Here is a 72,089-nt window from a genome sequence, read left to right as displayed (position 1 = left end):
GCGGGCGAGAGGGCGGGCGATAGCGGGCGATAGGCGGGCGACAGCGGGGCGATAGGCGGGCGAGAGCGGGCGAGAGAGGGGCGGGAGTGGGTAACGGCTAGCTGAGGTGGCGCGATCTGATTCGTCCACCTCAGCTAGCCGTTGGGGTAGCCGTTGGCACTTCAAAAAATCTGAAAAAATGTCAAAAAACCCTAAAATTTCAGACCAACCCCCTATAAATACCCCCATATGGTTTCACTCACTCCACACCCATTTCATCTCCTTCACTCTCTCAAACCTTCTCCACCATGGCCGGTTGGACTCCACCAGATTTGACCACGTTCACGGATCTGATAGGGTCCGACGGGTCACCAATAGGCCTAGATGATCTCTCTCCGACACATCGTCGCACCAATGTCGGTTCTTCGCCGCATCCCCGAGTTTTGTACCCCTTCGGCACACCACCTCCGGGGCCATATGGGCCATACGCTCCATCTCCGGCGCCATATGGTTCATACCCTCCGCCTCCATATCCATACCCCCAACCACCTCCACATGCTCCACCTACAGGTAGCGGGAGTGGCACTGTACCTCCCTACCCGTCATATGGTTCATACCCTCCACCACCTCATCCGTATCCATACGCGCCATATGGTCCGTACCCCCCACCACCTCCTGAAGCTAGTGCTCCAAGCTTGGAGTCCGATGCCGCGGAAACATTCGTAGCACCGCGTCAACCGCGTCCAAAGAGGATTGACTGGACAAAAGAGGAAGAGGAAAAATTGGTACTGTACTTACCCATCACATATTTATTTCGGGGTTGGTTCTTGCTTGGATTTTTCACTAACAATATCTATTTCGGGGTAGGTTAATGCTTGGCTTTTTAACTCCAAAGACTCTATTGCCGGTAATTGCAAGTCCGACACTAGTTTTTGGGGTTCTATAGCTGCAACCTTCAACTCTACCGCGGATCCTGCCCGTCATCGGACCTCGAAGCAGCTGAAGGATCATTGGAACTCCTACAACAAGGAGGTGTCCACTGTTCAATGCATTTTACATCCAAGAATCAGCGATACGTCAGAGTGGAGCAGACGATGAGATGGTCATGAAGGCGGCAATGGCAAGGTACGCCAATGACAAAAGAGTGACTCAGCCGTTCAGACGGCACCACTGGTGGGATGCTATAAAAAATGAAGCAAAGTGGAAAGGACAACATGGTCCTGGTAATGGAACCGACTCCACTTCCAAGAGAAGCCGTCTAGGAACTTCTGGTGAGTACAGCTCTAGCGAGGCGACATGCGACACGGAGGAAGAGCGTCCAACGGGCCACGGCACGGAAGGGTAGGAGGAAGGGGAAGGAAACCTCATCAAGCAGTGAGGTAGGAAGTAAATCCTTCGCGATGAGGAACATGATGAAGGGTTTAGTGAAGGCCAAACTATTCAAGCAATGGAACAAAATGAAAGACCGATCAACCGCCGACATGGACGAAACAGAAAAGCGCAAACATGCGAAGGCCATCAAGATGGTGGAACAAGAGCTTGGTCTGGAAGAAGAGGAAGAAGAGGAAGAGGAGTAGATTTTTTATTTTTTATGTAATTTTAATTTTTATTATGCAATTTTATTAATTATTATATAATCGGTAACATTTTAAGTTGAATAAAATAATTTTCTTGCATTATTTTGAATGTCTAAAATAAATCGAGTGAAATAACTTAATGTGAAAAGGAAATGGTGATGTGGAGGAGAGAGAAGTGAGAGATGTCACTATAGCCCATGCATTGGCAAGGTGGGTGAGAGTGGGGTGAGAGTGGAGTGAGAGTGAGGAAAAAGCTGACGTGGCGGGGCTATAGTGAGGTGATGCATTGGCACCAGCCTAACGAATATATGCATATAGATACCAGGCCCGTACCGGAAGGGTGTGCAGAAGGTGCGATGGCACAGGGCCTCCAAATAATTAGGGCCCCCAATTAACTCTTTTGTAGAAGTAATATATTTAGTTGATACTAATTACTGTTTAAGCAAACAGAAGCAACGCGCTGAGCAGTATTCTCTCAACTTCCAATGCGGAGTACTAACAACATACGTACTAGTAGTTCCTGGTACAGCCGTCCAACTACATTTATTTCTCTCTCAACGTGATTTGCCCTTCTATACTAGTAGAAAAAAAATGCTTAAACTGGGTGATAGTAGATTTGTAGTTTAGAGGAATAATACATTTTTTCAGCATCACATTGCCTTTTTGTTCCACATCTATACATGGATATGCTAGTAAAATTCAGAAAAGAAACATCATTACATTATTTTTACTTGATCAATCAAAATATTAGTTCCGTATATCAATACATAACAATATTACAAAACTAGGTGCAGCGGGTATCGACAATGGACGTGGCTGGACGGACTCACGCAGGTTGGTGGCGCTGTCTGGCGTTATGGTGGCGTCGATGTCAAGTCTGACGAATGTATGCAGATTTTGGACTTGAAGATGGCTTGGTGGATCGATGGCGGCGACGACTTCTTCATCGTGCATCACATAAGTGTTCATTGAGAGTCTGATGTACCGGACATGCGCTCCCGTTTCACCTAGAGGGTGGCCTAGGGTATGCGATAGTTCCTGGTATCTAGCTGATGGAATTTTTTCCGTGTTTTCAGGGCACAAGGCCCCGCTAACATGATCTTCTCTTATTGTCAGGATTGTAGGTGTTGAGTGGTGGCTTTGAGTTATCTTGATGTATGCTCTTTGTAAGACTTCTGCGAATAATTTAATAAATTAAAGATGGTCATATGCATCTTTTCGATGCAGAGGCTGAGGGTCATCCTCCATTTCGAAAAAAAAAACAATCTTACAAAACTATGTTGATTCACACAATTTTTGGGTGTCTCTAGTATTTTCTGGAAAGTATTGCATCGCAGATATAAATATTAGAGAATAATGTTTTTTGTGGTTACCTCTTCTTATTATATAAAGGGCCTAATTTTAGATTTTATACAGGGCCACCAAAATCTCAGGTACGACCTTGATAGATACCAAAAAATGAGAACCAGCCTGAGGTTGGTTCTTGGTTGGTTAGGAGGGTGGTTGTTGTACCCCTAGCCCACCAGAGTTCAAACCCCAAGATTGACGTCTGTGTGTCTCATAAAGACAGAATATTCATTCAGTAAGGGGCGACGTTCCCGTCAACAGCGCGGTGCCTGTGGTGACTTCGTCAATTTCAAGATCCAATTCGCTGGCTCAATGTTTCAAAGATGCTCATAGGGGTTGGGTGTGTGTGCGCACGTTCATATGTGTGAGTGTATGCGCGTGTATATGAGCATCTACATTGTACTGTGTTTCTAAAAAAAGAGACCAAAAAATAATTTATTTATAACAAAAAAAATCACAACTAAGTATTTATTAGAATATTGGTGATCAACGTACTACAACTTTTAAATGTCATAATTTGCCGTACCAGAGTGGTTTTCTATGCTCTCAAGTCGTACTGTACGCTGCTGTCACAAATAAATTCTGCTAGGTCCACATAGGAATGGGCCGTACGTCCAGTTTAGCAATCGGACCGCTAAGAAACCCATGCACCGCAGTACTGCACAGAGTACCGCCTGTATACGCAAGTTAGATCAGATTTGGCCATCAAGCCGCAATATGCAGCGTACTCCATCGATGCTTCGAATACGACATTTTCCAATCATAGTTAATCGACCAACTAACTGATAGCTACAGTTTAATGCACTTATGATTTTCCGAACCTAAGACGTACGAATTGCATTGATCGATTTCATTTCTCAATCTCGACAAAGGAATGAATTGTTCGGGTACTACAGATAGAGAGGTGATTATTCGTGTATTCAAGTTTGATTCAAAGAGATAACGACACTGCCGCTACCACCACCTGGTCCAGCGGAGACCTACTTTGCCCCAACCCCCATCTGAGGGTGGGAAGACACGGTAAGAGCATCTTCACTTGGGCCCCCAAAACGTTTTTCAAAAGTTTTTGGACACGCCGAACATTTAATCGGTTCCAGTCACGCGTTCCATAAGCCATTTCTGCCCGGCGCGGCCCAACACGTTGTTCGGCGCCCCGAGGCCATGTCCGCTCCACAGGGGACGCTTCGAGCGTGCTGGACAGAGCACGGAGCGAGGCGGGGAGTGGCGGACCTGACGCGTCATTGACGCAACGACGCCCAACCATCGCCTACCTCGCGACGAAAGTTATTGGTGCGCAGCGACGATGCAGTTTCCACATAGGCACATCGACACGTCTCGTCGCGCCTAGCTCTCTGTGCCGACGTTAATGCGTTACACCTCTCCCTCGCCTCCCACGGTGTATAAAAAGGGGTGCTCGCGCATCGTCCCTCACATAAACCCTAGCGCCTCTCTCCCTAACCCTAGCCGCCACCATCTCAGGAGTCGAGGGCCATTCCATGGCTGGTAGAGGTTGGCCGCGGCGACCGTGCTGGAGCGCCTACACGGTTGTCGTCGCCTGGGCCGTCGTCATCTTCTGAGGGGGAGTGGGAGTTTGAGTTCATCGTCGTCCTCAATGGCGACCCACTCGGCATCCAGAGGCTGCCGGACAAGTTCGCTGAGTTCTTCGCCGGCAAGGAGCCGGCCGCACTGTCTCTGTGGGAGGCTAGCTGCGGATTTTGCAAGTGGACGTGCTCTTCGACGGGCGCGACAAGATGTACCTCCACATCGGGTGGGAGAAGTTCGCGCGCTCTCACGACCTCCAAGCCAACTGCGTGCTCAACTTCTGCTACCAAGGCAGTGAGGAGATGAGCGTGAAGATGTTCGATGACACATCCTGCCGCCGGTACTACCACAACGACGACAACGAAGATGATGATTGAACATGGCGAGTGTTCTTTCTTTGCAGTGAAGATGGCCGCCGGCCAATTGAAGCCACTAGTTTAGGTTTCTGGATGTTCTTCCTGCGCATCGAAGAACAACAACCGGGCACTCTCGGAGCCAGCTGGATTTTCCAGTTTGGGTGATTGAGAGTACCTGAGAGTGTTCTTTCTTGGCAGCGTACACATGAAATATGCGAGCCCAACACTAGTTAGGTTTCCTCATTTTGCAATATTTTAACCATGTTCAAACTATGTATTAGTTTGTGTAATGTTCCCTCTCTATTGAAATGAAAATACAAAAGAACAAAACAAAGTTATCTTTTTTTTTGACAATCAATACCACATATATTCATAGCAACAAATAGTACATGGTAGACTACAACGATTACAAAATAATGTCTAAAAGATAGTAACAAATCTTCGAGGTCTTCAATTTCTTTCTTCTTCCAGAACACAATCTTGTACTCTTCTGAAGGCAGCCAACGATAGATAACGAACCATAGACCTGTAGATACCGACGAAAGTTCTCCCATAATTTTTTGAGCCGCAATGCCAAGACTGCGTGCACGCACGCAACCATTAAAGCAATCATACAACATCGGCAAGAGTACCAACACCGGTATATCGGGGAATAATAACCGACTAGCTTTGTCGTCATCGATGGAGAGCCGAGAGTACGAATCACCATTGTCGAGGACGTAGCAGCCGGGACAAAAACTGCGAGAATAATCCTCCTCGCGGCAACAACGACAAAAGATCCAAAATCGATCTGACGAAGCAAGATCCGAAGGCCCATACCTAGAAAATTGCGATTGTTCAACACCACCATTGACGCCGGGAAGAAGATCTCGTCGCCGAACGAAAGGCCGAAGATCACTTATTGCAGACGATGCCATCTCCATTGAGGGAAAACCAACAAGAAGACGGCTACCAAAATCCTAACATAGTCTAATAAAAACTATATTTTTATTCGAAACTCCACGCATAGATCGGGTTCCCCACTCCTCCCGACGCCGGCGAAGCCGACCGGAGGAGGGGGAACCAATCTATGAAGGAGGATGAACTGGAGGCGGCTAGGGTTGAGGCCGGCGGCTGAGAGGAGAGACGAGGAGGAAAACTAATCTTACCAGGATGGATCTTTTTTTATATTCTGGTGGCCTTTAGGTATAGTGCATGGGTCCACATCTGTGCAGCAATTAATCCAATCGTTGCCGTCACCACCTCTACGGTACAGATGTCACAAAACAAAGTTATCTTAATAAAAAACAAGTTTGGGGGACGCGGCTAGGGAGTGACGGGCACGAAGCGGAGGTGTCCCCCAAAGTTCAATATAATCCGGCGCCGTTTGGGGGACGCGACTGGAAATGCTTTAAAGGCCACAAACATGCCTCCAGCCCAGTGGTGTCACCGTGTTAAGCATCACCGCCGAGCAGGGCTTTCGCCCCGGCCATTCATCCTGACTCCGATGTTGTTGGAGCTAGAATAGGGATGGTGGGTGAGTATGAAAGTCGCCGGCTTGAGCCACCCATGCCGAGAGGAGAGAAACACATATGTAGGAGATGAGAGGCATCACAACGCGCGCCCACCGCCGCCTAGCCTGCCGTCACGGGTACCACCTCGGTGCCAAGCTAACCACAACCAAGCAACGCCACGCCTCCTGCAGCAACGACCTCCATCGTCGTCGCGCTGAGGCCGCCTGGACCACCGCGACACCGTGCCGCCTAGATCCGCTAGGAACCGCCATCGCTGATGATAGGAAGTGGGGAGCGCCAGGGGGAGAAGCCCCGTCGCTGTCTTCTCCACCCAGGCTTTGCCCGGCGGCGACGAGGGTGAGGGCGAGTTTCGTCTCTAGCGGCCAAATGCACCCATATTCTTCATATCCTGAATTAATGAAATTAGTATATTATTCGCTCCTAGAGCAAAATATGTCCCTCTTCAGACTAACAAATAACTGGATGTTACTGGAGGTGGCAATTTGGCTCATAGGAGCAAATGCTCTCATTATATAAAATAATTAAAAAACAATTTTAAAAATGTTAAAAAATTCTGATATAAATTTGTTGGTGTACATCTTGACATTCTATGTTAGTGCACAAATTTTTGTGGAGAAACAACATTTTGTATGGCATGTACAAAAAAGGCAAAAAAATATCCTGGACGTAGTCGTGTTATAGCATCAAAACTTGTCTTTTTTTATAGGAGCCACAATTATTTTTAGTTTTTCTTGAAAACTTGTGTACCAACATAAAATGTCTAGATGTACATGTAAAAATTTAGTTTAGAATTTTTTGACACTTTGAAATGTGGATTCACATAATGGGAGCATATGCTCCTATGAGCCAAAGTGCATTTCCCGATGTTACTATGTTATTTTTGACACTAACGTGATCTTTTCTTACTCCATGCATACGTACACCCGTACACGAGAGTTATGGCTAAATGGCCTAGCATGGATCGATGGACACCTGGTAGCTGGTACGTACCTTCGAAGCATGCATGCATTGATGCGTATAGATACCGATCACGAGGCATGGGCTCTGTAGACTCTGGAGTGCCACTCATCCCTCGCTTGCGGCGCACATTTCGCACGCATACATACCTCACTGTAGATGGCAGCTGGTCGATCGAACTTAAACGGCAAGATAAGATATGCTACTAGGCTAGCTCAATGGCATAAGATCGAGTGAGTGACAGCAACGCACTAGCAAAGCTGTGTGAAGTTGGGAGACGCCGTATCTCCACAGATTCGATGCCACTACCTCGAGGCCAAGTCAGGCCATGCACGCGATGCAGGATTGGATTGATCACATTCCAAGAAGACAGGAATAGCGATCCAAATCTCTCCTTGACTTGAGGCGTTCGATGCCACTACCACGAGGCCAAAAACAGGGCATGCCTATGCAGGATTGGCTTGATTATACGTTCCAAAAAGACGGGAATAGAAACCCAAATCTCTGCTTGACTTGAGCTGCTTGATGCATGCTGTTTTATGATCTTATCACTTCTCTATACTAACACAAATTAGCTCCATCTTGGTACGCACTATGCGTCATTTTGATGCAGAGACCGAGGTTTAGCCTATATTTCACAAAAGGAAACTCGATCTATCGATATGTCAATTTTTTGGATAAAGGGACATATATTAATATCAAAAGATATCAATTACATCCAGCCTCTGCAACAACGCAACACCATAATGGTAGTATGGATGCATACAACCAAAAAAGAGAAAAGAAAACTAAGAAACAAAAGTCCCACCACAGTATCTCAGGCCTAACAACATCAATACATCCACCACCAAGACAACACCTGAAATACATACTCTCCAAAAGCGACGCCTCCAAGAAGGAAACATTGCTCCAACACCATCGTCGTCCGACCAAAGATTTTGGGTTTTCACCCTGACGGTAGTCACCGCTCTCAAAATAATGCCTCCAACAAGATCATTGCCAGACACAACCAGTTAAGGTCAGACCTTGGATTTTCACCATGAAAGCTAGGACTCTGAACTTCACCTTTGTTGTCGCCCCCACTTACATACCACTGCTGCGAAGCCCGGAACACCAAGCAAGTCCCTCAAAGACGCGGAGAATTGAACTTCCCTTAGCTAGTCCTCCAATCCAGCCTTCATGATATTCTCTTATTCTGACTTCACCATGGACCAAATGTCACTTGATGTCAACACAGAACAGAGCTTCGCGCCGCTCCCTCCTGAACCAAACAGTCGGAATAAAAGCATGAGTGCGCGCGACCAAATACCACCCGATCCAGCAAACTCCAGGCAAAAGATGCGATGTTCCATTCGCCGGCGGAGCCTTCCAGAACTCAACACTCCGGCTAGATGAAAAAGGATCGGCATCCAGTAGGTCTTCATCTTCGCAGAATAAGAACCCTAGGACTACCACCTTCAAGCTCGAAGCAGACGAATAGGGCCCCACGCCGCCATCCGCTGGCCAGCGATGACGAAGGAGGACTCGGTGGACGACGGCCTCCAAAACCACATCATCCTCGCCCCGCAAGATCGATGCCCCCTTCCTCGCGCTGCCAGCTGAAGCCGACGGTGGATCTAGGCGGGCACTAGATCCAATAGCCGCCGCCACCACCATCCATTGCCGGAGGCCGTGGAGGAGGAGCCGCCACTGCTCGTCCAGGGACGCCGCCCCTAAACGTAGTGCGCGTTGAAACCAGTGGCCGCCACTCCAGCCGCCACCGCCGGTCGCCGCCGCCATCAACCCCCCGGGCACGTTTGGCGCCGGGGCCACCGCCACCGTGGCCAGCGCCGACGGTAGCGGCGGAGGGAGAGAGGGCACGGGAGGAGTGCTGGCGGCGCTACGGTTTGGGGCCCCTGGTGTCGCCCTGGGAAGCGACGCGAGGAGCGAAGGGGTACAGACTCACCTCTAAAAATGAGGAGAATTTCACTTTCCAGCCTCTACACCAACTAGGGATGCACACAACCATATGCATGAGTACTAAGATTTTTAATCTTGGTGAATATTAAAGCATAGTCCTCGAGGTAAATTGCTTGAGTACCAAGTCTAGCCTAGGCTTCAAGTATAAATAGGAAGCTAAATTCGCGTCCGTGGGGATTTGAACTTAGATGATGGGTTTGTAAATCCACTCCCCCAACCGGATCCAAACTGAGTATGAGTGCAGGACAATCGGGAGATCACGTATGTTAGAATTATAATGTTTATTTTGAGTATGTGGGAACAATTTTCGATGTCTATAAGTATTCCCAAATATCAGAACTTGTGTACTTAGTCCCTAAATAGGCTAAAAGTTCCGGTGTGATCGGCAAGTATGAAACAATAATTGGCAAAGAGAGAGATGGGAGGAAAGCACAGGTTAGATTTTGTGGAGGGGCCAGTGAAGGAGACGCGAGTGAGCCTCGTGTAAGATTGCTTCTGTGATCGATCGTAAAGATAAAAGAAGCATCATCATTGGGAAGAGAGCCACCAAGGAGATGTTGCATATGGCTAGATCTCCACTTGTTTTCCCTTTTCCCTCTCCGTCTCTTCGGTCGAATTTAAGTTAGCCCCACCTGTGACATCGAGAGAACCGTCGGTATATCTACTTATCTGGGTCTGCATTTGACAGTACTTATCTTAAGCTTCTTCAAGCAAACACAAAATTACGGACCTTCTGACAGACAGTCAAAGACAAGGGCCGATTGCAATAAAGATACTTAAGCCTGGACGCCTGGTTAAGCGCAACAAGAGGGGATCAATGCAAAGCCGATTGTTTAGAGGAGGAAGTGATTGTTTTTCTCTACCAAAGTTTTCGTGTCAAACAGAGGGCATTGTCATCCACATATTGGCACAGTCGCACAGATTCATTCATCCAATGACCCTAACCTGACTAGGCCCAACACAAAACAATCTTATCTCTCCACGGGTGAACAGGATCGTCTACCCGATCTCCGGTTTTTTCCTTTGTCCTGTTTACCAGCCACATGTGCAACCAGGTTGGCCATCATCTTCCATGGATGGATGCCCATCAGATCAAAAATCCCTCCTAGCTATAAGCTGATGAGATAGTTAACCGCCATGGAAGAAAAATCCATGTAGTCTGTCCCCGGACCCTAGACGTCTCCATCCTTACCTTCCAGGCCACTTGGAGTTGGAGCCGAGGAGGGAGATGACAATTCATCGGCCATGAAAGCACATGTCGAACACATCATACAGATAGCATTGCCACGCTTTGATCTCCATCGAAAACACAAAATCTCTCTTATCAGTGATCACGCACGACAAAAAGCGCTAGCGATGTCAAGAGTACCTGTGTCCCCCGCCGCCGCCGCCGGTGACCGACATTTGTGCGGCTACTCCCAACGCTACGTCCACAAGAAGAAGAAAAGCTCACACGGGCAACGCCAGATTTCATGGCGTTTTCGAGGATAACGGAATCGCTTTCCACGGTGTGCTGGCTGAAAGCTGACAGCGTATGGCTCGAGATCGATGGACATCACGCATGTTGGCGAGATCCAGGGCAACGTGCCTTTCCTTGGAAAATCCAGTTTTCCTGTCACTGTTACCTATGGTCGCAAAGGGTCAAAGAAAGCACAGGAAATGCCCAAACGGCCACATATTTCCTTCCAAGTGCACAGTAACTGATGAGAATATTGAGCCTGTTCAGACCGAGTACTTGTGCACTGCTACACCCAAATCGCACCCTCGAATTCATTGCGTTTGGGACAGCTTACTGAATGCTAGCCACTTGAACCGTTCCGCATTTCACCCTGGTTCCCAAGTAGGGCTACATATCGTACTCACTGACAGGTGACAACAAGATGCCGACGATGTGTTGCTGTCCTCCTCAAGTCATGCGGTTAATTAGAAATCTTCCTTGGTCTACGAGGTTTTACCTTCAAAGCAAAGAGCATCTTCAGCCGTTTCCCCAAAGAGATTTGAAGCACGTTGAATAAAGAAAAACGTTCTCAGCCGCGTGTCCCAAAGCCTCGTTTTGTCCGGCACGGACTAATACGGTGTTTGGCGCCCAAGCCCGTCCCCGCTACACAGGGGACGCTCTGGGCAGCCGAACACAACGAAAAGAAAGGCGAGAAGTGGCGGGACCGACGCGTCATGGGCACATTGAAGTTTAACCTAACCGTCGCCTATCTCGCGATGGAAATTATTGGCCCGCAGCGACGGTGCAGTTCCCGCTGAGGCGCAGCGAAGCCTCTCGTCGTGCCTAGCTCTGCGTGCCGGCGCTAATGAGTGCCACCGCTCCCCCGCCTCCCTCCGGCCTATAAAAAAGGGGCGCTCTCTCATCATCCCTCACACACAAACCCTAGCGCCTCTCTCTCCAACCCTAGCCGTCACCATCTCAAGAGTCGACACCATGGCTGGTAGAGGCAGAGGTAGAGGCCGAGGTCGCGGCCGTGGTTGTGGTCGTGGCCGCGGCAGAGCTGCACGCTCGCCGTCGTCTTCGTCGTCGGACCTGTGATGTTGTGAAGAGCACGCAGTTGGAAAACCCCAAGATGAAGGTATCATGAGCACATCAGCAAGTTTTTCCTTAGTAAGAAACCAATGTTTAATTGACCAGTAGGAGAAATAAATCATTTCTAAAGGTGTTGCTGGCCGACTTTGGCAGGGCGCACTACCGGTGTCAACAACAACATGGAACCTACACACAACACAACCAAAATACTTTGCCCCAACTTACAGTGAGGTTGTCAATCTCACTGGTTTTGCTGAAAACAAAAGATTAGACGTACAGTGTGAAAATAGATGTTTGTTTGCAGTGAAATAAAGAGAACAATGCTTGCAACATATGGTTTTATCAGTGTAAAAGAAAAGGACCGGGGTCCGCAGTTCACTAGGGGTGTCTCTTCATAAAGATAAATAACATGCTGGGTAAACAAATTACACATGAGCAATTGATAGAATAAAGACCATACATGACAAGATGATTACTATGAGATTTATTTGGGTATTACAACAAGATTCATAGACCATAATCCAACTGCATCTATGACTAATAATCCACCTTCAGGTTAGCATCTGCACCCCTTTCAGTATTAAGTTGCAAACAACAGATTATTGCATTAAGTAAAGTGTGTAAAGTAAACAATAGAATTATTGTTGGATAAAGCATTGTTGTTTTCTCCCTAGTAGCAACAACACATCTACAACCTGAGAAGTTATAGTCACTCTCCCAGATTACTAGAGGCATGAACCCACTATCGACCATAAATACTTCCTCTTGGAGTCACAAGCACATACTTGGCCATAGCATTTACTAGCAACGGAGAGCATGCAAGATCACAAATAACATATAAAACAAGAGACCGGCTTTTGTGAACCTAGGTGTATGTGAACCCACTTTTTCAAAAAGTGGATTTGTGATGTCAAAACATGTTTCAAAAATCGAAACACAAAATGATTGCAAAGATGATCTCAAACATGTGCCCTGGACATGAGTTTCGTTCTGAAAAAACATTTTAGTTTGCCTCGGCAAAAAAGTGAAATTTTACAGGGCTATATAGCAGTATATATGTGACGTATTTTGTCTTTTTTAGATTCTAAAATAAAAAAGTGGTTTCTCCGCGAAAACTTTTTATGCACACATGGAACATGCATACGTACCCTGATATTTTTATTTCAGAATTTTTTCATATTTCGAAAATGCATTTCCAACCTGGGTTCACGTGCACCCAGGTTCAACTGGGGCTATTCCATAAAACAATCTATAATTAATCTCAACCATAGTATTCAATATTCATCGGATCCCAGCAAACACAACATGTAGCATTACATAAAGATGATCTTGATCATGATAGACAGCTCACAAGATCTAAATATGAAGCATAATGAGGAGAATACAACCATCTAGCTACTGCCATGGACCCGTAGTCCAGAGATGAAGTACTCACGCATCACTTCGGAAGCAGGCATGGCGATGTAGAGGCCTCTGGTGATGATCTCTCTCTCCGGCAGGGTGCCGGGAAGAGCTTTAGAACCCTACCGAGCTAGGGTCGACGATGGCGGTGGCTACAGAACTTTTTGTGGATGGAGACTCGGGTGTTTAGTTTTTTCCCGAACAGATGAATATATAGGCGGAAGTGCGAGGTCGGTGGGCGAACGAGGGGCCACACCACCCCTAGGCGCGGCCAGGGTGGGGACCGCGCCTAGGCATGGTGCGGCCGCCTCCTGACTCTTCTCCGTCTCCCTCTCTGGACTTTGTCTTCGTGACAGTAAAATAGGAACTTCGGCTTTCGTTTCGTCCAATTCTGAGAATATTTTCTGTGCAACTTTTCTAAAATACAAAAACAACAAAAGATAGGAACTGGCACTATGGCATCTTGTTAATAGGTTAGTTCTAGAAAATGCATAGAAATGCCATAAACTGTAAACAAAACATATAAAAATTGGTGTAAAATAAGCATGTAGCATCAAAAATTATAGATATGTTTGCAACGTATCAACCTGCAGGACGAGGAGCAGGAAGTGTTGTTCGAGTTCGTCGTCGTCCTCAAGGGCGACCCACTCGGCATCTAGAGGTTGCCAGACAAGTTCACCGACTTCGTCGCCGGCAACGAGCCAGCCGCGCTGCATCTGCGGGAGGCTGACTGCGACTGCTGCCGGTGGCCGGTGGACGTGCTATGCGACAGGCGCGGCAAGATGTACCTCCACACCGGCTGGGAGAAGTTCTCGCACTACCACGACCTCGAAGCCGGCTACGTGCTCACAATTTCCTACCTTGGCGAGGGCGATATGAGCGTCAAGGTGTTCGACGAGACGCATTGCCGCCGACACTACCACGGCGACATTGACGAGGAGGACGACTAAGTGTTGTTTCTTCGTAGCGAAAATAGGCACATATGTTTCTGGATGTTCTTCCTCGAAAGGACCAACACTATCATCACCAGCTAGATTTTCCAGTTTGGGTGACTGGGAGTGTCTGGGAGTGTTCTTTCTTGGCAACGAACATGCAAAATATGCGATGCGAACACTAGTTAGGTTTCCTCATTTTCCAATGTTTTAATTTGTGTCAACCATGGTTCAAACTATGTATTAGTTTATGAAAACCATGTTCCAAACTATGTCTTAGTTTGTGTAAACCATGTTCCGAATTATGTATTAGTTTGTAGAATGTTTTATCTCTCTATTAAAAAACAAAAAAATAGAGTATTTTAATGTTTTGGGGCGGTGTTTGGGGACGCGGTTGGGGAGCGACGTCCTCCAAACACGGCACGAGCAAAACACGTCCCTCAAACGCACGATCCGGCACCGTTTGGGGAACGCTTTGAGGGACGCGGCTGGAGATGCTCTAACTTAAGATGTGAGATTTACATATAGAGTTAACAATGGAGTTTTACAGAATTATAATCCCTACAAAACTTCTATATTGGTTGATTGATTCAGAAAATTGAATCCTACACTACAAGGGAAAGGCCTATTGCCGGCGCACCTAAAAGTCACATTGCCGGCGCACCACGAGCCCGCCGCTGCGAACGGGCCGGTGATAACTGGCCACTGCCGGCGCACCAGGCGGTGCGCCGGCGATAGGACATGTACTGCCGGCGCGCCTCGGTAGATTCGCCGGCAAAGGGCAAGTTCCACCGGCGCACCAGCAGCTGCGCCGGCATAGTGCTTGCAGCACTGGCGCATAACACGTGCGCCGGCAGTAGGTCTTTTAGGTGCGCCGGCAATAATATTCGAAAATTCTTTTTCCAGCTTTTCCCAGCATATTAGAATACATATTTGATAGCAGTATATATTTACAACACAGTTCATATTTATACAGCAGAACATGCAATATGAGAAGCACATAGAGAGCCAAGTCTCATTTCGGTATCAATACAGAAATACGCAAGTCTCGTTCCGGAATGTTGATTCATACAACACATGTGCATATGCAACACCGAAGGACGAAGTTTCACAAAGTTAGAAGTCTCGGTACGTAGTCGTCACAAGTGTCGTCATACACCTCCCAATGTAGCTACTAACCTAAACTACAATCACATAGAACATGACCAACATGGTCACGATGACCATCATCACGAAGGCCATGGTCTTCATCCGGTTCCTCCTCATGTCCCTCATCTCTCCCGCTAGATAACGGGCGTATCTTCCTTCCGCCTCCACCCTAGTGGGGTATCCCTTGTAGCTGTTGCCGCCGAAGCGGTGCACCTGTCTCCGACGAGTCCTCCCGATCGTCGTAGACTCCAGGAACCCTCCCCTTGTACACGACATATGTCGTCGGCATCTCCATGCACAAGACAAATAAAACGTTAGTACCAATGCAATTAACAAGTGCCAACTCAAATAAGAGACAAGTAATATGAACTAAATAGCATGTGCCTCATACTTTGTCGGTCGAAACAAATAGTAACATTCGGGGATGGGGTAAGTGAAGCCAAGTAGGATGCACAACAGATTGATATTTGTGCCATCACACTAGGTTCACTCACCCCACCCCGCAGTGTACAAGTGACCAAACATTCTAATCATCGGCCAACGCAATGAACAAGTGCGAACTCAAATAAGAGACAAGTAGTATGAACTAAATAGCATGTGCCTCATACTTTGTTGGTCGAAATAAATAATAACATACAGGGATGGGGTCAGCGAGGCTAGGTAGGATGCACAATAGATTGATATTTGTGGCCATCAGACCAAGCCTCACTGGCCCCACCCCGGAGTGTACAAGTGACCAAACATTTTAATCATCGGCCAATGCAATTAAGAAGTGCGAACTCAAATAAAAGACAAGTAGTACGACTTAAATAGCGTGCCTCATAATTTGTCGGTCGAAACACATATTAACATCCAGGGATGGAGTCAGTGAGGCTAGGTAGGATGCACAATAGATTGATACTTGTGGCCATCGCACCAAGGCTCACCGGCTCCACCCCGAGTGTACTAGTGACCGAACATTCTAATCATCGGCGAACTCCAAATACGAGGCAAGTAGGGGTCGAGTAAATGCAAATAATTGTTAAGGTATCTACGGCATAATCTTGAAATATATAGCAAAGTAAATGAAACTATAGACACCTGTTCACATGCACATCCATACAACTAAATAAAAGCAACAAGTCGATTCTATGGGAATATGTAGCAAGTATTACAATACGGAAGTTCAAAGACATATCGTTCAAGCTTTAGCAATAGTGTTCCCGTCGTAGGATCAGGTTGTACGCCTAGGGGGAATGGACGGCAGCCCTCAAGCGTGTTGAACGGCCTCTCATCACGCGACATCTCCAAGCGGAGTTCTATCTCGTCATTAGGTGGTAGACCGTAGCCGTAGAAGAACTCGCCAGACCTATTGTTGACATCATGCACGATTACCGTGCAAATGAACTAGCTGGATGCGACCCCAGTTCTTTCTAATCTCTCTATCGGGGGCATCCGCCATGTTTAAAAACCTCTCTCCGAGACTCTCTCGGCAGCAACATGTCATCTGCGTACTTTATGTACTCCTGCATCCGAAGGATGGCGTACCACGCGTCCATCCCATTGTCTTCATTCGATCGCTCGAGGCAGGGAAGTTGGTTGTGTGGGTTAAGACCAAGCCTCCTCGGGATTTCCTCTCTACTTTGAGGGGCCTGCCTTGTTGGCGAAGCCGGTGAGAGCATCATTGAGAAGGGCCCCGATGTTGGTGTAGTCTTTCTTCTTGTCCCTACCCGAGTCGAGATAGACCGCATGCGAGTGTTGCGGGTGCACGACGATGAGGGTGCGATACATGTCTCCGCGGAAAACACACGGATTAACCTTTGGAAATGCAAATGGAGATATAGGATAGAATGGTGATGGGGACTAGCGAGTGATTACTTACTCGGGGAAGTAAGGGATGAGAATTGCGCCCTTCTTAATGTTCGCCGACATGAAATCCTCGACCTGCCGGGTGGCAATCGCCCGATCCCCGGCGTTGCGGATGATGCTCTCCCGCATATAGAAGGGGTCCATTATCGCGATGGTCGGCGTCCCCTCCTTAACGATCTGGGAAGACAAGCTAAGAGCAACTAGGCGAACCACACTAAAGTGGAGCATTTGCATGCGATAGATGTTGAAGATGTCATTGAACCGGATGAAGCACAAGTCCGCGGGGTACTTCTCGACGAAGTTCATGCCAGTTGGCACCTTCGCCACGAAGAGAGGGTAACTAGGATTTTTTGATTTGAGAAGCTGCCTCTCCAAATACTGGACTTGGTTATGCAAGCTCGCCATATCCCCGGTGAGTAACTTGAGGACATGCTCCGGCAGCATCGGTTCACCCAAATGATGCAGAGGTCGCCAATTGTTTGGCAACTTGTCAAGGAGTGCCACCTTGTCCTTGTCTTTGGCCGCCGCCTTGTCTTTGGCGTCCTTCTTAGCTGGCCTCTTCCTCTTCTTGGGTTGTAGTACTGGACCATCTCCCACCGCCGTAACCGTAGCACGGAGTGTGTTTGGGCTCCAGCATCTTCTTGACGGCGGCGGCGGCGACCTCCTCAGGATTTTCCTCCTCAGCCGTTTCTTGAGAATCGAACAACTTCTTGGAGCACCCATATTTTGAGGCCGGCTCATCCTCATGGACAACTTGTGAAGACGTAGGAATATCCCATTGGAAGTCGTCACGTTCGTATTCCTCGGCCTCTGGCGCCGCTGGCTGTTGTGGTGGGGCGCTGACCACCGGCGCCGCTGGCCGTTGTGGTGGGGCGCCGACCTCTTGTGCAGCTGGCCGTTGTGGTGGGGCGCCGACCACCGGCGCCGGCCGGCCGTCGTGGAGGGACGCCGACCTGTGGCGCCGCAAGGTGCTTGTCTTTGCTTGCCGTCGACCCCGAGTAGGTGTTGATCCTAATTAGGGTCTTCGGCCATAGCAGTACCCAACCCTTCAGTGAGGCAAGATTCAACGGGTCTTCGTCATCGGCACCATGCGGTTGATTAGGAGGAAACAAATCCTCATAGCCCGGTAACGCCCGATCCACTTCAACCCGGTAAATGTCATCCTCCATATCTCGTGTGTGCCACTTCTTATCCAGGGGCCGAAGGATGGACCCCTCGCGACGTCTTTGAGTTCGCAGTTTACTCTCATCAGGAAGGTGCATGGCGTTGAGAGCGCCTGCGAGAACATGTGTATGGCGTTAGAGAGAGGGCAAGGATGACGAAACTAATATATTAACTTGATGTACACATGGGTTAATTACCGTGAGGGCGTTGAGCTCGGCTAATGTCGACGGGCCGGCACATGCGGCGGCGGGCGTGCAAGTGACGGAGGGGCTGCTACCCGGCATGGACGGTGAATCCCTAGCACCGGCGACATTGCCGGCGGCCGGAGGAGTCTCCATTATAACATTGTCATTGCCGGCGGACGGCGGCGCCATCGAGTTGCTGCCGTCGAAGCTAACCACTTGCATTTTCGGGGGGGGGGGGGCTTGTTTGCCACCCTCATACCACGCGTGTAGAGCGTTGAAATCTGCTTGGACCGAAGCGGCGACTTCAGCTTTGACTTCGAGTACGAGCGTAGCTTTGAGTTGCGGTACCGGTTGCGGTACCAAACCAGCTTGGACTTGGGCTAGGATTGACTCCCTCATTTCCTCCGCCTCCCGCTGCTTCCTCTCACTGCGCGCATTTTTATCGGCCGCAGACGACAAGCCATAGTGACCATGCTTGTAGCCTGTACCGGCGCCAGCCACACGGCCTCTATGCGGCCTTCTCGTCGGTGAATGCTCATTAACGATGTTTAGCGCCCGTACGAGAGGCTTGTCCCGAGCTACCCTGCCCGTCGACGCCCGGGAGGAGGAGCCTTCGTCACATTGAGAAAGTTTTTGTCTTTCTTCTTCCTGCGGAAGAAACGCGAACCATTTAGAAATGTTGCTACTATTATATGAACGATACTTGATCTAATTAAACCGGTAAATTGCTTACCGAGTTTTTTCTCCAACGCCAGGACCTTCTTGTCGTTCGTGAACCAAATTATGTCGGTTACGACCTTCGGGTCCGTGACAAGTTCCCCGGTTAGTTTCTTCTTATGGTACCGGGACCCGATGAATCTTCTTTCAAGCGGGTCCTTGTACTTGAGCCAGGGGTTCTCAATGCCGGCATTTACATACGCCTCGTCCTCCTTCGCCCAATAGGGCTCCTTTCCCTCGTACCCACGGCTCCCAAGGTTGTGGTTGCCGATGTTAAGCTCCCGCATTTCCTTCCCCCACAACTTGCGATTCTTGGTTGCTTGTAGCTCTTCATTGGCCACAAAAGCATCAAAGTCCGCCTGGGAGACATGCGGAAAGGCGGAGTGGACCTCTTCGAAACCTTTGCCCTCGGCAATCAGCTTCCGCACCATGTACTTGTAGCTGCTGAGGTGTTTGGTGAACTTCAGGAGGGCTTGTGAGTTCACAATGTTATTGGTTTGATCAGTGGAGGCGTAGTCGCCTAGGAACTTGTATCGTGAGTGCAACCTCGCAATGAGCTGGGCTCGCAGAGGCGTTTTGCTCTCAGCTCGGAGGTCCGTCTCGTTGAGATTGACGACCTCTCGGAGGATACATGCCAGTTGGTTGCCGTACCCCTTGGCAACATCCTTAGGCTCCTTCGGCAATCCACTGGCGGGGTCCACCTCTTTGACTGTGTCTCTGCCGGTGCCGACCGTGTTTTGGCGCCTTGCCTTCCGCGGCCTCTTGGAACCACTTGTCCCGGTGCCACTACTCCCGGCGGCGCCGCTAGGATCGTCGCCGCTTGTCTCGCCGCCACCCCGGCGGCGCCGGTTGCCTCGTCGCCGCTTGGCGCGTAGGTACTACCCCCGGCGGCGTCGCTTGCCTCGTTGCCGCTTGGCTCGTCGCCACTACCCCCAGCGTCATCCTCCATCTCATGATCCTCGTCGCCGCCAACACCAGCGGCCTCGGCATCCTCCTCCGTCCTAAAGAAGTGCCTATTGTAGTGCTCCTCTAATTATTCTTCAGACGCCATGGTGGCTTGCACTAATAGAAGATGAAAAAGAGTTAGAATTCACGGAAAAATTCGGCATGACCTTTGCTAAAAATTGGTCATGCCGAGTGCTAGAATTGCCGGAACGGAAATGAATCGACATTCCGGCACTCAATAGCAACTCAATCCCTGTAACGAGAGACAGTATAACTTGACCATTACAGTAGGGGGAGCAGCTTCATTTTCATTTTCATTTCACAATAACCATCAGTAATAGCACTACAGTAGCATTACAGTAGCACTTAGCATTACAGTAGATGAATGTAAATCAAATTCTCACACTCAGACAACAACAGCTTTAGAGCCCTGGACACTTACAGTAATAGCACTTACAGTAACTACTGACTATGTTCTCTGTATTAAGAAAGAAATATTCCAGTGAGTCAGTGACAGAATTTCATCATGCTAGCCCTGGATTCAAACCAGAATTCAAACACTAAAATAAAAACCAGAATTCAAACACTAAAATAAAAACCAGAATTCAAACCATCTTTAGCATTTTACACCTTAACCATTTTACATCAACACCATGCTACTCTCTGGCTACATAATTAAAATTGGTTTAGTGTCATTTCTCATTTGTGGATTATCAGAAAGCTCCAATTATATTTCCTTGATGTGAAAAATGAACTAAATGAACTAAATTTCAAACCAGAGAACAAATTCATTTTCTTTTCTTTTTTTCAAACCAGAGAATAGCACTTGTTCTTTTTATGAACTAAACCTACTGCTAGCACTTGTTCTTTTTAAATTAAGTAAACCTACTGCTAGTGAACACTTGACAGCATCCATTGATATAGCACATTTTTTCAAACCAGAGAATAGCACTTGCTCTTTTTTCAAACCGAGAGAATAGCACATTTTTTCATTAAGCATTATTAAACCGGATAATAAATGTGAGGCATGCCTAACCCTAACACTTGCTATCGGTGGCATTTGATGCTTGGCGGTTCTTGGCGATGAGGCATTTAAATGAACCGGATCATTTTTTCATTTTATATATCAACCAATGAATTTTATATATCAACCAATTCTTGGCGGTAGGCATTTAAATGAACCAGATCCATAAGAAAAATCAAACTGACCAACCAATGAACAAAAACACACTGAACAGCCATGCTCTTTAAGCAGGTGACCAAAAAAAATGATGAGGACATACCACCCAAATTCTTGAGAACATGTTCAAGATTTAACTAAACCAATTTAGCTAGCAAACCCATTTTCATTTTCATTTTCATTTTCATTTAATGAAGAACCAGCATACTGCCTAGTGCCCATTTTCATTTTCATTTTCATTTTCAAATTTGCTATGAACCAGGGCATCAAATTCAATTTGCTATGAACATTTGATACATAGCAATAAGCAAAAAAAAATCTGATGCAAGCAATAAGCATCAGGAACTACTGCTGGTTTTTCAGAACTCATATACTCAATTTCATTTTCAACAACAGAGAGCAACCAGAGAGCATCTAGCAGGAACCCTAACCCTAACTAGCAGTAGGTAAATCCTAACCCTACGGAGGAGGGGATAGGGAAGGGGGAGGGAAGGGGAGAGGAAAGGGAAGAGGGAAGGGGAGAGGAAAGGGAAGAGGGAAGGGGAGAGGGAAGCTCACAGTGGCTGGCGCGCGGCTCCTTCTTCTCCAACGGCGGCACCGACGTCCCCTCCTCCAACGGCTGGCGCGCGGCTCCTTCTTCTCCAACGGCGGCGCCGACGTCCCCTCCTCCAACGGCGTGGCGGCGCTGGTGGAGGATGGTGGTGGGGAAGAATGGAGGCGGACGGTGGAGGGGGGATTTGGCGGTGAACGGCGGCGGATGAGGAGAAAGGGGATGGGATCAACGACTGTGTACTGGAGAAGATGAGGAGAAAACGGTTAAGTCCGTAGTATACCTGTGCTAGGCTTATTGCCGGCGCACCACGTACCTGGTTCGCCGGGGACAAGCATACCCCCGGCGAATTAATAAGCCTGGTGCGCCGGCAATAAGCCTGGCACAGCTGTAACCTGGGACATGTAGCTAGCCTGCCCATTTCCTTTTCTTTTTTCCATTCTTTTTCTTTATTTCTTTTCTCTTTATTTTATGTTTCTTTTATTTTACCCAAATGCTATACTATTTTATTTTTCTTATCTTTTCAAGATAATAACAAAGCAATATATATATGCATGAGTATGCAAAAACAAAAAATATGAGTTATACATACACAAAATATTGACTATTTTATGTTTCACTTTCTTTTATGTTTCTTTTCTTTTCCCACAAATCCTATACTATTTTATTTCCTTCTCTTTTCAAGATAATAACCAAGCAATTAATATTAGTTATACATGCATGCCTAAAATAATGACCAACACAATTAATATAAGTTATACATAAAATATTGGCCATGACCACATGAGTAGTTATGAATTACACAAAATATGAGTTATAGATTGCAAATAAAGTTTTACATCATCGATTGAGAAGAGTGTTTCACTTTCTTTTTGCTTTTCTTGCTCGTCGTTGAATAATTTAGCCCCGTGTCGTGACTTCTTCTTTTGAAGGGTCGACCTGACCTCGGTAGCGTGGTCCTGCTTCTTCTTGTGGTGTATGTTGTGTCTTCGTCCTCGGATTCTTCCATCATTGGGTCTCCGACTTGTCCTTCGAAGTCTTCCTCGTTGGCGACTCCATCCATTCCGACGATGGTCCTCTTGCCTCTCCTCACGATAACACGGCTAGGCCTGGATGGGTCGGTTATGAAGAAGCATTGGTGCACGTGTTCCGCCGGTACCCATGGCTCATTCACGCGGTGGCGTTCGTGGACTTTGATTTGTTCGCTTCGGGTAGAAACATGGTGGTGAAATACCGGTCTTCTTTTGTGACGTTCTTAGCCCATCTGATACGGAACATCGGCACTTTCTCCCCAGCGTAGCTAAGCTCCCAGATTTCCTCTATTCTTCCGTAGTATCTAGTCTTTACGTCACCCGTCCGAGGAATCCATCGTTACCCCGAGTTACGGTAAGCACTTGTTCTTGTCTTTTTCTTCCGTGTAGAATGTGTACCCGTTGATATCGTACGCTTGGTAAGTCATGAGGTTGGGCGCGGGGCCATGTGACAAGGCCAATACTAGTTTATCCTTGTCAGAATCCATTGGTGGGGGATTAGCATCAATGTGGTCTTTGAACCAGCGCGCGAAAGAGGAGTTGTGCTCTCGTATATTTACGCTTCCATCATCATCGGCTTGCCACTGTTCTCTATCATGGTTTTGTGCTCTTTCAACCAAGGATCGATCAAGTCAATGTGTTGTAGCGCTACTAAGTTGGCCCTATCAAAGTCGGAAGTCCGACCGGACATGTGCACGTGCGGTTCCTTCCTTCCATTTTTGTGGCCTACTCCCTCGAACCTGCGGAGGTGCTTGTTTTGAGGCAAACCAACGGGGTCCTCGATGTCTAGATAATTCGTGCGAAAAGAGATGCACTCTTCGGTGAGCCAGCCACGTACGATGCTTCCATCCGGATGTGACCTGTTACGAACGTATCCTTTAATGACCCCATTCATTCTTTCAAACGGCATCATGTTGTGTAAGAATGCCGGCCCTAGATCGACGATATCATCCATGATATGGACCAACGAGATGGACCATCACGTCAAAGAATGCAGGCGGGAAGTACATCTCAAGCTCACATAGGATCACCACGATCTCTTCCCGGAGCCTTGCGAGTTTCTTCACGCTTATCGACTTCCGAGTTATGACGTCGAAGAAGTTACGAGCCCGATCAGCGTTGCACGGACATGGTCATCCATTATACCTCGGATTGCAACCGGAAGAATCGCGTCATCATCACGTGACAGTCATGAGACTTCATGCCGCTGAAGTTTCGTTTCTTGGGGTCCATGTATCTGCTTATTAGCCCGGAGTAACCGAAGGGCACTCTGACTCCTAGAAGGCAATTGAAAAATTGATCGACCTCGGCCGGACTAAAAGTGAAGCGAGGAGGGGGACGAGTAATAGTATGGCTGCTTAATCCTTTTGCGCTTCGACCGCCGTCCGCCTCCTCCTCCGACTCGTCCCTCTTGGGCCGCCGGGATCCGAAGCTCTTCCCCGATGCCCAAAACTTTCAGGTCGTGTCTTGCTTTCGGCCCATCTTTGGTCCGGTCCCGGCATGTTGAGAAGAGTGCCAAGCAAGCTCTCGCACACGTTCTTTGTAATATGCATGACATCAAGGCAGTGAGGTGTATCGAGAATTTTCCGATGACGGCAAGTCCCAAAACACGGACCTCCTTTTCCATACACCAATGAGCGGCGTCGCCGTTGCCTTTTCTTCTTCTTCTCTCCGGGCTTTTGACGTATCTTTCCCGGCGGAGGGCACTCCTTCCAACCTTTCGAGTAATGTATCGATCTCTTCGCCGCTCTTCTTCCGTGGAGGTCCTCGGGGTTCATTTGTACCATCGAACGGATCTCCACGCTTTCTCCACGGGTCGGTCTTCCGTAGCCACCTTCGATGCCCCATGTAAACTATTTCCGAAGAGCCGGGATCCTTACCAAGCTGCAAAAACATCGTCTCTTCCATGCACTCGACACATGCCTTGTGTCCATGGCACACCCGGCACGAAATGTAACCGTATCCGAGGTAGTCCTGCACCGTCGTGATCAACGCGGCTCTCAAAGGGAAATATTCTTCCGCGACGGCGTCCCATGTATCTACCCCTTCCTCCGCCCACAACGTTTCAAGCTCCTCCTTTAATAGTTCGAGATACATGTTGATATCGTTTCCTGGCTGTGTCGGCCCTTGAATTAGCATACTCATCCGTATGTACTTCCTCTTCATGCACAGCCAGGGCGGGAGGTTGTAGATCCATACAAACACGGGCCATGTGCTATGTGTGCTGCTCCGGTTTCCGAACGGATTGAATCCGTCCGTGCTCGCACCCAACCCGATGTTTCGGGTTCTGCCCCAAAACTTCCGAATTTATTGTCTTATGCTTTCCACCGGCTTGCATCCGAAGGGTGTGTCGACGACCGGGTGCTCAATCCGATCTTCATCATTCAACACTGCCTCCTTTCTTTCAGCGTGCCGGCCGCATGAGCTTTGCTTCCTTGCGGTCCGCGTAGAACCGTTGCGGCCGGGGCGAGCGGGAAGTACCACACAACTTTCCGAGGAGCTTTCTTCTTCCCTTTCTTGTACCGTTCAGCGTCACACACGGGACATTTGGTCTTGTCCACGTGCTCCTTGCGATACATGATACGATCGTTGATGCGGGCGTGATACTTTTCGTGGGGTAAGTCGAGAGGGCACGTGATTCTCTTGGCCTCGGCTAGACTACCGGGACACGTGTTCCCGGCAGGAAGGAGATCTTTCACGTATTTCAGGATGTCGTCGACGCTTGTGTCCGTCCATCCGTGTTTCGCCTTCATCTGCGGCACATCGAGAGCTACTCTCAGCGAGACTCCCCCAACCCGCGACTCGAGTCGTACAACGGAGTATTCGAGTCTATCTCCAGGTTGCTCAAGCTTTGATTTCCGCTTGGCGCCTTTCGTCTTTTCGAGAAGCAGATCTTGAAGATGAGGGTCCCGCACGGCCGAAGCTAGCGGCACCTCTTCGTCGTCGTCAAGGTTATTGTCATCGTCAAGGTTATTATCGTCGTCAAGGTTATCGTCTTCGCGACAAACTCTTCATCGTCATCAATGTCATGATGCCCTCCTTCTTGCCGGCCATTATTACCACCTGCTTGCCGTCGCCCCATTGACCTCCGCGCCATCATCGCTCATCCATTGAGTGTGTCCATGCATGAAACCATTAGTGAGCAGGTGCCCCTGCAATTTTCCTGAATACGGGTCAAACCATTTCCCTCGTTTGCATCTCCGGCACGGACACAATACCTCCGTGCGTTTATTTTCATACATGTCGATGATCGCGTGTTTCAGATATCTCATCACGATGCTTTCACTCATCTCGATAACCATTATCGCCTGCATGGTAAGATTACATAATTGATTAGAACCATGCATCCGTCGGTAGTTTTTACGGAAAATTTCGGCATGACCTTCCTACACGGTAGGACATAGGAGCGCCAGAAATGTGCCGAAACGGAAACTTGAAGAATCAACATTTCGGCGCAACGTTGGCAACTCATTTTCAACGCCAACACACACACAAGCACAAGCACAACATATATATATATATGCCACACACGAGAGCTTTGCTTCAAATGTCCAACATACGTCGATTTCATTCCTCAATTTGTTCATTAATCACCTATTTGTTTGATATAATTGTCGACGAGATCGAGACAACGCGCCGCGACAATGGCGTATGGAAGCCGACTTTCTAGATCTAGATCTAGATTGAGCGGTCAACGCGGGATAGTAGATCTAGATCTACATAGGGGGATGTGGGAGATGCATGTAGGAAGGGAAGATTTTCTCAAAAAATATGATTTTGTTTGGTCAAATTAGCTAAATTGGGGATAGGAATAGGCAAAAATGAGCTGGGTTGGGAGAAGGCTCGGGTTGTGTGGATAAGTGGAGTGTAGTGAGTGTGTGAGTGAATGTGCTGGTTGGTGGCTGAAATAACTCCCGAGTTATTGCCGGCGCACCCGGGCCGTGGTGCGCCGGCAATATATACCCCATCCGGCTATAGTTGCTCCGGGCCGTGCCCGAGAAACACCGCCGGCGCACCAGCCCAGGGAGCGCGCCGGCAACGAGCAGAATTACCGCCGGCGCGCTCCCGGGCTGGTGCGCCGGCGGTGTTTCCTGGGCTCCGGCCCGAACCGGCCGAGCCCATGCCAGGAATTTGCCCCGGCGCGTCTTCTCCGGAGGTGCGCCGGCAGTATGCCTGCATCGCCGGCGCGGCGACTTCCTGGTGCGCCGGCAACACCTTCCACCGGCGCACGTCCTAGGTGGTGCGCCGGCACGTTTTTCCTCCACCTATAAGCTTTTTCCTAGTAGTGCTATGGGATTATGCATGCATAATCCCATAGGATTTAACTACAGATTTTTTGCATTATGTTTTATAGTAATTTTTGCATCACTCAATCTTCTTGTAAACAATCATTTTTCTTCCGAAGCAACCAAACAAACGAAAGTCTCGTAGGAATTGGCATGAAGTTGCATTCATGTGTTTTTTTTTTCCTATTGAGACATTTCTAAATTCTGTGAATCAAATAAGACTTCAAAATATTTACGTAAAAGATAAACTTACTACAACGCCAATACAATAACCCTAGCCTTATATAAAACAGACCAGTGGTGGGAAAATGATTATGTGAAAACCTAATTAATGAAAGAGCACATATACGTTAGAGTATATATTAATGTATCTACATCCAAAGTCTCTTGGTGGCGAACACAAGGCAAAGTAATTATTTTTCTCATGAAATACAATAGCTCGTTTTGGTACAATCAACTCTAATATGGTACGAAGCAGTAAAACTCAATCTTAGTCATGAATTTATCTAATTTAAACTGATGTTTTGTAAAATTGGGTAAATTTTTCTTAGCATTATTCTATTGATAGAAAGTTATTTGAGAGAGCTTAGCTTGTGCCATATACAACCTCTTTTCCCTTACCCTCACTATTTCTTTTCATCCCTTACACCTCGAAGCCGCCTGATGCCTTTGCGCTCTAGATCCGGGAGCGGACCACTGCATATGTCGAAGGGTTGTCTGTCTGTGGGGCGACGCAAGGTGTTAACTATGGCTCCACCAGAGGCGTCCTCATGCACTGCTTGTTGGAGAAAATAGCCACCCGCCACTGAAAGGAGATGTTGCACCACCAGCATTGTCCTACCGCTCAATAGGAGAGCGGTGACACCCCAAAATGAGGAGGTTGCAATTTCTCTACTTTTTTTTTTCAAAATGTTGAGAGTACCTTTATGGGATTTGTGAGGAATTTCATATGCATGATAGTTGTGACCAATATTCTAAAAGATACGTGTGGTTTCCTGTTTATTTGAAACAAACTTATTTACGAAAGTTATGTGCAAATTCAAAGATGTGATAGCTTTTAATTTTTCTCAAACTCTTAGCAAGTTGTGTGGGGGTTTCTGAATTTTTTTGAGAGTTTAGGAAGTTGTGTTCAAATTTCATGTTGTAGGTTAGTTTCTCTATAAGCCATGTGGGAGTTCCAGGACTTCACACTAATTTCTGAAAATTTAGAAAGTTGTGTGCGATTTTCTGAAATTTGGAAAGTTGTGTGCAAATTTCAAGAAGTAGCTTAATTTCTGTACAAACTTTGCGGGAATTCCGCGATTTCGCACTTAATTTGAACAAAACTAAATTATAATATTTTCTAAATCAACCACATAGCTGTGAACAAATTATCAAACATTTCTTTAAAAGAAAGTTGAAACAGACTTATTCACAGTATCTCGTTTACTATCCCATTTCACGTTTCGGGTTTATCGAGGAACGTTCAGCAGGTTTGCCACATAGAAGTATGGAAAATTTCAAAAAGTTTCAGATAATGTTGATGAGGTTTTTTTCCTCATATGCAAAATTTCGTCACTAGTTTGTACTTTTCTTTCATAATTAAATTTACATGAATTATTTGTTTAAATATGTTGTAATACCCACAGATTGTTTTAAAACGAAAGTTTTTCGGTGAAGCATTGTTTGTACTTAGTTTTATGAACTTAATGCATCAATTTCTATGGCTTCTTTGGACGTTTATCCAACTAGGTTTCGTGGACTGCAGAGACAGATTATGAATGTAGGAACTAGGAGGAGAAAGGGAGGGGCCAGCAAGAGAACATTTGCAGGGGCAGAAGTGTCCATTCGCAAGCCCATGCTACCCCACCCCTGCCGGCACCCCCACCAGCCTGTTAGGATAAAGAAAACCAAATCCATGAAGCTCTGCAGCAGCAGCAGGCACCACCAAACGCAACTCGCTCCGCCGCAAGAAAGATACTCATCAGTTCCACTCACCGGCGGCAGATCGACGCCAAGAAACATAAGCGCTTGATCGCTTCCCCTCTCTCTCTCGCGAGCGTGCTCTCTCTCGGTTCTCGTGGTCTTGGATGCAGAGTGAGGTAATCAGGCTCTCTTTCTACTTGTTTTTATTTGTTGAAGTTTTGGATTTACTTATTTTTCTCCAGAGCAGCTGAGCAAGCATTTTTTTTCCTCTAATAAAACGGAGTACTACAAGTAGTAACCAGCACTAGTGGTAGTTCGGTAGGAATGTTTCTTGATGTTCGTTGGTTTGGTCGTTTCCTCTGTCCTAAAAAGCTGCCTTTTCTTCTGCGCTTTTCTGTTCGTTTCTGCCAAGGCCTTCTCTCTCACTTCACTAGAAGAGTCCCCCTACCTCCATTCCCTCTGACGGGAAGTAGAATAGGAAGCATATCTTGGCTGGGTCCATTGAGATCGGACGGAGCCTTCCTCCTCCCCTCTCCCTCCGTCCAACGAATCCTTCCCTCGGAGTCCTCCACTGTATTGGAGATCCGTCCGCACTGATTGATTTCTTTTGCCGGCGACGGACCCCCCTGGATTGATTTCTTTTATGTGAGCGATCTAATCCCAATGTTTCATTCTCTCCAATCCATTCATCTTTTTTCTGTGGCGGAGTGGTATTAATTTTTATTTTCCAAAAGTTTATTTAGGGTTCTAATAACACGCCCTTTGTTAGGCACCGGGTGAACTTGTGTTCTTGGCTAACTGAAACTAAACTAATCCACTTTGTATTCCATTTTTCTTTCTTTCCTGTAGCAGGAGATAAAAAGTGTACTTTTCGTTGAGGGGTGTGCCATTGCTTGTCAATCCGGGCAACACAATTTTTGGATTTCTTGCTCGGAGAAAGCTGATAATATTCTGGTCCATTTTTTTCGTTTTGCGATTTATAGGTCTCTTCTTGTCCTAATAAAATCACTTAGAAAATCTATATATGTCAATTTCTTTATGCACATTTTTTTCGATCTTGTTGCCTGTGGTCTACGGATTGCAATTCTATAATCACCGTTTGACTGCCTGCATGTGCTAGATCGCTAAACAAATCTCAATCTCGTAAACCTGTCTTGCCATCCATGTTGCTTGCTTGCGATTTCAACCAAGATAAGAAAGATTCCTCCCCTCACTGCTGCTTGTTCCCGTGGTCTCCCAACATCGCCTCACCGATTATTCCCGCTGTCCCCTCACCTCAAGATGCTGCCCTTGTGCTCTGCAGGTGCTGCCGCTTCCCTCCCTCTGCGCCTGTGTGCGATCCAGCTCGGAGGAGGAGTTCCTGTTGGCATTGTGCTTTCCTGGACCCAGATCTTGATGCAACTGCTGACTAGTTTACTGATCTAGAGGAGTTTCCTGGCCTGATTTGATTTGGTGGCCACGCCGCGAGGGGGACAGTTGGGCGTGGATCCTCATCACTAGTTGTTGGTCTTGTCCTTTCACATGCCTGTGCCCACCACCGGTTTTGCTACTTTGCTGATGGGTTCAGTGTCGTGGGTTTGTTGAGCTGTTCTTCTTGGCCCCCATTTGGTGGTGACTGCTGAGGAGGAAGCTGAAAGGGAAGAGCTAGAGAGGACACAAAACATAGTAGCAAGGTTACTTTTTGGTGAGGCACAATGAAGCATATGAAGCTTGGGTCGAAGCCGGATGTCTTTCAGACAGAGGGCAGCAATATCAGGTTAGTTGTTTCGTTTCTGTTCTTGCTCAGAGTTTCTCCAGCTTCTGCACACATTATTACTTTATTTGATGCTTGTTCTTGTTGCTTTACTTCACTTTAGTGCAAGTCTTGTTGCACGGCAACTAATTTTGTGGTTGAAATTGCGAGATCTGTTTCACTTGATAGAAATTTGGCTTTTGTATGCATCTTGGTTGTGCGATTTTTCCATGGTTGAGTTGATCTTCTTTTCATTGTTTTCAAATTAAATTCCAAATCAATGAAGTTGCTAAAGGGGGCAATCATACTGGTAACTAGTCATATGCTTTCAGCAATTAATTAGCTCTGTGGTGGGGAATGTGGTCCGTGATCTGTATTTTCCTGGGATCCACTTCTTAAACAGTAAGAAAAGGAAGTGAACATACTCCATTGGTGTCATTTCTTTGATTTCAGTTATTTGTACTTCTAGTTAAGGAGCCTCCACAAAACTTCCAATTGTTCTGAAGTATTGATATTACTGTAGTAAATTTACACTCTAGAGTTGAACAATAATTGCGAAGAACTATTTTAAATGTTTGTTGAATTTTTCCCATCTTCTGAAAACTACATAAGTACATGGCTATCCAATACGCTACTATTCTATCCGCATCACGTTTTGCAACTAACTCTAAAACATTCATGATAGGGGTTGGATTGCTTTCTCGTTACAACATTCTTCACGAAATTGGTTGCCTAACATGCCTCTTAATTATTAGGTTCAAATGACATTCAAATGGCTAACAATCCAACTGATGTTCTTTATTAGGTTAATTATCCTTGATTCTTGCTAGCGGCATATGTTCTTAAGCTTCCTCTGTACTTTGAAGGCATGTGCAAATTTAATGATTGGAATGCCTTTCCTAGTTTGTTTATTGTTTATTGTTTATATAATCAAACTAGTTGTTGACATTGTGGTCCATAATGTAGATTGAATTCGTGGAGCTCAATTGAGTTAGCTTTGCCTTACTATGTCCAGTTTTTTAAATCATTGGTCCAGGACCAGTTACCAGTTAAATTAGTTGTACTTGTCATGCACAATGCTACTAGATGTGAGGTTGCTTTCCAGACCTTTATCTATCGTTGCTTGTGGTACTTTACTTAGGTAAATGGTCTGTCACTCGCTGTCTTACTTTTAGCTGATTCAGTGGGTCAGGATTTTACTATTTTTTATTTATTTCAGCTATCCATTACTTGTTTTTGTGTATTACGTGAATTTACTTTGCCATTTGTGTTCTATGACCAAATATTTTGTGCACCAACATCTGTGATCATCTTTATGGAGAAATACTGTGGGCCCTCTTTTTATGAACTGTGCCACTCACAAACACTGTGATTCTGTTGGGCAGCCAATATCTTCACAAATGTCACCTTGCCATTCTCTCGAAAGGATATGCATTAGTCATCCATGTACATATTCTGATATACTGTTCACCGAATAGTGACATGGCAGCACTATCATGGGAATACACTTGTATGATTTGCATAGTACAGCTATGACATGCGTACACATCAAATCAGAGGCAGAGAAGTAGTTGAAAAATATACAGAAGAACACATGTCAATATATGCCCTGGAATTTGTTCATTTATTTTGGGATTCATGTTCTGGTCAAATAAAGAATTCGGATGTGCTTTGCCTCTATTTTTGAATCTGTTCCTTTTTTTTTCATCTCGTCTATATTATGCTTTGCTTCTATTTGTACTAAATAGTTTTGATGCTAATGTTGTGCTAACATGGTTTTCAGGTTTGTTGCAACAGAGCTGGCAACAGATATTGTTATCTCCATAGGAGATGTCAAGTTTTATCTTCACAAGGTATCAACTTCCTTATCTGTATAAATTACTGTTCTCATGGTTTGACATTGCAGTGACATTTTGAGAGCAATTCTACAGTACTGATATTCACTATTAAGTGTGAATTAATTGTTAAAGCTCTTCATCAGAGATGTTAAAGAATTATTTTACTTTAATTGCTCGTGATTTATATGACTAGCTGTTATTGTAGAACACCTGATTGTAAATTTGCAATGGAATGGACTGCTTATACATGTGCTTTTGCGCTACAATGGAGTAGACTTAATTTTGTTAAAAGCTAATTTTTTATTGTGCAGCTTTGTTTTATGTCTAATAACAATGTTCTGCACATTGTTTGCAGTTCCCTCTTTTGTCAAAGAGTTCACGATTGCAAAGATTAGTAGCTTCAAGTAATGAGGAAAGCAGCGATGAAGTGGATATATCAGACATTCCTGGTGGACATTCAGCATTTGAAATCTGTGCCAAGTTTTGTTATGGCATGATTGTAACACTCAACGCATATAATGTTCTTGCTGCTCGTTGCGCAGCTGAGTACCTAGAAATGTTGGAGACCATTGACAAAGGAAATCTTATCTACAAAATTGATGTGTTCTTGACATCAAGCATATTTCGAACCTGGAAAGACTCAATCATAGTTCTACAAAGTACAAAGTCGTTGCAGCCATGGTCTGAGAATTTGAAGGTAATCAACCAATGCATCGACTCTATTGCATCAAAGGCGTCAACTGATCCATCAGAGGTTGAATGGTCATACACGTACAACAGAAAAAAACTCCAATCCGAGAATGGTGTCGATTCTCACTGGAACGGAGTCAGGATGCAACAAATGGTCCCTAAGGACTGGTGGGTTGAGGACCTTTGTGAACTCGAGATGGAGTTGTACAAGCGCGTGATCCTAACAATCAAGGCAAAGGGAAGAATTCATGCTATAGTTATTGGAGAAGCACTGAGAGCCTATGCATTCCGACGGCTGCTTGGTTCCCTGGAAGATGCTGTGAGCAATGGAACTGATTGCACAAAACGTCGTGTGGTTCTCGAAAACATTGTATTTCTGCTGCCCACTGAGAAAGGTTCAGTGTCATGTGGTTTTCTTCTTAAACTACTAAGAGCTGCATGCTTGCTGGAATCTGGTGAATCTTATCGTGATAACTTGGTCAAGAGAATAGGCACGCAACTGGATGGTGCTTCAGTTGTGGACCTTCTTATACCAGCAGCTAGTGGTGAAAACTGTTTGTATAATGTTGACCTGATTATGGCAATAGTTGAGCAGTTCATGTCACATCATAGTGATAATGGTAAATTGAGTTTTGAAGATGACGATGAAATTGTGGAAGTTGAGAATTTTGCTTCTGTTTCCATCACATCAAAGTTGGCAGTTGCAAAATTGATAGATGAGTATCTTGGTGAGATTGCGAAAGATCCCAATTTGCCTGTTTTGAAGTTCATTGAACTTGCTGAAATGGTGTCTGCCACATCCCGGCAAACACATGATGGACTATATCATGCCATCGACATGTATCTAAAGGTAATATTCACATATGTGTGTCTTGCTACTTCCGCTGTAGTTAGTTTCAAACTAACGCTCCATTCCGTGCATACAGGAGCACCCAAGCCTACCAAAGAGTGAAAAGAAGAGATTATGCGGATTGATGGACTGCAAGAAGCTGTCCCAGGAGGCATGCATGCACGCTGTGCAGAATGAGCGGCTTCCACTGCGTGTGGTTGTGCAAGTCCTCTTCTTTGAGCAAGTCCGAGCATCGGCTGCTTCTGCAAGGAGTGACTCTGCTGCCGATCTTTCATTGGCTGTCCATTCGCTTCTTCCCAGAGAGAACGGCAACTCGTATGGCAGCTCTAGATCAGCTGCCACCACAACAACTGAAGAGGATGGTAGCGGAGTCCCAACATCCAGTGACATCAACTCTTTCAGGTCGATGAGGCTTGCCACAAACGGTGCTGGCAGCGAGAGGAGCAGCGCTAGCAGCGAGATCAACAAGAACAGTGAGGACAAGAGCACCACCGGTAAGGCGAAAGCGATGCTGATGCCTAAGAAGATGCTAAGCAAGCTCTGGTCTGGGAAGACAACAAATGTTGGTGAGAACAGCGGCTCAGAAACATCGGAGAGCCCTGGGTCTGCCAACAATACGGAGGAGGTAAAGTCGACGCCGTCACGGAACACGAGGCGCTCGATGTCCTAGCCGCTTGCCCTCATAGTTTCTCTTTGATTTTGTTTTTTTTTTCCTTTACACGAGAGGTAGCAATCTTAGGATGTGGAATACTACTGACTTGTCCAGTCGCCGATGATGTTTTTGTAGCATTCTTGCTAGTAATTGCTGTAGCCCCCTAGAGGTCTGGTCATTGGTGTTCAGGAAACACGTTTCATAAGATAAATCTGTAATGTTTCTTCAGTGATAGTAGTATAAAGGAAGTCGTTTTTGGAGGTAGCAGACTGGCAGCGTAGGGCAAAGTTTCTGTCTTGATCACTGATATTCTTTGTAGACAGAAGTCATGGTGCTATAACAGTTTTCTTTGTGTGGTGTATTATAGCGTTTTCTCTACGTGGTCTATTACCAGCTTCATCTGAAGGTAAAGGGACGGGGGCACGGGGCGACCGGCCACGAGTAACATGCTGCGGCGTTTGGCATGCTTGCGGAAGTTCGGTCTGACCAAGTGTTATAGAATCATCTGTTTATCATCTATCCTATTAAGCGATCGATTTGTTAACGTGAGGTTACAAATGTAGCCATTCACATCGCAGTTCCCCTGTTTTTATGGGCGCGTTTGATAGCATGGCCACCCTTTGGCTCGCATGTGCCTCGCTGTTTTGGGCCGTTTGGTTTACTGGGCTCCTCCGCGTTGTCGCATCACACAGGTCTTAAAACACCTCCGGGACAGACCCAGGAGGAATTGACAGTTTTTTCAGGGACAGGCTCTGGCGAGACGAAAATTGACAACGCCGTTCGCGCGGGCGCTCCACCTCGGCATGGTGGGAGAAGCCGAAATCTGGGCGGTGTTGCGCGGCAAAGGTAGGGGTAACCTCCCTCTTCGGTTACCCTCTCCGTTAGCCCCTCCCAAAATGTCTCTTTCCCCAATTTTCGCACCGATGGCGGCTTCGGCGATCTAGATCTGGCCACGCGCATCTGACCCTGGTCGTGGTCTGGATGAGGAGCTCCCCCCTTCGGTCTCCGGTGTCGGACCAGGGTCATCGTTTCCAGCCGTGGCGGAGCCTGTGCACATCTTATCCGACTTGCGGCCGTCTCCATCGTCTGCCATGACAGAGGTAAGGGGAAACTCCTCTGCTTTACTATAGTGTTAGATTCATGTTGGTAGAACTAGTTGGGTTCGATAAGACCGTTTATAATGCACATATCTTGTTCGAGTAGACCGACCAGCTCCAGCTTGTGCATCATGCCACAACACTCATCATTTGCATACAAGCCTAGATCTTGATGGTGCACAAGAGAGCAGTCAGGCATGTTGCTTTTTCTCCTGTCATGTACGGTTCTATGTTACAACGAGATCAAGAGAGGATGACCAACCTAAACTACATCTACAACTGCAATGATGTAGAGGCTATCCGGATGCTTTGGATGAGAACAGCCCCTTTCTATGCACTTGTGAAAACGTTCAGGTCTAGAGGACTACTGGTTGGTAGCATCCACACCTCTGTCGAAGAACAAGTCGCAATGTTTTTTCATGTTGTGGGTCATAACCAGAGGTTTAGAGTCATCCATAGCACATTCAGGCGATCCACGGAAACTATCTCTCCGTACTTTCAACAGGTGTTGTACGCTGTTGGGGAGCTCAGAGGTGAAATGATCAAACCAGCATCAACGAACACACCACCCAAGATCAAGAAACAGCTACAGGTGGTTTCCGTATTTCTAGGTGAGTATAAAATCATGTTCGTTCTACTTATCAGATATGTGGTACTGTCAGAAACATGATTGTGTGCTAATTGTTTGACAGGATTGCATTGGGGCTATTGATGGTACTCATGTGACTGCAAAGGTACCGAGATCAATGTCTGCAGCATTCTGCTGCATGAAGCACTACACTAGCCAGAACGTGCTAGCAGCTGTGGATTTCGATATGAGGTTCACATCCGTGCTTGCTAGCTGGGAGGGTTCAACTCATGATGCAAGCATCCCGTACGACAGTTTGTCAAGGCTCAAAGGGTTGCAAATCCTTGAGGGTAAGTTCTATCTTGGAGATGTTGGATATGCATGCTGACCTGGTATTCTACCTCATTTCAGAAAAAAAAACAATGTATCACCTCAACAAGTTTACTCCAAGGAACCGACCTCAAAATGCGAAAGAGTTGTTCAATCTGAGACACTCAAGCATTAGAGTCACCATTGAAAGGGCCTTTACTGCATTGAAGAACAGGTTCAAGGTCCTTGACCAAAAACCGTTCCACACTTTTGACACTCAAGTAAACCTGGTCCTTGTTTGCTGCATTCTTCACAACTGGATCCTAAGTTGGGGCGAGAATGACTTCTTCCAAGGAGTTGTCACTTTTGATAAAGTTGAGACTGGCCACGACGTGGAGGAGGGTAGCTAGGGAGCATCGTTATGAACTACCATTCGTAATAGCTCGAAGAGGTGACCTTATTCTTGCTTGGATGGTACCGAACATGTATAGTTTCATCTCCATCGAGATTTGAGGTTGGCTGCAGGCAAACAAACAAAAAAAAAATTTAGTCCAAACCATGCAGCCCCGACCTACCAAACAACACGTTAATTCTGGCTCGTGACTCGTTCCAAACACGCAGGTGCCTTCGCATCACTGCGCCAGTAAGCCACGAATTAAACCCAAGCTACCAAACGCCTCCTATATGACCCGCCCACTTGTTGCAGGACGAAGGCACAGCAGCAGGATTTGCTTCACTATCACTCCACGAAGAAAAAATCAGAAATTTGAGAATTGGCAAAAGCGTAGTAGCATTGAAAAGTTAGTCTGTGCGACTCCTACATACAAGGCTACATACAGTTTGTTATAGACAACAACGCACTATATGATTTATTCTATGGCTCGTACGTACACTAATTCGGTTTTGGAGATACATCATTTTGAATATTCGAATTTTGTAATTAATGCTATGAAATCATGAGGCGGCAGATTATGTATGCATACACAAGGAAAGACTAACAGGGGCATGTAAGTTACCCTGATCTCAAACCAAAGTATAACTCAAGCACCCACATATCACGTATGCATGTACCAAATCCACTCCCATACTATGTACTCAGAACAAAGTCTGCTAGTAACGGTAGAGCTATCTATATGTGAGGGAAGTTTTTTGTTTGGGTGTGTGTGGTTGGTGTGGACGCCCCAACACAATCCAATAATCCAATGTAGGTCTTATTTGGTATTAGAGTTTTGGTGGGACCAGTGTGGATAATCTTCACCAAACCCCAAACCCCCTCTTATTTTTAAAAGCATATTTAGTTCTACTGTATTGATCTAGTTTAATACTCGTTTTTTCCATTCCCCCCAAATTCTAGTATGATTTCTCTAATACCCAATACACTACCCATAGCTACTGAACTGGGGATTAAGATTTTATAAGGATTTGAGATAATTTGGTGAAGATAGGGGTTTCACCCAATCCATCTAGGGATTATCCCAGTAATCCCACAAAAACTCTAGCACCAAACAAAGTTGTACTTACCTAAATTATCCCTGCCCCCAAGGACTCAAGCAAAGCTCCGCCTGTCAAAATAGACGATAGGGCTTGAAGGGTTCTACTCGGATGACAATCCCGAGACCTATTGGTTTGTATTTATAGGAGTTGCATGTTGTGGTGCAAAGCTTTTACACTGCAAGAGAGACTACAAGTCCTTGTAAAATGTGAAATATGTATAGGAAACTACCTACCTTAACACCGCCACCGTTGGACTCCTATATTTCCCTTCCGTTAGTACTTGGCTCCATGGATTCTTTCCTCTTTTTTGCCAGTGCTCCTCTCGGTAGATCATGCCATTGTGGCCCCCCATATGAAATTTATAACGAAATAAGTAAGTATTGGTGGGCATGAAGTATGAAGGCAGAAACAAAGCTCGGAGATACCCTTTCCATGTGAAGCAGCGTTCGCGATGTTAACACCGGCTTGCTGCCCATGTTTGTCGATGGCACGTACTTGATGGATACGGCAAGACACAAGAAACACTGCAATGAGTCCAAAAAAATCTTTGCGGTTGCGTGGCCATGGAAGGGAAGAAGATGTCATCCACCATTAGTGAGCAAGGAGTGTAGTGGACCAAGGGATGTACAATGGGGAAGAAATGACTAAGCCAGAATTTAAAAACCTCGGGGAGTACCTCCACTTCGATTTTGCATCTCTTCGACGAAATCACAAAGCCCTTAAGGGCATGTACAAAGAAAGGTGCTTAGAGGGGTGCTTAGAAAAATAAATCGGTTTATCTAAGCACTCGTGCTTATTTGTACCAGACAGCTGCCTAACTAAGCATCTCTTATGTAAAAATAAACACAGTGCTTAGCAAATTTTTTGGTTTATTTCTCTAAACACCCATATAAACATCTCTTATTGTACATGGGCTAAGAGAGACGGGGCTTGCCTGTGCCCAACTCGTGCGACCAACCGTGCGCGTAGAGCACGTGGCGCCATCATGAGCTCTCTGCCGTTTTCCGTATGCGTACATGTTTTTTGTTGCAGAATATTAGGAATACTTGCAAGTATGCAAATATAAGTCCCATTGAGTATTGTCTTTCTTCCCATACACAAATATATGCCAGAGCGAGCCACCGGTGGCCGGCTTTCCGCCATGAAGACGTGGCCAGCATGAGTGTTCTTTCCCAGCTGGAGAGCAGACCCATGAAGTTATTACGTGCTTTAGTGGCCGTCACCGACGTGCGACCACGACATGGCCTGGAGCAGCGGCTCCCGTTACTCCTGCTGGGTGTCACGTGCTCTGAGCGCATCGATGGTCGCAAGAGTTGGACGCATGCAAGTCCCATGCCCTTAAGTGGCAGGTCTACTTCACAACCTTTTGCCAAAGCATAGTAAATACAAAAGGGGAGGGGGCATGCCCCCCCACCCCCTCGGTTTCTGCAATTTCGTGCGAGGTACCAAATATTTCCCAATTTCTTCTCTACACTCCTCACGCACTCAAGGCTCTCCAGAGGCTTGATGTATTTTGAACATGATTTGGGTTTGTTTGCGTTGGTCCACATACACAATATTAGCTCCTTTTCCCAACTTGTTTGTTTGGGTAAACCCTGCCCCAACAACTATGTCTTCTTTTGACCACATCTGACATGAGCAAAGGCGTGCCGTATAAGCCATGCATTAATTAGGAAAGTAGAGATAGAGGGAAGATGCCTTATGTGTGGTTGACACGTGCCAGGCAAGAGCAGATCATATGGAACGAGCGTTAATTTAGGGTGGAGAGATAGGAGGAGATGTCTTTTTAACGGACATATATAGGGACACGCGGACAATGTCCGCTTGGACGCAAACCTGCCCCAGATATTGTCCAGAAATGCATACAAATGGATAGACCGGTGACTTTGCGTTGGACCGTTGTCCTGGTGGCAGACTATTTTTTTATCCGTGCGGAGTAAAATGAACACAAGAGGTTCGTTTATGTCGAACGGTTGGAGATGCCCTCATAGCATATTGACAAGCGGTGTCATCGTGCTCGACTCTTTGACAAAAGGATTAGTAGTAGCTACCACTCCCTTCCTGGCAGACTTACTGACTACTTCCCCATTGTTTAAGGCGTGCCAAAGATCTTACCATTTATGAAGGAATCGAAACACATTTCTTTTCAATTTCTATTCAAGAGTTTCTATCTGTTTCTAAACCCTTTTTAGAGACCTCGAAACTTCAGGAGGCCCATGTAGGACGGAGTGTTCACATTTCCGTCGAAACTTCCCAAAATTCCATATACTTTGAGGGTCAACGAAATATTTGGGTTTCATTCAAACTATTTCGCTAGACTTGAAATTATATAAGGTAAAATTCATTGGGATGCACACGAATAAAACATGATTTGTTACGGTATGGTTTGCCTGCATGTTTTCATCGAGTAGGTCCGGAGTTGGAGTCCTATCGTCGTCGTAACTTTTGTTTTACTGCTTTACCTTTGAACCTAGGCCCCCAAGGGCCAAGGCTGGATACAAGTGTCATACCAACAGGCTAGAATAACCAATTTATGAAGGATCCATACTATTTTGGCTTCATATCAATTAGGTAGAATTCAAATTTATCCAAATTCAAACGAAAATTTCATCAATTTGCATGTTTTTTCTTACATTTTTTTTTAGATTTTGGTACTATTGTGTATTTCACTGGTCCGTAATTCTCGCGCTTACGAGATTTTAATACACGGGTGAAGACTCTGCGGTTGCACGACACACCCGGCCTTTCGTTCATGAAAGGCAAAGAATGAAGACACTGCACACTATATATCCTCCTCCGTATAGCATGAAAATGGTTTGTCAGCAGATGCCAGAGCATCAGCCTGATGATAGAAATCCGTCTCCTGTTGGAGGCGTTTGGAAAAGAAAATAAAAAAGAAATTGCCAGCAGCATCGTCCAGAGGCAATCAATGGGCCTGGTGCCCAGGTCGAGCACGGCCCAGAAGCGACCCACCGGATCAAGTGCCAGCCCGGAAGCTAGTGCGCGATCCAGGCTGCTCACGTCACTTACTAAAAAGAAGAATAAGCTCAAAAAAAAAACTAAAAAGAAGAAAATCCGCTAAAAAAAATTAAACTAAGAAGAAGAAAAAATAGCTATCTAGGCAGAGTCAAAGTGAATCGGGTTCCTTCGCGGCTCCCATCTCGCTCGCGTGGTCCATTTGCCACGGCCCTCCACTCCACTCCATCCACAGTTCCACACCACATATAGCAAGAACACCGTGCGCCATATTTGGACGTGATTGATCGACTGACCCGACCTGACCTGGCCCTCCAATTCCACTGGCCCGCCGGCCCACGTCACCCCCGTCGACCAACAGCAACACGAACCACACGACGCACAGTCAGCACATACCGTACGTGCGCGAAAGGAAATCGCAGAAACCACGTACCGTTGCTCTTGTTCTTGCACAAACTACTCATTTTATCTTCAAATCAACTTTGGCTCGTAGAAGCAGACACATTCACTGTCCAAAAAAACACATCTTAAAATGTTTAAAGTTTCTAGACATTCTATATTTACACACAAAGGTTGACGAAAAATATTTTCCAACATTTTAGATGTTTTTTTTAAAATGGAGGCATCTAGAGCTACCAGCCAAAACACCATATCCTGACTTTACCAGTTTTTTCACATTCCAGAAACTATTTATATGACAGATTGCACATAGGTCTAAAATTATAAATTTACTTTACTAGCACCACCAGTAAGTGGTACTTTCCATTGCAGATCGATATAACTTTGTGAAATGTCTGGATGTAAGAACCAGATTATCTTTACAAATAAGTGTTTCAAATTTTAAAAGGAATTTTTTAATCTTCAAATGTTTTAAACCTTTCTAGACATTCTATATTTACACACAAAGTTTGACGAAAAATATTTTCCAACATTTTAGATGCACTTTTTTTTTAAAAAAATGGAGGCATCTAGAGCTACCAGCCAAAACACCATATCCTCACTTTTTCTGTTTTTCACATACCAGAAACTATTTATATGACAGATAGCACATAGGTCTAAAATTATAAATTTACTTTACTAGCACCACCATTAAGTGGTACTTTCCATTGCAGATCGATATAACTTTGTGCGCAAACATAAAGTGTCCGGATGTAAGCACCAGATTATCTTTCAAAATAATTGTTTGAAATTTGAACAGGCATTTTTGCATCATAGGTGCATCTAGACCTATGAGTCCAAACACCATATCCTAACTTCATATGTCTTTACATGCTCAAAACTATTTGTGTAACAAAATGCACAAAGGTATAAATTTAAAATTTTAGTTGACTAGCAACGTATCTACCTACTAGGACCCACGAGCATGTAGTATTTTCCATTGCAGGTCCACATATTATCAGCTGAAAATATACGTCCATTTTATAATTTGTCACACTTTACTTTACACGTTTATTATTTGTCACATGACCTCCACATGTCAGTGACAATGACAGGTGGTGCTCATCTGGCAAATAATAGAGGATCCAAGAAAAACGTGGAAAATTATAAAAAAGTGTAGAATAATTTGGATTGGCCGTTTGGAAGCTTTTTCAGATTCAACAAAGATTTGATGAGAGGATTTTTAATTTCTTTTGTCAATGTATGGTAAAAAAATGTGTGTGTGTGTGGAGGGGGGGGGGGGGGGGGCATGTGCCCCCCTTGGCTTTCACAATTTCGTTAAAGAGAGGATGAGCTAGCAAATAGAAGGACAACGGTTCCCCTTAAGTTCTTTAAATCCGACAGACAATTTCTTTTCTACACTCCTCACACTCAGATAATAATGACAGATGGTGTCCGCCTGCTCGACGGTTTGCTGGCGGGATCACAATCCTTAACTCTCCCATGGACTACTTCCCCATCGGTTAAGGTGCGCAAAGATCTGGGGTTACATTTACTTTCAATTTCTATTTTTTGAGACCTCAAAACATCAAGAGGGTCAGACATGTAGGACCGAGCACCCCATCTCCTCCCGCACCCGCGCGGCGGCGCCACGCCAGGCGCCCCCCCCAGCGACTCCCATCCTCCTCCCCGGCCGCTCCCCTCCTCCCGCCACCGCCACCTGAGGCGCCGCCGGGCAAAGCCCTAGAGGCATGGCGGCGGCGGCGGACTTCCTCGGTCACGACATCCGTGGAGGCGCGGGTTCGCGTCTCTGGTGGCGGCGATCCGCATCGGGCTGTCGACGGCGGTGCCATGGAGCGGCGGTGACCAGAGGAGGGAGAGGATCTCCATCGTTTGGTGGGCGGCGGCGGTGGTTCGGGTCTGATCTGGGTCCTGGCGGGCTCGGTTGGGCTACGATCTTACTGCTGCGGTCACAACGATGCCGGCTTCGTGCAGGTTTCTGGGTTCGTTTCCAGGCACGAGGACGCCATGGGCGACTGTCCTTGGCATGGTGGTGGCGGCCTCCTCCTTCGCCTGAGGTGGTCGGTTGGTTGCTGGGGTGGCGGATCACGAGAGCCGTCTACCCCGGCGATGAAGATCTAGTCGACGACGAGCTAGCGGTGAAGGGGCCACCGGTGAAAACCGCACCTTGACATCGTTCTTGGCGGATGATGGCGGCGGCTATTGGCGTCGTTCCCTTGCGAAGACATCATCTTTGCTGGCCTCTACGGCTCTACGCTGGCTCTTGCCGAGTTGGGGACTAGCGGCTTTCGGTGAAAACCGTGCCACGACTGGCGGGCGATGGCGACGTTAAGCGTCACTTCCTTCTTGAAGGCATCGTCGTCGCAGTCTGCGGCTACTCACTCGTGCTCCTCCGGGGGAAACCCTAGATCTGGGTCTCCCGGATCGGATGATGACGGTGCTTCCTGCGTCGTTCTACCTCTTGGGGCATCATTTTTGGAGCAGCGGCTGGATGGAGGTGGATCTTTGGTGGAGTGGTGTTCATCTACCACGTTGACGTTGATGATTCTCGGCAGCGTGGAGCTGCAGGGTATCGAAGACGGGCGCGGACCGAAGGACATGTAGGATGGTGGAGCTGTCTGACGTCATGGTGACATCGACGGCAGGTCTGCCAAGGTCAATGCGGTGATCCCTCTTGAAGATGGTTGCGAGGAAGACGGCGGTAGCGATTTCTGTGGCGTGTGTGTTGGCGTGCGCTGAGAGTCTGCTTGACTGGATGTGCTTCTCACCTGCTATTGGGCTGCTTGGGAAGGCATTTGGTTGTTTGGATCACTACAAGAAAAGTTCTGATAGACAACGTCCCAAAATCGTCAACTAAGGGGCATTTTTCGTCGCCTATGGGCCTAACCCGACGATATGGGTTCCGTTGTCGAAAGCTGCGTCGAGCAAAGTCCAACGACGATTTTTTCGGTCCGTCGCGCTTGGCGCCCTTCCGCCACGGAAAATCGGACCGTTGCGGAAGTGTTTTCGGAGCCCGTTGATCGCCGACGTCATGCAAGCCGACACGTGGCGGACGCGCGTTAACCGCCGGTTAACGGCGTTAACCGGCTGAAACCCCGTGGTAGATGGTAGGCCCACACGAGGCCCGCCACGTCTTAAGCGGGCCGGGCCGGATGGCATAGTTTGACCGGTCAACTATATAGGCCGGGCTGGTCCATTAGTTACGTGGGCCGGGCCTAACCTCTAAGGTTGGTCGGTCAAAACTTAAATGAGCCGGCCCATTTAACATGTGGGGTCCACCTTACGACGAGCCGGGCCGGCCCAAGAAGCAAGTGGGCCGGGCCAAAAACACAGGTGGGTCCCACTTTCTCGTTAAAAGGCCGGCCCATTTAGTGTGTGGGGTCCACCGTATAGCAAGTGGGCCGGCCCAACAAGCTAGTGGGTCGGGCCAAAAACACGAGTGGGTCCCACTTTCCCGATTAAAGGGTCGGCCCATTTAGTTTGTGGGGTCCACCATATAGCAAGTGGGCGGCCCAACAAAATAGTGGGTCGGGCCAAAAACACGAGTGGGTCCCACTTTCCTGTTAAAGGGCCGGCCCATTTAGTATGTGGGGCCCACCATATAGCAAGTGGGTCGGCCCACCAAGATCATCGGGTCGGGCCAAAAACACGAGTGGGTCCCACATTCCCGTTAACGGGCCGGCCCATTTGGTATGTGGGGTCCACCATATAGAAAGTGGGCCGGCCCAACAAGATAGTGGGCGGGCCAAAAACACGGGTGGGTCCCACCTTCCTATTAAAGGGCCGGCCCATTTACCATGTGGGACCACCATAGAGCAAGTGGGCCGGCCCAACAAGATAGTGGGCCGGCCCAATAAGCATGTGGAGCCCATTATCGTGTAACCGGGCCGACCTACTAAAGAAGTGGGCCGGCCCAAAATGAAAGTGGGTCCCACACTACTGTAAGTGGGCCGGCCCAATCTGTTGTAGGGCCCTACTTGTTTGACTAGTCAACTTGCATTAAATTTCATGAGCCTAAAATCTGATTTCAATGATACACACAAGTACATACACAAATAAAACAAATAGGAAAATTACAAGGCAATTAATGTGCCCAAATAAAAAAAAATTACATAGAATCATTGAGGACTTCTATTAGCATCATCAATAACACGTTGACATTTGGCAATCGCCTTGATTGAATCTTGTGTACTCTTTGTCAACATATCAGCTACAGATCTTAAAGCAGCAATACCATGTCTTTTATAAAGTACAGCCTTGAGATATTTACTGTCTGATGAAAGAAATGGTCTAGGTTGACGGCTATGAGAAGATGCATCAGAAGAAAGATCAGAACTTTTTGTGGGCCTCACTGGTAATGAAGATTGCTTCATCACAACTGCATTCTGATAATAATGCAAAAAGAGTTAAACGATGAACTATGCAAACATTTATTATGCAATGTAGATATAAGATAATAACAAGTTGCATAAATAAGACATGTATGGAACTTGTACTAAGCACAAACTTACATCATAATGTTGCACAGGGTCGCTACAGATCCTTTTTTGGCGACTATCTTCTAATGATGACTGCTTCATTAAAACTGCATTCACGGTAACATTGTAAACATAGTTACAACAATTAACTATTCAAACATGTAATACGCAATGTAGAGATCGGATAACGAGCATGTAGCGAGAAATAAGCACAAGATAAGATAAGATGCATGTACTAAGCACATACTGGCTCACTTGCAGGTCCTTCTCTTGCGTGCACTAGTCGTGGTCAACATGCCTATCATTTTAGGTTCAGCCATCAAGTGAAATGCTAATCCTCCTGCTCCATTGTCCTTAATCCGTGTTTAGATATCACATTTAAGACCAAGTCAGCTGGTTTCAAATAACAAAAAACTTGAGCTGCCAAATGAATAAGCCAATATTTACCGGATATCGGATTAAAACCAACTAGATGTTGCTTTGCATGAGATACGAATTTCGGACATTCAGATTTAGAGTAGGGTAATGCCAAGGTTTTACACATAAAGTAAAGCGGCATTAAGAATGACCAAATGTCGGGTTCAAATCACCCTCGAAGTTTCTCCAAGACAAGCATATCAAATAGGCGAAACATAGTAAAGCATGAATGGCATTGCTATGGCGGGGTTCCAAGTGTTAATCTCTTGCATAAGGAACAATGCATATAGGTTATAGATAATAACGGAAGTAAGCGCCAAAATTACCAACCACGAACTCAGATTCCAACCTTACCTAGCGTCCCCGCCGTTAATGTTGGATGTTCTAATAAGTGGTTCGCATGATCAATCCCTAGGAAAAATAACATTGACAAGTTAGTCTACGATAATACAAAGACCGGACATGCACGCAAGCAATAACTATATAAGCTAAAGACGAGGTATAAGAGCAAGCAGATTGGAAATGCACATAGCATGATTATAAAAGCGAGTGTGAGAATAGCGAGACACGAGAAAACAGCTAGCGGTGAGCTAATGACGTGGTATAAGAACAAGCAGATTGGAAATGCCCATAGCACGACTATAAAAGCGATGCGACAATAGTATGCGATACAAAAACAAGTTGGCGAGCAAATGAATGGGTACAAGGCTATAAATATGTGGATGCACACAGGTGTCGGTAGAATGAACAGGATGGTAGCGACCGGATAATGCTTTTGTACTCGTACAATATTTAAACAAACTTCATGCGAAGCAACACATCAAGAAAGTTAACGGCATATAAGATCCGCAAATAACTACACAAAACATGGCTAAAGAAACACCGCGATCTAACGGGCCGAGCGTACTAACCAAGGCTGCAGCGGGGTGGACGGGGGCGGCAACTTGCATTCCAGCGGCGGCGAACGCGGGAGACGATGAATCGACCCTCGTTTCGGTAGAAGCGGGCGTTAGTGAAGCGGATCTAGTTGGTCGGCAAGGTATTCGGTGAAGTTGATACGGCCGGCTGCGGCGAGGTAGTCGGTGGCGAGGTCGGCGGTGAAGCGGATCCGTCGGTGGCGAGGTCGGCGGTGAAGCGGATCCGTCGGTGACGAGGGCAGCGGGGAGCGGATCGGGTGGGTGGACAGCCAACACGATCAAGGCTACGCTCGTGGAGGAGTATGCCGGCGGCGAAGCGAGATCTAGTACTGTAGAGAGTCGAGCTTTGGCGTGTGAGAGTATTTTTGAGCTAATGGGGCGAATGGTTGGTGGGTGGGTGTGGGCCTGTGGGGAGGGTTCGGGATCTAGGCAAGATATTTCATTGTTACCGAATGAGCCCTCCATGGTCGGTGGGTTGTAGCTTCCGGACCAGGGTTAAAAGGGTAAAACTGGTCACGGGATTTTCGAATGGATGCGGCGGGATGATTTGGCGCACGGCCGAAATTTTCAGTTTCAAGCTACGAGCAGAACGACAAAAATAATGTTCTTCCCCTGGGAGCTCTCATTTCTTCCTCTTCTCTTTCTCTCTCGAGTCTCTCCCACTCCCCCGGCTCCTCTCCCCCTTCTCTCCGGCGGCCTCGCCGGCCGGAGACGAGGCCGACTTCTCTCTGTATATTGTACACCCTCCGAACTAAATTAATTGATTCAACTTTCCTTAGACGTGTATGTATCTAGAGTAAAAACATGTGTGGATACATCCATATTTAGATAAGCAAAGTTGAGTCAGCTAATTTGGATCCGAGGGAGTTAGTGTTGTTGTAAGCTTAGATCCAGGGTTTCCCATGAGCAGAATGGCGCAATGGAGTCGGGGATCTCGTCATCGGCTTCAGATCTGGCCTATGGTGAATCTGGCGGATCTTGCCGGCCAAACCCCGATCCGGTGCCATCAATGTGATGGCGCTAACGGTGAGGCTTGCTTTGGTCGGTGCTTCGGATCCGGCCAATGGGGAAGTCAAGCTGCTAAAGTTCACAAGCTCGGGGCATACGACGGCGTCATCCGTCTTGCCCGTGCACATCTTGGACTTTCGGCGGCCCTTCTCGAAGCCAATATGCCGTTGCCGAGGCCCTTCTTCTCCTTCGTCCTGGCGACTACCGGCGACACCGTCCCAAGTGGTGCGTCCCCGGCGACGGAGTTGCTGGAAAGGATGCGGAGCAGAGATCTGATGTGCGGTCGAGAAGGAGTCGATTGATTTTCTTCTATATGTTTTTGGGTCCTTTTTGTAAAGTTGCAGGTTCTATTAGTTATTGTCTAGTACTTTTGGTCCTCTATGTAATTTTTTGGACTAGTTTCCATTGGCAATGATAAACTTGAATTTTGACAAGTTCACGGGGAAAAAATTCCTTTGCACATATGGCCTATCATGTATAAACATTCTTGAGATTTAAACTATATGTAATGTGCCATGCATTAACCCTAAACCATATATATGTAACTAACCCTAGCTGATCAAACCCTACTTAATTAAAACAAATAACCCTAAACTATACGCATGCACTTTATGCGCAAAGGCGCGGGTGCCTCTAATAATGTGTGTGCGCACTCGATCGATGATCCCTAAACCTTATACAACCCTGAAACCCTAATCCCTAATTCCTAAACCCTAAACACCCTAAACACTAAACCCTAGACCCTAAACCCTAACCCTAACCCTAAACCCTAATTAAACCCTATATATAGGCCAACGACACTTAATTGTGCATCAAGCAGGCCAGGGGTGCCTCGCGGTCCTCTAATTAAATTAAATGTGCCATGCATTAACCCTAAACCATATATATCTAACTAACCATAGCTAATCAACCCTACTTAATGAAAACACATAACCTTAAACTATACTAGCTATAACCCGATCTAATAAAAACATGCTCTATATATAGCAGCTAGCTAGCAAACCGTAGATTAACACCAATTAATATATACATGGCCTATATCGATCATGTTGTATAACATATCCCTGAGATTCATTAATTAATTATATAATTATCGTGATAAATTAATTAACTTTAATTTTGACAAGTTCTCTCGAATGAAAACACATTTGATTAAGTTGCCTCATAATATATATATATATATAATTAGTGTGCATGCATGGCCTACCATGCATTCGTGCATATATTTTAATGTATATTTGAACATATTTTTGGGGATTTCAATCTCTCTCTCTCGATCATCTATATATCGTTGGTGGCCAAAAACACACATATATATGCATGCAATTTATGCGTAAAGGCGCGGGTGCCTCTAATAATGTGTGTGCGCACTCGATCGATGATCCCTAAACCTTAAACAACCCTAAAACCTTAAATCCCTAATCCCTAAACCCTAAACACCCTAAACACTAAACCCTAAACCCTAGACCCTAAACGTACCCTAACCCTAACCCTAAACCCTAGCTAATCCTAAACCCCAATTAAACCCTATGTATAGGCCAACGACACTTAATTGTGCATCGATCGAGCGGGTCATGGGTGCCTCGCGATCCTCTAATAAAATTAAATGTGCCATGCATTAACCCTAAACCATATATATGTAACTAACCCTAGCTAATCAACCCTACTTAATTAAACCACATAACCCTAAACTATACTAGCTAGCTATAACCCGATCTAATAAAAACATGCTCTATATATAGCAGCTAGCTAGCAAACCGTAGATTAACACCAATTAAAATATACATGGCCTATATCGATCATGTTGTATAACATATCCTCGAGATTCATTAATTAATTATATAATTATCGTGATAAATTAATTAACTTGAACTTTGACAAGTTCTCTCGAATGAAAACACATTTGATTAAGTTGCCTCATAATATATATATATAATTAGTGTGCATGCATGGCCTACAATGCATTCGTGCATATATTTTAATGTATATTTGAACATATTCTTGGGGATTTCAATCTCTCTCTCTCTCTCGATCATCTATATATCGTTGGTGGCCCAAAAAACACACATATATATGCATGCAATTTATGCGTAAAGGCGCGGGTGCCTCTAATAATGTGTGTGCGCACTCGATCGATGATCCCTAAACCTTAAACAACCCTAAAACCTTAAATCCCTAATCCCTAAACCCTAAACATCCTAAACACTAAACCCTAAACCCTAGACCCTAAACGTACCCTAACCCTAACCCTAACCCTAACCCTAAACCCTAGCTAATCCTAAACCCCAATTAAACCCTATGTATAGGCCAACGACACTTAATTGTGCATCGATCGAGCGGGTCATGGGTGCCTCGCGATCCTCTAATAAAATTAAATGTGCCATGCATTAACCCTAAACCATATATATGTAACTAACCCTAGCTAATCAACCCTACTTAATTAAAACACATAACCCTAAACTATACTAGCTAGCTATAACCCGATCTAATAAAAACATGCTCTATATATAGCAGCTAGCTAGCAAACCGTAGATTAACACCAATTAAAATATACATGGCCTATATCGATCATGTTGTATAACATATCCCTGAGATTCATTAATTAATTATATAATTATCGTGATAAATTAATTAACTTGAACTTTGACAAGTTCTCTCGAATGAAAACACATTTGATTAAGTTGCCTCATAATATATATATATATAATTAGTGTGCATGCATGGCCTACAATGCATTCGTGCATATATTTTAATGTATATTTGAACATATTCTTGGGGATTTCAATCTCTCTCTCTCTCGGTCATCTATATATCGTTGGTGGCCCAAAAAACACACATATATACGCATGCACTTTATGCGTAAAGGCGCGGGTGCCTCTAATAATGTGTGTGCGCACTCGATCGATGATCCCTAAACCTTAAACAACCCTAAAACCCCTAAATCCCTAATCCCTAAACCCTAAACACCCTAAACACCCTAAACACTAAACCCTAAACCCTAAACCCTAACCCTTACCCTCTACCCTAGCTAACCCTAAACCCTAATTAAACCCTATGTATAGGCCAACGTCACTTAATTGTGCATCGAGCAGCCCAGGGGTGCCTCGCGGTCCTCTAATTAAATTAATTGTGCCATGCATTAACCCTAAACCATATATATGTAACTAACCCTAGCTAATTAACCCTACTTAATTAAAACACATAACCCTAAACTATACTAGATATAACCCGATCTAATAAAAACATGCTCTATATATAGCAGCTAGCTAGCAAACCGTAGATTAACACCAATTAAAATATACATGGCCTATATATATCGATCATGTTGTATAACATATCCCTCAGATTCATTACTTAATTATATAATTATCGTGATAAATTAATTAACTTGAATTTTGACAAGTTCTCTCGAATGAAAACACATTTGATTAAGTTGCCTCATAATATATATATAATTAATTAGTGTGCATGCATGGCCTACCATGCATTCGTGCATATATTTTAATGTATATTTGAACATATTCTTAGGGATTTCAATCTCTCTCTCGATCATCAATATATCGTTGGTGGCCAAAAAACACACACACATATATATATACGCATGCAATTTATGCGTAAAGGCGCGGGTGCCTCTAATAATGTGTGTGCGCACTCGATCGATGATCCCTAAACCTTAAACAACCCCTAAAACCTTAAATCCCTAATCCCTAATCCCTAAACCCTAAACACCCTAAACACTAAACCCTAGACCCTAGACCCTAACCCTAACCCTAACCCTAACCCTAACCCTAACCCTAACCCTAACCCTAAACCCTAGCTAACCCTAAACCCTAATTAAACCCTATGTATAGGCCAACGACACTTAATTGTGTGCATCGAGCAGGCCAGGGGTGCCTCGCGGTCCTCTAATTAAATTAAATGTGACATGCATTAACTCTAAACCATATATATGTAACTAACCCTAGCTAATCAACCCTACTTAATTAAAACACATAACCCTAAACTATACTAGATATAACCCGATCTAATAAAAGCATGCTCTATATATATAACATCTAGCTAGCAAACCGTAGATTAACACCAATTAAAATATACATGGCCTATATCGATCATGTTGTATAACATATCCCTCGTGATTCATTAATTAATTATATAATTATCTTGATAAATTAATTAACTTTAATTTTGACAAGTTCTCTCGAATGAAAACACATTTGATTAAGTTGCCTCATAATATATATATAATTTTAGTGTGCATGCATGGCCTACCATGCATTCGTGCATATATTTTAATGTATATTTGAACATATTCTTGGGGATTTCAATCTCTCTCTCTCTCGCGCGATCATCTATATATAACGTTGGTGGCAAAAACACACACATATATACGCATGCACTTTATGCGTAAAGACGCGGGTGCCTCTAATAATGTGTGTGCGCACTCGATCGATGATCCCTAAACCTTAAACGTACAACCCTAAAACCCTAAATTAATTATCGATCTCCCTGTGATTCATTAATTAATTATATATATAATTCTCGATGATAAATTAATTAACTTGAATTTTGACAAGTTCTCTCGTATGAAAACACATTTGATCAAGTTGCCTAGCTCATAATATATATATAATTAGTGTGCATGCATGGCCTACCATGCATTCGTGCATATATTTTGATATATATTTGAACATGCATATTCTTGGGGATTTCAATCTCTCTCTCTCGATCATCTATATATCGTTGTTGGTGGCAAAAAAATACACATATATATACGCATGCACTTTATGCGCAAAGGCGCGGGTGCCTCTAATAATGTGTGTGCGCACTCGATCGATGATCCCTAAACCTTAAACAACCCTAAAACCCTAATCCCTAATCCCCTAAACCCTAAACACCCTAAACACACTAAACCCTAGACCCTAAACACCCTAAACACTAAACCCTAAACCCTAGACCCTAAACACCGTAAACATTAAACCCTAAACCCTAAACACCCTAAACACTAATTAAACCCTAAACCCTAGACCCTAAACACTAGACCCTAAACCCTAGACCCTAAACACCCTAAACACTAAACCCTAAACCCTAGACCCTAAACACCGTAAACACTAAACCCTAAACCCTAAACACCCTAAACACTAATTAAACCCTAAACCCTAGACCCTAAACACACTAGACCCTAAACCCTAGACCCTAAACACCCTAAACACTAAACCCTAGACCCTCTAAACACCGTAAACACTAAACCCTAAACCCTAGACCCTAGCTAAACACCCTAAACACTAAACCCTAAACCCAGCTAGCTAACCCTAAACCCTAATTAAGCCCTATATATAGGCCAACGACACTTAATTGTGCATCAAGCAGGCCAGGGGTGCCTCGCGGTCCTCTAGTTAAATTAAATGTGCCATGCATTAACCCTAAACCATATATATATAACTAACCCCTAGCTAATCAAACCCTAGTTAATTAAAACACATAACCCTAAACTATACTACCTATAACCCGATCTAATAAAAACATGCTCTATATATAGCATGCAGCTAGCTAGCAAATTAAACGGTAGATTAAAACCAATTAATATATACATGGCCTATATCGATCATATGTTGTATAACATCTCCCTGAGATTCATTAATTAATTATATAATTATCGATGATAAATTAATTAACTTGAATTTTGACAAGTTCTCTCGAATGAAAACACATTTGATTAAGTTTCCTCATAATATATATATAATTAGTGTGCATGCATGGCCTACCATGCATGCATTCGTGCATATATTTTAATATATATTTGAACATATTCTTGGGGGATTTCAATCTCTCTCTCTCTCTCGATCATCTATATGTCGTTGGTGGCCAAAAAACACACACATATACGCATGCACTTTATGCGCAAAGGCGCGTGTGCCTCTAATAATGTGTGTGTGCGCACTCGATCGATGATCCCTAAACCTTAAACCCTAAATAAACCCTAATCCCTAATCCCTAAACCCTAAACACCGTAAACATTAAACCCTAAACCCTAGACCCTAAACCCTAACCTCCTAACCCTAAACCCTAATTAAACCCTATATATAGGCCAATGACACTTAATTGTGCATCAAGCAGGCCAGGGGTGCCTCGCGGTCCTCTAATTAAATTAAATGTGCCATGCATATATATGTGTTTAATTTGGGGATTTCAATCGCTCGCTCGTATGTAGCTCTCTCTACCTATCTCTCTTTCTCTCTCTCTCTCTCTCTCTCTCTCTCTCTCTCGTTGGTGGCCAACAACACACACATGCACTTTGTGCGCAAAGGCATGCGCCTCTAATAATGTGTGCGCAGTCGATCGATCTAGTTTTGATTAATCATAGCACACAAATAAAGAAGTTGTATTTGAATCCACACAACCTAATCTAAAACACATAACCCCTAACATGGCCTAATTAATTAACCCTTCTCGATCTCTACCTAACTAGTGGAAATTGCACAAAATCAAAAGGGGTCCCTCACTAATTATGCATATCTCGCTAGATTGTGATAAACTTTTGCCACATATATATTTGGTGGATGGGTGCATCTTGGCATGTAAACAATTAGTGTTTGCAAATGGCGTTGTCAAAATTTATGTACAAATGATTTCTTTCCATCCAAAGTGCATAAAATGGGAGTTTTAATGAAGAAAGTACAAATAAAACAGCTCAACATGCTTCCACACCCCGATTTTCACACGAAGTAGAGCATATTTAAAGGATAATTCCAGAGTTTTACTATTTTTCAAGCAACTTTGCTAATTTTCCCCCACTCACATGACTTTATGTCGATTTAACGAAAATATGGCGAATTTAAACTACATGGGCGGGATAGTTTGAATTGTGCGCGCGGTAAAGGGAACCGCCTATTCCTCAACCTTGTGCACGGCAAATTACACACGCAACTCCATTAAACGCCACCTACCGACCTTAATTATCACCCCGGCGGCCCGGCCGCATGACCCCCCACCCACCCGTACACAACTTATCCCCGTCCGAGCGAAGAGCTTCCCCTCCCCGTCCCGTCCGTGCAAAGAAGAAGCTTCCCCTCCCCGTCGTTCTTCTCGAGACGCACCGGCGGTCAAGTTGATCCACGGTAGGGCTGCTATCTCTAGCTCAATCATGTATCGGGCAAGACAGCCTAACGATTTATATTTTCTTGATGCTGCTAAAAAATTCGTCAGTATGCTCGAACTAATTGGCACTTTATAGTTTTCCGCTCGATTTGTCATCGATCAATTTGTTCATTTGCGTGGGCATATAGAGTCAGCTCTGCACTCGATCCGTTAATTTGCTGAAATGCCATGGCAGAGTTTTGTACACGATCTGTTTGCTAAAATGTCGATGGGCATTTTTTGTTTTGTACTCGACATGATTGCTGAAATGCATAATCATGTAGTATAGTTTTGTACTCGATGGATATACATTTCCTACTTCGCCTTAAATTAATCACCAACCACCGTATCTCATAATTAAACAGATGGACGTAACTTGGATACCGCATGGACACTTATGTTCCCCTTCATATATAAATGGTGTTCAACCCTTTATGGGGTTTATTAGAGCTCATGATGGTCACAACCTCGGACGTGTATTGCCCGCGCCGCACATGTATGAATGGTGAGAAGAGGCCTCACCCCGTAGTGGCAGCATCATTTACACATTTTTGGGATGGACCGCACATATGTTAGGCGGGTTTAGCATGGTGAACCATATAATGATCCTTTAGCAGGAGAAGCGAGATCTTGCTCACACCGTATGTGTGCTCGGCATATGTAGTTAATTATTTATATTGATGCTGCCGCTGTTTCAATCAATAGTTTGCATTGCTGTGCAAGGTTCTGTACTCAAATTTAACTTGTTGCAGATGGATGGACGGGAAGGAGAGAAAAAGCGCCTGCTTCAGGAAACGGGTTTCAGCTCTGGGACATGTGCTGTGCCAGATGAGAAGGTAAATATGTAAAACGGCATTTGTTCAGCTTGCATCCCTTAGATGTTTGTCTAATCGGTTGATGTACTAATTGCAGAAGCATAGAGTTGAAGAGGTCTCTCAGCTTGATGGGAGATTTGAAGATGAATCTCAGTTTGATGCACCTGTGGATGGTACTGATGACGAGCCTTTCATAGACGAAGGTCCTGCACTCGAGATTATCCGAGTCTACGTAAGGAGGCCGTGGACCGAGTACACAGCTTTGCGTTGAAGTGGATGCACGCCCGGAGATCATCACGGGCGTCCGGGTAGTCTCAAGACCACCCAGCCCTGATGCACCCGTGGATGGTACTGATGACGAGCCTCTCATAGACGAAGGTCCTGCACCTGAGATTATCCAGCCTACAGAAGGAGGCCGTGGACCGAGTACACAGCTTTGCGTTGAAGAGGATGCACACCCGGAGATCATCAAGGGCGTCCCGGTAGTCTCAGGACCACCCAGCCCTGATGCAAAATGTTGAGCTACTTTATGATTCGTACTCTTATGTTCTGGTGCTGTAGTATGTTATGATTTGTACGCCTTTGGCGCTAGATTAAGCATTCAATGGATGATCGCGTTGCAAAATTCGACACCCACACAATCGGCTCATCGTATGAGTAGTAGCACAATTACTTCTACGAGCGATTCCCGCCGCCGCATTAGTTGGTAGCATGAAACACTTTCGAGTACTCCTCTCGATTCATATTAATTGACTCAATTCTCGTCTAGATATGAATGTATCTAGATGCATTTGTTAACTAGACTAACAAACTTGAGTCGATTAATATGAATCCGTGTAAACCGCCCAAGTCCTCGAGCAGCTAGTTTATTGACTCTGGACTCCAAGCCTCTCGCGGCAAGCCATCGACGAAGCTTTGACCAGATCTTGGCCCGCAATTTTTTTTTGTGGCGAATAGAAAAGCTTTGACCAGTTCCTCTCGGGATACAACACGCCGGTGAGCTTGCACGGTTGCCATGAGCACTTTCCGGCGGAACTTCCTCTTCGCCGCCCTCAGCCGCTGGCTGCGAGACAGCACGCAGTGCCTCGAGGTGGACGGAATTCTGGATCTCAGGGCGGGTGGTCCGCATCGTCCGGGAACGATCTCCAGCGGGTTAACGAGGACATGCATGGCGGCCAGGGGATTTGTTTATTTTTTTTTTTGGTTTGAGCTTGGGATTTGGGGTTTTTTCGGATAGGGGAGGAGGAACCGAGGAAGAGGAAGGAACAGCCGCGTGCTTGGCGCGTGGCGGTGTGCTTGAATTTCGAATTTTTGTGAAATGTTTCATTTCCCCGCTACAATTCGGGGTTTCTTGACGCGCCAATGCGTCCCGCCGGGCAGCTTCAAGTAAATTTGGGGTGCCACACTATGGGCCCTATTTTCGAGTGAGACATGTAATGACTAGTCACATCGTAAGTTCACCGTGTAATAAAATATGTTACCCCTCCCTTTATGTAGCACCCCTTCTCTCCCGATCGAGTGCCGATTGCCGACGGATGCAAGCCGCTAGCTCGATCCCCTCCTTTCGCCTCCACCGTCCGTGCATCCAGCTTGGCGGGGCAAGCCGCATCTAGCCCAAGCGGATTAGGTAGGACTAGTAATGTTCTCTCCTTTCTCGAGATCGGTTCTTTTTTCCTCTCCTCGATATCTTGCGCATCTCTTTCCTATTCCGGGCGAAGGGGTGTCTTTCTCGGTCACCCTCGAGCCGGGAGTGATTGATGGGGGTGGGGGGCGGGGGCTACCTTTGCTTGGATTGGGGTGTTCTTCCTTTATTTGTCGACATTTGCAACCTTTGTAGTTTCGCCGATCCTCACCGTATCTTTTGTCGCCTTGTACAGAAAGGTAAGACCTCGGCGGTGGGGGCAATGGAGCGTAAGGCCACCACGCATGTGGGCAGTTGGCTGAGCCCGAGCTGCGTCCCCAGCCCCGCGAGCAGTGTACTCCGTTTGCTTATCCACTCTTTACCTTTTAAGTGTCTCTCTCGGTCTCCGCATCCTCAATCTGTTCCTCGTTCTGGAATATGCTTAAAGTAGCACATGTCTTCAGCTGTTTGTGCGTAAAGCCTCCGTGACACCATGCTCTATATTCTCTCGTATCGGGTTGGTACCTCCAGGTTCCGTGGCCGAGGCTATGGGGAACGAGAATAGCGCCCCACCCGCTGCAGGAGCATGGCCCGATCTCGCAAGCACAAGAAGCGAAATGCCATCGCCGAGCCGGGCGGGGACCGCCCAGGGGTAATTTTTTTTAACCAACTTACCATGATGTAGTCCGAATCCGATACTCCCTCGGATCCAAATTAATTGACTCAACTATCTCGTAGATACGGATGTATCTAGATGTGTTTTAGCTCTAGATACTATCGCCTCCATCCCAAAGCTTTGGGCTTATATTATTTTTAGAAAGTCAAACTATACCATGTTTGACTAAGCTTTTACCAAAAATCAGTAACATGCAAAATACAAAATTAATATCATTAAATAGATAATAAAATATATTTTCCTACGGTATCTACACAAGTGTTATATTTGTTGATAGAATGTTCTAAAATTTTGGTCAAACTTTTCTTGTTTTGATTTCTCAAAAATAAATAAGGCTTAAGCTTTTGGATGGTGGTAGTACATTCATATCTAGACAAAGCTGAGTTAACTAGTTTTTTTGTCTCGTCCATAGCTAGTGTTCACGCTGCAAAAGGCTAAGAGCATCCACTATATGCATCAGTCCATCTCATACAGTAATTCAATATCACTGCTGAGGTCTGCCTTTTGTTTTGCTATTCATATGCAGACTGAAACTTTAGGGCCTTTACTCAAAAGGAAAATCAAAACTGCGGCTGATCAGGCTGCCAGTATGTTGATGCCGCCCCCATCTTCTAAATGCCTCTACAAGCACAAGGCCACGCACCAGCTGGGTGGTGATCTTTTAATGAATATGGTATATTTTCTTAATCCACAAAACATGCCTTGATTTTTCTCTGTTTATTGTCGGTTTTTTCTATGCTTGCCAAAAGTTTACAACAACAACAACAACAACCAAGCCTTTCGAGTCCCAAACAAGTTGGGGTAGGCTAGAGTTGAAACCCATAAGATCTCGAAGCCAAAAGTTTAGAAACACCAAATTCGTTTGCTTACAATCATCATACAAGTAATGTTCATCTACTCCAGCTTCCCTAACCCAACATAAAATGATGTTAATTACGATTTTTAGATTAAAAGAGCACCATTAGGCGCTGTTAATTACAACTTTGAGATTAAAATGTCATTTGCAATTGTTAATTACAATTTTGAGACAATTGGTTAGTTTAACCTCGATCTCTTCTGCTCTCCATTTTTTCCAACCGAACAAAAATGTAACCATTCCATTCCTCTGAAATGGAACCATTCCATTCCATTCCACGCTGTTTCAGAACCGAACACACCCTTGCATTGTTGTGAACTCGTTGTCCATACACGGCCATACCTTTCCACTTACATCTAGCACTATATGCATCGCTCTGTCTCGTAGTCATTCAATATCACCGCTGAGATCTCGTTCCCATTCTTATGCAGGCTGAAACCGCCGCGCCTTTACTCAAGTGGATGCAAAATGAGGCTAATGAGGCTGTCGTGAGGACGATGGTGCCGGCACCATCTTCCGAAAACCTCTACAAGCACGAGGCCATGGGCCACTCGGGTGGTGACCTTTTAATGAATCTCGGTATATTTTCTTAATCCACATACATGATTTCATTATTATCTCGTTTAATTATCGTTGGCTTTGTCTAATGCTTACCAAAAGTTCGAAACGACCGCGTTTGCTTACAATCATCATACACTAATTTTTCACTTTTCATTCTCGTCTCATCCAAGTATATAAACTCGTTGATTTCCATTGGCTTCTTTTGTAATCATTTGCATTGTTGTCAATCTGTTCTCTATGCACAACCCTATTCTTCCACTTACACCCCGCACTATTTGCATCAGTCTATCTCATAGATTTATTAAATTTCAATGATGAGTTCTCGTTGCTATTCATATGCAGGATGAAACTTCGTGCCTCTACTCAAATGGATAAAAAATGATCCCGATGAGGCTGCTGTGAAGACGATGGTGCTGCCACCATCTTCTCGAAAACCTCCTCAAGCACAAGGCCACGGGCCAGCTGGGTGGTACCCTTTTCAAGTAAGGTGTATATTTTCTTAATCCTCATACATGATTTGATTTTTGTCTCGTTTATTGCCGGCTTTGTCTAATGCTTACCAATAGTTCGAAACACACACACCTATTCTTCCACTTACATCCAAGCACTATATGCATCGTTGTCTCATTGTTGACGTCGAAACCCACCGGCGGGCAGTGGATCGGTCAACACCGTAGAGCCGGGAACAACTAGGGCTGCGGCTGGCCCCGGTCCCTCGCAGCGACGGCCCGCAAAGCCTCCCCGGTCGCGCGCCGATGCAAATTGCAAGGGCGTGCCACCTGACCTATACCTGGTCGTGAAGGTGTGGATGATGCCTCGCTTAGTTTCCTGCAGGGCACACACGTACACGTTAAATACGAGCCTCGATCGGCTCTCAGGTTATCCCGTGAATCGGCTCATGGAGCCGATCCACCCATGATTCGTCCAAGGTGGCCGAATATATGGTGGTCCCGCTTGATCAAGATAAAGCATATGAGATCCACGACGATTTGGGGTTTTCACCGCATAATCGGATCATCCTACTCACGATTGGGCCTCGCGCTCACGCACGGTGATCGTAAGCCAATCCTAGACAAGGCCTAAAAACCAACACGAGGTTGATCCTCGGAACATCCTGTCTAGGGCCAGCAAACTACACCCTACGTGCCGCTGGATCCTCCAACCCTTTGTAAGGCCTAACTATTGCAGATATTAAACTAATCCTTGATGAATCAAGGAGCAATCGTAACGGATCAGATCTACTAAATAACGACCAAGCGGGGTGCCGCCCCTGCACCCATGATGAGGTACAAGGACGGCTAGATGCGCAAGGGTTGCACTACGACAGCATATGATACTAAGAACAATGCTAACCCTAACACATCTATGATAACTACGTTGCTCGCCATCAAAAAGGCTTCAGTACGAGCAACGCATGAACAACGTAGGCAGGCTCGTGCTGCCTAGGCAGCATGGTGCTTACCGGAGAAACCCTTGAGACGAAGGGGTTGGCGATGCGCCGAGATTGGTTTGTGTTGAACGTTGGTTGTTGTTTATTTCATAAACCCTAGGTACATATTTATAGTCCAGGGGACTTTCTAATGTGGGCGTGCACCAAACCGTGCACGAGATAAACTCTAACTTCTACGAAGCCTACTATAAAGATACACGGGCTAACTAGCCCAAACTTGATACACAAGGCCGATTCACATATTTTTCCCTCGCATATATCGTCAAGTCCACCTTGATCGCGGCCCACCTCTGACTTGGTCAAATTCTGGTGATAACACATGCCCCCCTGGTTTTGATAATGATAATTGCAAAACCATATGCATTCTTCGAAGGGTCATGTCGTGGTAGAGCAGAACCGTCGCAGTACTGTTTATTACCACCTCCTCTGCATGACTTGATAATTCCGGCAGTCTGCGAGCAATCGGCTCTTTTCTTCCACGTGATCGGCTTCTAGCTAACTTGGCCGATAGTCAAAGTCAAACAAACCCCAAAAGAGCCGATGGCGCCGCACCGGTCCCTACCATATAACAAGCAAGGGCGAACCTGGTTATCCCTCCAAACGGTCACCTGCAACCTCCGTCTGAGAAAGCAAACTCAGATCCCCAAAATCCGCCACCTACGCGATCCCGCGAGCTTCAGATCTCAAACGCACCGCCCCAACTCTGCAGCGCATCAAATGGCGGAACCGTCCAACGCCGACGCCATGGTCTCCGGCTTGAAGGTAATACTCCACCGCTTCTCCGCCATTAGGGCCAATATCAGGATTGAACAGAAGAACACCTGACTTAATGTTCCTCTCTGTCATTAATTTTAGGTCTCCGACCTCCTATTGCCGCATCCTTCTCTCCCAAATTCCATGTGTCTTGGCCCCCGCTCTTCCGAGAGTCCTGCTCATTTAATCTCCCGTGAAGCTAACGTAATCCCCTTCGTGAATCGAACTTAGATCCGACCTCCCGGGCCGACCGCCCGCGAGCCCGGCCTAATCCCCCGAAGGTTGGGTGCCATGGTACAACAGAGTATCCAAAACCCATTACGCCACCTCGGGAATCTATAGGGATAGCCGATGCCTTATCATTATCACTGTCTCCTCTTGAGAAGAATGAAAATATTCTGAAAACCATCGGCTACTTCTGGTCTGACGCGCTGAACTGCTTCATGTTCGGCCATGGCCCGATGACACCAACCCTGCTGGACGTGGCCATGATTACAGGCCTGGACATTGTGTCTCCAAGCCCTTCTGCTTTCAAACTGCCGAAAGTCCCTTTCACCCTTTCTTCTAAAAAAGAGTGTACCAGCTGGGGCGCCTACCTCGATCGTTATATGAAAACCAAAGGCCCCGTGACAGAGCGAGAACACACAGCCTTCCTGAACTTTTGGTTGGAACACTTCATATTCTGCGGCCCATCACTTGCCCCTACCAAGAACTACCTTTCCCTAGCCTATGAACTGGCCAAAGGCACCCATCTCGGCATCGGCAAACTGTTCCTTGGAGAGGTATATCGATCTCTTCAACCGATGTCCGTCAAGCTGTTCTCTCGAAGACAGCTTAAAACTGGCGGCCCCTGGTGGTTTATTCAGCTATGGGCGCAGTTATACTTTCGGGATCAGATCCCAGACTTCCCACCTCTGACCTCCTGCACCTTCCCAAATGTTAACGGGAAGGATATTCGATGCACCAGCTATGGTCAAGCCCTGTATGGTCTCCCAGGCAGCAGGCTGATCCCTAAGGAAGCAGCAGGGTGGTTCAAGATCTTCTTCCAAGGTTTGGACAACCCCCTGTTCTTTCCTTATACTGAAACGGAGGATTTTGAAAATCCAGTCTCCTTCCGATTGGGTAGCTTTGCCGATGACGATAGCACCCGGCATCTGTATTCCATCATGATTCGTCCTTGCTTTCTCCCTGTTGGCATGAGCACCTCAAACCGGATCATCAAACCCGGTTATGAGTGTTATCAACCGGTGGTGGTAGCCCGTCAGCTCGGTCTCGGGCAAGTGCCTCCGCACTTATTCGTACACCACCTGACCGCAAGCAGAGCCGAACTGCCTGACATCCTTACTGGCCAAAGGTGCTACACCTTCTTTGACGCTTTGGCCCTTCCAATCCCTCACAACCTCCGTTTATCCTTCACTACTGACGGCTTCGAGACCTGGTGGTCCATGTGGAAGACCCATGTTTTTAGGAGGGCGTTAGGACCGCTATTGAAACAACTCGACGCCGCGCATGACATCTCTGCTGACCAGGTACCATTCCTCAAAATATTTCCCGTAACCACTTAATGGTGATCTGCCTATGAACTGAATTCTCCTCTTGGCAGCAACAAGACGGCCCAGCTCCCACGCAAGCTGATGGTTCTCCCTTTGTATTCCTTCCTCCGGCCCCAGTGGTCCTCTTCTGTCAGAGTTCGCCACCTCTGAAGAAAGTCATAATGCAAGGCCAACCGATTTCACCGAAATCGGCTCCCAAGAGCAAAGCCTCCTTGGGGCCGGTTGCCCCCCGAGCCTCGACCCGGGCGAGGACGGCGGTGAGGAAGGTGGCTGTCAGGAAAACCCTGACGCGCAGAGCTCCTGCCCAAGCGAGTTCGCAGGTAAGTTGTACCATATTTCGATCGACCGCACTTGCCCTCCCAACCCTTGTAAGGTGGTCGTACCTCTTCTTTCAGACTTCCACCGAAGAGAACTCCAGCGAGGGAGAACAGTCCGGCCCCGTGGACTCCTACCCACGCGGTACGGAAAGATCCACCACACGAGCCGCACGGACTCGCCAACCTCGGCTTCTAGAAAAAGGTCGACTCCCGAGCCTGCCGCTCTTCAGTCTTCAGTCCAAACGAGGTCGCGCATGAAGCGCCGATGTGTCCAAAGGGCTCGCACGGGCCCACAAACCTCCTCTCCTAGCCAGGAAGTTTCAAAGGTAACCCTCTTGACAGCTCGTGTTCCCCGTTGTCTTGTTACTAACTGGATTGCTTTACCATTCCCCTTGCAGATTAATGAGACTTCTAGCGGGGTCGTTGAAGAGGTGCCGATGCCATCTACTGCCCCTGGTCCCTCCAACTCGCCACGCGTGACGGACCAAGCGTCTGACCAGCGTACTGCAAAGCCGATTGTTACCACCTCGGCTTCCCTTCCTTTCTTGGGAGAGGTACCCTCTCTTCCTCTCTTTTCTCTTTCGGGCCTACTCTTTTCCTCTGCCGCATGCCCATGCCGCTCTTGTTCGTTTGTCAGGGGTGTGATCCTTCAAGCTTGCTGACATTCGACCCCGATTCCATCGAGCCAGCTGCTCCCAAAATAGGCGAAGAGCCAAACCTTGGTGCAATTGACGGTCCACTCCAGCGTCTCAAAGTCCTGCTCTCCTCCCCAGTTGATACCCTGGCTGAGGACCCTGAGACGATCAGGGGCATCCTCGTGGACATCCAGCCCCATCTCCCAGTGGTGCTGGAAGCTAAACTCTGGCCGACAGTGACTTTGTCAGTTTTCAAGTCAAGGGTGCAGTCGGCCCGTCAAAGGATCACTCTCCGCCGCGCCCAACTCCCGTTGAGAGCCGATATTGCAGAAAAGTGCCAACGGCTTAACGAGAAGAAGGCTGCTTTAGATGCGAAGACCGCCACTTCCACTCATAGTGTCAGACTTGAGACCTTACGCAAGGAGCTGGAGGACCTCGAAAAGAGGGCCAGGGAGACCAAACGACTCATCCAAGACGAGGAATCCCTCATTGCCCGCTCCCAAGAGGAAGCACAAGGTCTCACTGCTGATCTGAAGACCGACCTAGCTGAAATTCGTGCCCTAAGCAGCCAGCTGGTGATGGGGAGAGACGAGGATGATGAGGTCGAGATCGCTGAGGTGGATCGAATCCGCGCCGATGCTCTTCACGCTCTTAATGCATTTCTTCAGTAGGGCCTCTTTGCTTCTGTGTGTGAACTGATACTTGTAAACTCGCTTTCTGTTCTTGTCAAAGTCGACTGCCACGCATCGGCTCCGGTTGCATCCGAATTTTTTTTTTGTATTATTCGGCTACCAAAATCTCTCCACGCATGCTCAACGGCGTCGCGCGCGCTCCATGCTTAGGTGCCCCCCCCGAGCCGATTCGGCCAGGTGACTGCTGAAATCGGCTCTATGTTTAGCCAAGGCATTATGGTGTGAACGTCGGCTTCATTAGGAACAACATGGATTCCTTCCAGCGCATCAGACGACGCACCCCATTTCTCATTAGATCGATATTGAGCCCGGACCGGAAACCTGGTGAAGGCGATTTTAGCCGACTCCTAGAATCGGCTCCTATGTTCGTAGGTCCACGAGAGTCTGGTGATGCCATTTCACAGGCCGTTGGGGCTGATCCCACAGACCGGTATAACTGTGTTTGCCCATACATACTGCCGGAGCTTGTGGAATCGGCCTTCCTGGTATCATTGTTTAGTACGCCACTTTTTCGAGCTCGTCGGGTAGATCTTGTCTTTGTTACGGCGGCATGTGAGCCCCGCTGTGTTGATGCCAAAGGAGAACTCTAGCTTCCCTCCGCGGTGGCTAAGATCCACCATGTTGACACCAGGCCGCGGGCGTGTGTCTCCGTTCAGCTTGATGCCATGCGAACGGGTCTCCTCACAGGAGCCGACGAGTTCGGTTTCGAGGACTGCCTTGATCTTGTTATGCTTCTTCTTGAGTTTGTCATTGAGCTCCTCGTACGTGACCGGAGTTCCTTCCGCCATCTCCGATGTAGACGGCGATGTGGTTGATGTTGAGGATCGTCCCACCGGGCGTGCCAGAATGTGTTGACGTCAGAAACCCACCGGCGGGCAGTGACTGGTCAACACCGTAGAGCCGGGAACAACTAGGGCTGCGGCTGGCCCCAGTCCCTCGGAGCGACGGCCCGCAAAGCCTCCCCGGTCGCGCGCCGATGCAAATTGCAAGGGCGTGCCACCCGACCTATACCTGGTCGGCAGGTGTGGATGATGCCTCGCTTAGTTTCCTCGCAGGGCACACACGTACACGTTAAATACGAGCCTCGATCGGCTCTCGGGTTATCCCGTGAATCGGCTCATGGAGCCGATCCACCCATGATTCGTCCAAGGTGGCCGAATATATGGTGGTCCTGCTTGATCAAGATAAAGCATATGAGATCCACGACGATTTGGGGTTTTCACCGCATAATCGGATCATCCTACTCACGATTGGGCCTCGCGCTCACGCACGGTGATCGTAAGCCAATCCTAGACAAGGCCTAAAAACCAGCACGAGGTTGATCCTCGGAACATCCTGTCTAGGGCCAGCAAACTACACCCTACGTGCCGCTGGATCCTCCAACCCTTTGTAAGGCCTAACTATTGCAGACTAATCCTTGATGAATCAAGGAGCAATCGTAACGGATCAGATCTACTAAATAACGACCAAGCGGGGTGCCGCCCCTGCACCCATGATGAGGTACAAGGACGGCTAGATGCGCAAGGGTTGCACTACGACAGCATATGATACTAAGAACAATGCTAACCCTAACACATCTATGATAACTACGTTGCTCGCCATCAAAAAGGCTTCGATGACGAGCAACGCATGAACAACGTAGGTAGGCTCGTGCCGCCTAGATCGCAAGATGCGATCTAGGCAGCATGGTGCTTACCGGAGAAACCCTTGAGACGAAGGGGTTGGCGATGCGCCGAGATTGGTTTGTGTTGAACGTTGGTTGTTGTTTATTTCATAAACCCTAGGTACATATTTATAGTCCAGGGGACTTTCTAATGTGGGCGTGCACCAAACCGTGCACGAGATAAACTCTAACTTCTACGAAGCCTACTATAAAGATACACGGGCTAACTAGCCCAAACTTGATACACAAGGCCGATTCACATATTTTTCCCTCGCATATATCGTCAAGTCCACCTTGATCGCGGCCCACCTCTGACTTGGTCAAATTCTGGTGATAACACTCATAGATTCATTTTATATATCACTGCTGATGTCTGTTTCTCTTCAATTTTTATATGCAGACTGAAACTGCTAAGCCTTCATTGGTCAAAAGGATTGCAACTGCTGCTGATGAGGCATCTGCAGAGGCTGCCACCAAGTTACTCGTCAGCCCCACCTTCGGGATGCTTATATAAGCTCAAGTCCAAGGACCAGCCGGGCCGTAACCATCCAAGGGTTCGGGTATATTTTCTTAAGCCACATATACATGCCATGATTTATGTCTGATATTATCACCGGCTCTGTCTAATGCTTTTTGGAATTCGGAAACACCAAATTAGCATGCTTATATTCATCATACACTAATTTTTCACTGTTCAGTTTGTAACATAGTGTTATGCACTTGCTTGTCAACATTTGCATTGCTCTGAACTATGCACTCTACACAACCTAATTCTTCCACTTACGTTCAGCGCTACGCACCAGTAGTACCTCCCATGTTTCCTTCACCATCCCGATGCCGAGCTTGCGGGAATATGGCGGGCCCATGTACATACCCCGCATATAACACCTCCTATGGCTCTATCTACCTTTCTAGTAGCTCCTTCACAGAGTTACAGGTATGTATTCTCAGTGGTTTAGCATGAATTGGCATATAGTAAAGTCTTGTTTTTAGTCTTCCTCGCTTCTTACATTTGTATCAATTTTCACATGCGGATCGTACCTTGTGAACTTCGTCCAATGATTAACCAGATGTGTCCGCATGAAGGATCTTTCACTATGCATGGCAATGGCAAATTGATGAACACCTACACGGTCTATGAGGTGTATGTCTACAAGACGCAGGCAATCACATATTTGTATGGACATGATTGGAGAAAGTTTGCTTTTGACTACGGTCTGAAGAAGGGCGACGAGCTGAGGATCAGAAACTCAAACGGGCAGATATACGTAACTGCTTACGAGTTGGAGACACTTCCAAATATATAATATGTAACTTTTTTCTACTCATATCTTTTGATAACCGCATTCCGAGCGGCTTGTTCTAAACCATTCCCTCTGTTCTAGCTTGCTGGGTTTAACATGATCAAAGCTGCGGATCCCCCGATGGAACAGGAGTGGATGTCACAAAGGGCAACCACACCAAGCACCGGCACCGGCTTCCCACTCTCCTCGCATCGAGCACCGGTTCCCGTACCAGCTCCGTTCATCGCATCTACCCAGCGAGTCCCCTACATCAGCATTGGTTCCTGTAGAGGCCCCATATACTACACATGCCCAAGCAGGCTCCCGCATCAGCACTCGGTTCCTTTAGCTGCACCGTTTACCGCACCTCGCCCAACGGTCTCTCGCATCAGCACCGGTTCCTCTAGAGGCACCGTTCATCGCACCTGCCCAGCAGTCTCCCGCATCGGCACCGGCTCGTGTACCAGCCCAGGCTCATGCACCGCCCCAGCCCGGATCACCGAGGTCTCAGCTCATTGCCGTGGCCACCCGTGTGGTGACCAGGACGCATCCGAAGGCTATGTTCGTGAGTATATGACAAAGCATAACTCGCTCTTATCTTGATGTCTTCTCTCGCTCAAAGTCTCACATGGTTCGAGTGCATTGGTGCCATTGACTAATTTTTGGTGGTATCTCTTGCTTTGAATCGGAAATTGCCTAAAAGTATCTCCAAGGATCTCAATGCTGGCCGAAGGGGCAAGATATCCCTCGTCATGGAGAGTGAAGGTCTCACCGTGGAGGGACGGTACTCTGTCAGTCCCACAGATGGCCGCTTGGCTGTTACTTCCAGGTGGAAAAAGTTCATTGACGGTGCCAAACTTCGCATTGGATCAAAGTTGAAGGTCAAGATCTTTCGATGCCGCTGTGACATGCTGGTCATAAAGTTCGCGGTTGTCTAGTTCTGTTGTCCCATAAGCCCTTAGCAAATGCATTTGTAGCTATACTTATATAAAGTTATCTTATCTGAACTGCTAATTAATTGTATGTGTGGTAAAACTCTGGCAAGCTTTTGCTCTTAGCAAGTATGTATGTATGATCAGCTATTATGATAACTAATGTTTGTGTTCATCTTAATTTGCATTTCCGTTTTAGAAAAAAACTTAATTTCTATTTTGGCTGACCTGTTAGAGAACTATCAGATTGAACCCACAACATGATTCATATAGATTCATTACACCGAGCCATATGTCTTGACGTTGCGATACACTACTTCCATTAATTAGTGCAAGAAGGCTTACCTGAGCCGCCGAACCATGGCAGATTCGAATCCACCTTATCTATCTAGAAATACAACCTTTGCGTAAAGAGGATTTGCGAGTATGGGGAGGCTGACATTGGGGACCCATGAGCCAGCAGACGTCGTCAACGTTTTAAAGGTGGCAGGAGATCGAAAGAAAAATAAGCCAAAAATCAGTTGGTAAACAAAATCAAGAAAAGAAACATTTACCTTTCTGAGAGGATGACATGCGGGACCCATGAGGCAGCAGCATCCTCAACTATTTCAAGGCGGCAGGGGATCAAAATAAAAAAGGAAATAGCCAGAAATTAATTAGGGTCAAAAATAAATCCATCAAAGGAAACTTTTATTGTTCATAGAGGATGACATGTGGGACCGACTTGCCAGCTGCGTCGTCATCGTTTCAAAGGGGGCAGGGGATCAAAAGAAAAAGACAAATAGCCAGAAATTAGGGGAAAAAATAAATCCAACAAAGAAAACTTTTATTGTTCATAGAGGATGACATGCGGGACCCATGAGCCAGCAGCTTCCTCAATGTTTCAAAGTCGGCATGAGATTGAAAGAAAAAGGCAAGTGACATAATATCGGGAGCCAAAAATAATCCAAGAAAAGAAACTTTATTGTACATAGAGGATGACATGCGGGTCCCATTTTGTAGCAGCGGTCTCAACGCTTCCAAGGCGGCACAGGACCGAAAGAAAAATGAAGTAGCCAGTAAATCAGGGTGTGAAAAAAATCCAAGAAAAGAAAGATTTCAATTGGGTCAGTATCCGGACATCCGGGCCTTCGAACTATCCTGCCTGGGCCTTTTGACTCGTACAATTTCAGCCCACTCCAAAACAGGAAAGGTCGGATTTTTCTCAAAAAAAAAACAGGAAAGTCCTATGCTTCGCAAAAACAAAAAACAAGGAGATTCAACATATAAGTTTGTTTATGTAGATATAAAGATTTAATTTATCCGTTTGCAATAGCTCAGAGCGAAATACAACGTTTATTGTCTGCAAAATAAAATATCACATGTTTCTTGTACGGGGAGGCTGACATCGGGGACCCATGAGCCAGCAGCGGAGCCAACGTTTCAAAGGCGGCGGGGATCGAAAATAAAAAAAGCCAAAAATCAGTTGGTAAAAAAATACAAGAAAAGAAAACATTTATCGTTCGAGAGGATGACATGCGGGACCCATGAGGCAGCAAGCATCCTCAACGTTTCAAAGTCGGCATGAGATCGAAAGAAAAAGGCAAGTGACATAATATCAGGAGCCAAAAATAATCCAAGAAAAGAAACTTTATTGTACATAGAGGATGACATGCGGATCCCATTTTGTAGCAGCGGTCTCAACGTTTCCAAGGCGGCACAGGACCAAAAGAAAAATGAGGCAGCAGCATTCTCAACAATTCCAAGGCGGCAGGGGATCAAAAGAAAAATAAAGGAAATATCCAGAAATTAATTAGGGGTCAAAAATAAATCCACCAAATGAAACTTTTATTGTTCATAGAGGATGACATGTGGGACCGACCTGCCAACAGCGTCCTCATCGTTTCAACGGGGGCAGGGGATCAAAAGAAAAAGGCAAATAGCCAGAAATTAGGGGTAAAAAGTAACTCCAAGAAAGGAAACTTTTATTGTTCGTAGAGGATGACATGCGGGACCCATGAGCCAACAGCTTACTCAACGTTTCAAAGGCGGCATGAGATCGAAAGAAAAAGGCAAGTGACCAAATATTAGGAGCCAAAAATAATCCAAGATTTATTGTACATAGAGGATGACATGTGGGTCCCATTTTGCAGCAGAGGTCTCAATGTTTGTAATGCGGCTTGAGATCAAAAGAAAAAGAAAGTAGCTAGTAATTAGGGGGTGAAAAAAATCCAAGAAAAGAAAGTTGATGGACATAGAGGATGACATGCGGGTCCCTTGAACCAACAGACTTACTCAACGTTTCAAAGGGGGCGAGGGATCAAAAGAAAAAGGCAAGCCAAAAATCGAGAGGGTGAAAAAAAATCCAACAAAGGAAACTTTTATAGCACACGAGAGGATGACATGCGGGTCCCATGAGCCACGAGGTACCTCAACGTTTCAAACGTGGCATGAGATCGAAAGAAAAAAGCAAGTGACCAAATATGAGGTGCCAAAAAAACTCCAAGAAAAGAAAGTTGATTGCTCATAGAGGATGACATGCGGGTCCCATTTAGCTGCAGCGGTCTCACCGTTTGAGAGGCGGCAGGGGATCGAAAGAAAAAGTCAAGTGACCAAATATGAGGTGCCAAAAATAATCCGAAAAATGAAAGTTTTATAGTACATAGAGGATGACATGCGGGTCCCATTTA

The 72,089-nt window shown here is 46.1% G+C and overlaps 1 protein-coding gene across 1 annotated transcript; it reads left to right on the top strand.

Moving 5' to 3' along the window:
* The first annotated feature begins 30,730 nt into the window (after positions 1-30,730).
* LOC124703691 (BTB/POZ domain-containing protein NPY4-like) lies at positions 30,731-35,076 on the top strand. The gene is made up of 4 exons (XM_047235913.1): positions 30,731-30,810; positions 32,570-32,639; positions 32,980-34,164; positions 34,241-35,076. Exons 1-4 carry the CDS (start codon positions 30,749-30,751, stop codon positions 34,832-34,834), a joined length of 1,911 nt encoding a protein of 636 aa, XP_047091869.1. The 5' UTR covers positions 30,731-30,748; the 3' UTR covers positions 34,835-35,076.
* The last annotated feature ends 37,013 nt before the right edge of the window (positions 35,077-72,089 follow it).

The sequence above is a fragment of the Lolium rigidum genome, chromosome 3, assembly GCF_022539505.1.
Source record: "Lolium rigidum isolate FL_2022 chromosome 3, APGP_CSIRO_Lrig_0.1, whole genome shotgun sequence".
NCBI lineage: Eukaryota > Viridiplantae > Streptophyta > Magnoliopsida > Poales > Poaceae > Lolium > Lolium rigidum.
This window is presented reverse-complemented; position numbering and strand designations above follow the sequence as displayed.

Bases quoted from the DNA above. Each gene is read 5' to 3' on its own strand.
- LOC124703691 (XM_047235913.1), top strand. From the start codon at position 30,749: ATGAAGCATATGAAGCTTGGGTCGAAGCCGGATGTCTTTCAGACAGAG. The intron at 30,811-32,569 runs GTTAGTTGTTTC...CATGGTTTTCAG, and splicing joins ACAGAGGGCAGCAATATCAG to GTTTGTTGCAACAGAGCTGG. The intron at 32,640-32,979 runs GTATCAACTTCC...CATTGTTTGCAG, and splicing joins TCAAGTTTTATCTTCACAAG to TTCCCTCTTTTGTCAAAGAG.